General features: G+C 55.4%; 1 protein-coding gene across 6 annotated transcripts; it reads left to right on the forward strand.

Moving 5' to 3' along the window:
• The first annotated feature begins 12,783 nt into the window (after positions 1-12,783).
• On the forward strand, positions 12,784-54,325 carry BRD1 (bromodomain containing 1). Of its 6 annotated transcripts, none has more exons than XM_027592047.1 (13): positions 12,784-12,891; positions 16,107-17,487; positions 30,343-30,499; positions 35,629-35,760; positions 36,191-36,319; positions 36,726-37,038; positions 38,887-39,147; positions 44,940-45,437; positions 51,547-51,682; positions 52,063-52,190; positions 52,651-52,760; positions 53,063-53,217; positions 54,069-54,325. In XM_027592047.1, exons 2-13 carry the CDS (start codon positions 16,121-16,123, stop codon positions 54,250-54,252), a joined length of 3,570 nt encoding a protein of 1,189 aa, XP_027447848.1. In that variant the 5' UTR covers positions 12,784-12,891; positions 16,107-16,120; the 3' UTR covers positions 54,253-54,325. The 6 variants fall into 6 exon arrangements, 5 of the variants coding, with proteins under 5 accessions (XP_027447848.1, XP_027447847.1, XP_027447849.1 ...); XM_027592046.1 differs by lacking the exon at positions 12,784-12,891 and adding an exon at positions 13,976-14,097; XM_027592048.1 differs by lacking the exon at positions 12,784-12,891 and adding an exon at positions 13,976-14,097 and having other exon boundaries at positions 45,333-45,437.
• Positions 54,326-69,024: the final 14,699 nt, after the last annotated feature.

A 69,024-nucleotide genomic window follows, 5' to 3' on the forward strand; every position in this document is an offset into this window, starting at 1 on the left:
TCTTCTTTTCAAAATTGTTATAGCTAGAATTGTTCCTTTGCCATCCCATATACAGTTTAGAATAATCTTGTCTGCATCTAAGAAAAATCTTGCTGGAATTTTGATAGGAATTGTGTAAACTTGTATATCAATTTGGAGAGAACTGGCATTTTTACTATTTTGAGTTTTCTAACCATGAAAATGGTAGATCTCTACATTCATTTGGATCTTTGACTTCTTTCATCAGCATTTTATCATTTTCAGTATATAAGTTCTATACGTGTTTTTTAGATTACTCTTAGTATTTTATTGGATTTTGAACTGTTGTAAAGAGTTGTGTTTTCAATTTCAGTGTCCTTGTGTGGATTGCTAATAGTTGTGGTAGAAGAAAGAAGAGCTGATGTTGCAGATGAAGTCAGAGGCAGTCTGCTGGAGAAATCCCTCTCACCTGGGGGAGGTCTGCCTTTTGTGCTATTCAGGCCTTCAGCTGATTGGATGAGGCCCACCTACATTATAGTGGGCGATCTGCTTTACTCAAAGTCCACTGACTTAAATGTGACTCTCATCCAAAAACACCCTCACAGAAACAACCAGAATAATGTTTGACTAAATACCTGGGCACCGTGGCCCAGTCAAATTGACACATAAAATTAACCATCACAGTCCTCTTAATACCCTTTTGATGTCTGTAGGTCTGCAGTGATGCCACCTGGTTCAGTCTTGACGTTAGTAATTGTCTTCTCTCTCTTCCTTCTTTGTCAGTCTCGTCTGAGGTTTGCCAACTTTATTGACCTTTTCAAAGAACTAGCTTTTTCTTTCCTTGATTGTCTACTTCCAATTTCATTGATTTCTTTTTTTTAAATACTTTATTTATTTGGGAGAGAGAGAGAGAGAGAGAGAGAGAGAGAGAGAGCATGAGCAGGGGGGAGGGGCAGAGGAAGACGGAGAAGCAGACTCTCCGCTGAGCAGGGAGCCTGATGTGGGGCTTGATCCCAGGACCCCAGGACCACAACCTGAGCTGAAGGCAGATGCTCAGACTGAGCCACCCAGGCACATTTTTTTTTTAAAGATTTTATTTATCTACTTGAGAGAGAGACAGAGAGAGAGAGGGCACATGAGCGGGGGGGGAGGGACAATTTCATTGATTTCTACTCTTATATTATTTTCTTTCTTCTTCTTGCTTTGGGCTTATTTTACTCTTTTTTTTTTGTAAGTTCTTAAAGTGGGAGCTTAGATTATTGATTTGATAATTTTCCTCTCTTCTCAGATATGGATTTAGCGCTATAGGTATCCCTTTAGCACTGCTTTTGTTAGGTCTCAGAAATTTTGATATATTGTATTTTCATTTTTTTCAGTTCAATATTTTTTTAAATAATTTGTTTATTTATTTTAGAGAGAGAGAGAGAGAAGAAGAGAGAGTGGGGGGAGGGACAGAAGGAGAGAGAGAGTCTCAAGACTCTCCGCTGAGAATGGAGCCTGACACAGGGCTCAGATCCCACGACCCCGAGATCATGACCTGATCTGAAATCAAGAGTTGGATGCTCAACTGACTGAGGCACCCAGGCACCCCTCAGTTCAATATTTTTGAATTCCCTTAAGCTTTCCTCTTGGACACATGGACTATTTAGAAGTTTATTGTTTAGTTTCCAAGTATTTGGAAATTTTCCCATGGTCTTTCTGCTGTTGATTTCTAATTTGATTCTGTTATACTTAGAGAACATACTCTGTATGATTTAAATTATTTTACATTTGTTGAGGTTTGCTTTGTGACCCAGGATGTGGTCTATATTGGTTAATATTGCATGAGTGCATGAAAAGGATGTGTATTCTGTTGTTGTTTGGTGGAGTGTTCTATAAATGTTTTTAGATCCCCCTGGTCTCTGGTGGCATAGAGTTCTATATCTTTGTTGACTTTCCGTCTCCTAGTTCTACCAGTTGCTGGGAGTGGGGTGTGGAAATCCCTGATTATAATTTTATTTTTTGTAATTTTAGATGTGTATTTCTCCTTTTAACTCTGTAATGTTTTGCTTTATGTATTTTTAAACTCTGTTATTTGGTGCATACACATTTAAGATCACTTTGTCTCCCAGACAGACTGGTCCCTTTATCTTATGTAATGTTCCTTTTTGTTCCCAGTAATTTTCTTTGCTCTCAAATGTAGTTTTATCCAATTTTGATATATAGTATAATAAATAATAAGACAGCATACTATATATATTGTAATACATAATAGATAATATACCATGGCCACTCCTACATTTTTACTAATATTTGCAATATATGTCTTTTTTCATTCTTTTACTTTTAAGCTACCTACATCATTATGTTTGAGGTGAGTTTCCTGTAGACAGCATATAGTTGGGTCGTATTTTTTTTTAAAGATTTTATTTACTGGGCACCTGGGTGGCTCAGTTGGTTGGGTGACTGCCTTCGGCTCAGGTCATGATCCTGGAGTCCCGGGATCGAGTCCCGCATCGGGCTCCCTGCTCAGCGGGGAGTCTGCTTCTCCCTCTGACCCTCCCCCCTCTCATGCTCTCTCTCTCTCAAATAAATAGATAAATAAAATCTTTTAAAAAAAGATTTTAGTTATTTATTGAGAGAGAGAGAGCATAAGTGTGTGTGGGGGAGAGGGTGGATAGAGGCAGAGGGAGAAGCAGACCCCCCCGCCAAGCAGGGAGCCCGATGCGGGGCTTGATCTCAGGACCCCAGGATCATGACCTGAGCCGAAGTCAGACCCTTAACCAATTAAGCCACCCAGGCGCCCCAGGTTGTATTTTTTTTTTTTTTTAAAGTAGGCTCCATGACCAACATGGGGCTTGAACTCATGACCCTGAGGTTGAGAGTTGCATGCTCTACAGACTGAGCCAGCCAGGCATCCCAGCTGGGCTGTATTTTTTTTAATCCATCCTGACAATCTGTATGTTTTAATCAGTGTATTTAGACCATTTATATTATTTTTTTTATATATCAGGTCTTAAGTCTGCCATTTTATTATTTGTTTTCTGTTTATTCCCTCTATTTCTTATTCATCTCTTTCTCTTTTCTTATCTTCCTGTGGGATACCTAAACATTGTTTAAAATTCTGTTTCAATTTTTTTATGTGTTTTTGAGCATAATGTTTTGTATAGCTTTCTTAGGGGCTCTCTTAGTATTATGCTACACACACAAGTCTTCGCAGGCCACTGACCCCATTTTAGCACTTGGAGTGAAGCATAGAAACCTCACTTCCACTTAGCTCCCTTTACCATCCCCACTTAAAAAAAGTATATATATAATGGTTTAAATTATTTCCTATATATATTTAGTTCCACATCAGATAGTCACAAGTTTTGCTTCAGCCATGCAATATAATTTAAGAAACTCATGATAAGGATGGTCCACTACACTCACCTCTATTTTGCCCACCCCTTTGTTTTTCTTTCCTTCCTGAAGTTCTAAGCCATCTGTTACCACTTCTTTTCTCTTTGGAGATTTTCCTTTAGGTGCTCTTTAAGGGTAGTCCTGCGAGGGTCAAATTCTTTTCTTTTCTTTTTTTTTTGTTTTGTTTTGGTCTGGGAATGTTTTTATTTCTCTTTCATTCCCGAAGCATGTTTTCACCTGACGCTGAATTCATGATCCACAGCTCTTTCCTCTCAGCACCTGAGAAATGATGCCGCTTCCTCTGGCCTCTGTGGCTTTCGAGAAAAACCACTGTGATTCCCATTGCTCTACTCTTACAGGCAATGTGCTGTTTCTCTCTGCTTTCAAGATTTTTTTCATTGTCATTAGTTTTCAGAAGTTCAATTACTGTGCGTGGTACAGATTTCTTTGAGTTTATCTTATTTGGGATTTGCCCAGCTTCTGGAATGTGTAGGTCTTCTGCCAAATTTGGGACGTTTATGCCATTAGCTCTTCAAATATTTTTTCAGCTTCACACCCTTTCTTTTCTTTCTGGGGTCCAATGATACAAATTTAGATCTATTTTTTTTTTTTTATATAGTCCCATGGGTTCCTGAGGCTTTGTTATTTTTTCTCCAATCTCTTTTCTCTCTATTGCTCAGATTGGGTAATTTCTGTTGTTCTATCTTATGGTTCATGGACTCTTTCTTCTGTCATATTCATTATGCTATTGAGCGTCTGTACAGTGAGTTTCTTATTTTAGTGTATTTTTCAGTTCCGTAACTTCCATTTGTTTTTTGTTTGTTTCTGAGAGTTTCTATTTCTCATTTGTTTTAAGGTAGTTTATAATTACTTGTTGAAGCATTTTTGTGATGGCTGCTTTGCAGTTCCCATCAGGTAATTCCAACATCCCATTCACCTCAGCATTCACATCTGTGGATTATTTTTTCTTATGTCAAGTATGAATTTCCTGGTTCTTGGTATGACAAGTAATTTTTAAAATTGTAATCTAAACAGCTTGGATATTATGTTAGGGGACTCTGAATCTGATTTAAACCTTCTATTTTAACAGGCAGTCATTCTGTTTTGGCGCAGCACATCCTGGCCTACTTTCGTGGGTTGTGGTTCCAATGATAATTTAGTTTTTAGAGCCCCTGAATTCCTACTCTGGTCTATTTTGTTCATCTGGCGCCACTGAAGCTCCCACTTAATTCTGCTGATGCTGTCTGTGGGGACAGAGGTGATTCCTTAGGCTGCCCAGAGCTGGTAGGTGGCTGTGCGAAAGGATGGATCTGTGGGAAGGAGAGTACTTCCTATTCTCTGCCAGTTCCCCCAGGGGAGGGTAGCTGGGCTCCCCTCAGCTGCTGTGGGGAGGATGGGGAGACAGTGGGCCTGGGCTGCCTTCTGCTGGGTCAGGCATGGGAGACTCCAGGCTTCTGTGTTATTCCTCAATCCCAGGTCCCCAGCCAGACTCCCTCCCTTTTCCTATACTTGCTGTATTATTTCCTGGTTTTAAAAGTTGTATTCAGTTGGATGAGCAGGGAGAGATGAGTCCACATCATCTACTCTTAAACCAGAAGTTTCTGGTGTTTGTTATTTTTTATTTTTACTTATGTAATTATTTCTTCAATATATTTTTACAACAGCTTTCTTAAGATATAATTCACATACCATACCATTCCACTCATTTAAAATGTACAATTTAGTGGTTTTTAGTATAGGCACAGGTTGTGAAACCCTCACCACAGTCAATTTTAGAACATCATCATCCCCAAAGAAACCCCATACCCATTACACGTCGGTCTCCATTTCTCCCTTCGCTGAGGCCCTGGCAACCACTAGTATGCTTTTTGGGTCTGTAGATTTGCCTATTATGGACATTTCATATAAATGGGATCATTCAGTGTGGCCTATTGACATCTTTCCCTTTGCATAATGTTTTCAAGATTCCTCGACACAGTACATTTCAGCACCTCATCCCTTTGTGTTCCATTCATGGATATATCACATTCGATATTCCTGAGCTTGGTTTCTATTCACTTATTGACTATCATGAATAATACTGCTACGAATCTTCATGAACAAGTTTCTGTGTGGACATGTGTTTTCATTTCCCCTGGGTATACAACCAGGAGTGGAATTTCTGGGTCATATGGTAACTCCATATTTAACATTTTGGGAAACTGTCCAACTATCTTCCAAAGCAGCTGTACCTTTTTACATTCCCTCCAGCAACATCCTCCCCAACACTTATTATCTGACTTTTTGATTCCAGCCACCCTAGTGGGTAAGAAGTGGTATCTCTTTGTGGTTTTGATTTGCATGTCCCAAATGATTAATGATGTTGTACATCCTCTCATTTGCTTATTGGTCATTTGTATGTCTTTTTGGGGAAATGTCTACTCAAGTCCTTTACCCATTTTTGATCTGGTTGTTTGTTTTTTGGTTGTTAGGTTGAGGACTCTGGCTTTTATTCTGAGAGAGAGGGAGAGCCCCTGGAAGGTTCTGAGCACAGAAGTGGCAGTATCATTTGGGCTGCTGTGTCGAGAAAGAAGTATATAGGTTCACAGGTGAAACAGAGACTAGTCAAGATAATCCAGGTGTGAGGCAATAGTGACTCGCCCTGGGGTAGTAGCAGAGGAAGTGGTGACAGGAGGCTGGTTCTAGACACATTTTGGATGGGGAGCCAACAAAATTTGCTGATGGATCAGATGGGCTTACCCAGTAAACATGAAGTTACCATTTACTGAGAAGGTGGATTAGTATCCTATGGCTGCCATAACAAAGTGGCCACAAACTGGGTGACTTAAAATAACAGAAACGTGTTGTCTCATAGCTTAGGGGCCAGCACTCCCTCTGAAACCTGTGGGGCAGGATCATCCCCTGTCTGTGCCAGCTCCTGGCAGCAGTCAGGCTCCGCTTTCCTTGGGCTTACAGCTGCATCCTTCCAATCTCTGCTTCTGTCCACATGGCCTTCTCATGGTCTGTGTGTCCATGTGCAAATTTCCTTGGACAGCAGGCGTTGGATAAGGACCCGCCCCAATGACCTCATCTTACTTGACCATCTGCGAAGAGCCTATTTCCACGTGAGATCCAGTTCACAGCTACTGGGGGTGAGGATGTCAACATGTCTTTTGGGGGACACAATTCAACACCTAACAGAATGGGGAAGGCAACAGAGGAGAAGTTTGGGGATGAAGGCCAGGAGCTGAGTATCAGGCATGTTAAGTTTGAGATGCCCATTAGACATTGTAGAGGGATGCTGAGAGGCAGCTAGATGTAGGGACTATAAGACATTATTTTCAAAAAGTTAAAAATATGACTCTACAGCTCTAAAGTGAGGATGTGTCTAAGACTAAATAATTAACGAGGAAACCAGCATGATGGTAAGGTTGGTTCAAAAGACTGAAGATGGGGCGCCTGGGTGGCTCAGTTGGTTAAGCATCTGCCTTTGGCTCAGGTCATGATCCCAGGGTCCTGGGATCAAGCCCCATGTCAGGCTTCCTGCTCAGCGGGGAGCCTGCTTCTCCCTCTTCCCTGTTTGTGCTCTCTCTCACTTTCTCTCTCTCAAATAAATAAAATCTTAAAAAAAATCTGAAGACAGAAGGAGGTATTGGTAGTAGCTGGAGACAAGCTTACTTGAGCAAGCTTGCTAATTTAGATTAAAAATTGGTTAATGATCTACAGAGCCATAAAATGGCAAACTCTTCTAATTGTCATTTTTTTACCAGACAAAAATAATTTCTATCATTTACTACTGGACAAGATTCATTTGCAGTGCTATCAGACAGGGATCATTTTATCTAGCTGTTTTCTACAGGTTAAAGTCTACCCTTAATGAGATGTAAAAAAATCATAATCAATAGTAAATAGCAGTGAAATAGGTGCACAGTCTTGAGAATATAAAAAATTCCCTTGGCAGGTCTGCTAGACAACATTTAGCCTCCCACCAAAGGACCCACCACCATCCCTTTACCCATTCTGTTTTTCTTAAGATTTATTTGAGAAAGAGAAGAGAGAGAGAGAGAGAGAGAGAGAGAGAGCATGGGGGAGGACAAAGAGAGAGAGGGAGAAGCAGACTCCTAGGCTGAGCATGGAGCCCAACACGGGGCTCGATCTTACGACCCTGAGATCATGACCTCAGCTGAAATCAAGGGTCAGGAGCTTAACCAACTGAGCCACCCAGGCACCCCCTTTAACTCATTCTTAAGTTTTGGAAAATTTTTATCAACCCCTCCTTATGATGATAAATTATCTGCAAAGGTTATTCTTGACCGCAGAAAGCTGGGTCTTCCTGTGATTGGAACTGATTTCATCTACAGGTGCTAGAGAAGTGGTGATTAACCTGTAAGAGCCTCCTTGTTGGGCTGGCCCATCTAAGTCATATCATGCTACCCAACGATCAAGTCCAGAAAATCAACTTCTGTTTGGAGATGTCATCATAAGGAATGTGGGGTTGAGCCTCTATTATGCCTGAGATTTCTCTCATTTGCTCTTCTATTCCTAGGTTAGGAAACTGAACCAAACTAATCTCCCTCTGATTTGCCTGCAGTACCTAGACAGGTGGGCAAGTTCCTATCTTCTCAAGGACATGGTGTCTGGCACAGTTCTTGCTTTCCTTACTACTTGTAGGACTAAGACCTGGTATACCGTAGGACAGGAACCTGAGTAGGGTGGGTCTGAGGGCTCTGTGGGCATTGATCCAACACAGATGCTACCACCCTCGTTCCTAAGGTGGGTGGATCACACTGAATGTAGTCTCAAAAGTGACACCCACATAAGGTCTTGGTTGCACAATTTCTCTAATTATATTCTGGTAAGAAAGAGGACTGATTTTTATTGAAACTATGAAAATAAATAAATTTCTATTAAGAGTCACCAAAAATGATTTTTTTCCTGAATTCTGAAGTGAGAATACCATTTAAAGAATGTTGTGTTTGTTTATGGAAGCACAATCTACTATGTCAAAGGTTAGAGGTAGATCAAGCATAAAGAAAAAGGATTTCATCTGACTTTTGCTAGAAAATAGAACATGAGAAAAGAACACCGGTGCCCTCTCCTTGCCTTTGTCAGGCTCAAGTTCTCAGCTGCATATTTTAGAGGTACATCTTAATGGAGGCGGGGTATGGGGTGGTGGTTGAGGTCCTGGGTCAACTTTCTAGCTGGTACAGCCTCAACACCCAGTGGAGATTGAACGAGCTACCAGGTGAATGCACAGAGGCTTTTCATTGTTGAAAAAGAGTTCTATAGAAAAAGAGGATAGAATGAAATCTGTTGGATTGGAATTGGAGCTGTCAGCATGAACTTTAGCTTTATTAATAGATATCAAAAAGAAGATATGGGGTGTGTGTACATACTTGCACGTATATTTCCTAGCTCACTCTGTTGAGTGTAAATGGAATCACACTTTAAGTTATAGTCTTGAGTTACTGCCATTCAGCATTGAGTCTGAGATTTGGCCACATGGCTCCAAGTGGTACAATTCATTCATTTAAGCTGTTGTGTCTATTCCACTGTATGGATATACCTCACTTTATTCATTTATTGTCCAAAGACATTGAAGGTATTCTTTCCTCTCAGTATTTTATTAAAAACAATGCTGTCTTGAACATTGATGCACGTCCCCCATGAACGAGTGCAGGTTTCTTCGGTGTATGTTCAGGCATGGACTGGATCGAGGAATACATATCAGCTTAACCCTAGAGCTGGGAATCGGTGTGCACATGTGGCAGCTTGCATTTTCTCTAAGTGCCCACAACTTCTCCCATACCACATGTCCCTTCCTCTTAAAATGTGACTTTGACATTTGTCTCCACAGAGGGCAGAGGTCGGTGTCTCATCTCTCCAATCTGGACGGGCTTGGGAACAAGTGATGCTTTGTGACTTCTGGGGCTACGATATGAGAAGTGATACAGTTCCCACCTGGTTCTCTTGGAACTCTTGCTCTTGGAACTTGGACACCAACCCACTCAGTCCACAGCTGGAACCAGCCTACCGGACACACGAGTGCATCATCTTGGACGTGGGCCCTCCAGCCCCCAGTAGGGATACCCTAGACAAGCAGCACCTGCTGAATCCTGAATCCAAATAGGAGATCTGTGTGCAAAAGGGAAGATTATTGTTGTTTTGAGCTACAAAGTTTTTTTTTTTTTTAAGATTTTATTTATTTGACAGAGAGAGACACATCGAGAGAAGGAACACAAGCAGGGGAAGTGGGAGAGGGAGAAGCAGGTTTCCCACCTAGCAGGGAGCCCGATGTGGGGCTCGATCCCAGGACCCTGGAAGTATGACCTGAGCCGAAGGCAGACGCTTAACGACGGAGCCACCCAGGCGCCCCTTGAGCTACAAAGTTTTGCAGGTTGTTATGCAGCAAGATATAACTGATACACATGTCCAACTTTCCTGGGTAATGCCTTACTATTTACCAAGGTAATTGTACCACAGGACATTCCAGCCAGCAGGGTATGCATATTTCAGTTGATCCACCTTCCTGTCATCCCTGGGTTTGACTTTAACATTTGTGCTCATTTGGTGTGATTTTAGTTTGCATTTCTAAAGTTACTAGTGAGGTTACTGGTCCTTCCATGTTCTTCTCTGCAAGGAACCTGGTTATGGATTTTGCCCGTCATTCTATTGGCTTGTCTTTTTTCTGATGGATTTGAAAGGATTCTGGACACTGATCATTTGCAAGGTACAGATGTTGCAAATATCTTCCAGTTTAGTTTTCTTGTCCACCCTCTTTAGTCTTTTGAGGAACAAAAGTTGTAGGATACATACTTTCCATCCTTTTATTTTCAATTTCTCTGTGACATTTTTAGATGTTTTTTTGTAAATAGTAATGATATATGCATTTTGAGTCTCTTTTAATAGATGAATTTAATTTAGTCATGTTTGTGATTACACAAATGCTTGAATTTCTTCCTGTCATTTCATATTATATTCCTTATTTATCATGCATTTATCTTTTTCTGTTTTCTGTTTTGTTGATACTGTCAATCTTTCTTCATTTCAGTTTCCCCCCAACTTCTACCAATTCTAAAATCCTTTAAAAGTACAAGAACTTTAGTGTGCTTTTTCCTTCTTGCTCTCATCTCCCCTTGCCATATGCCGTGTTGGGCTCATCTGGGATTTTCTCTCAAGTTGTTATTTGATTTTTCTTTGCTGGCATCCATGTCTTACTCTTGGATACACTTTTCATTTTGCTAGAGTCTATCTTTCAGCATTTTTCTAGAGACTTTGTGTGTGGTAAACTTGGATGTTTACAGACTGTGAAGACACCTTTATTTTGCTGTCTCATGAATGAGTTTCACTATAAATGGAATTCTTGGTTGAATTCTTAGAATTTTAACACGCACTTTTTTTGCCAAGCGACAATCAGATTCAGTCTGATTAAAGAAGACCCTTCTTCTCTGAAGGTTGCCGAGCTTTTGTCTCTTTATTCCCGGAATTCCAGAAGGTCACTCTGACATGACTGTGTGTGTTTTTTCTTCACCCCTCCCAGGCATTACTTCTGCCATTTGAGAAACCCTTCTCCCTCTCCTGTACCACGAAGAAGGGTTTTCTGGTTCTCATCTTCTTTTTCACGAGCCCCTTACTTTGGCTCCCTGCCGTTAGATCCTCCAGCTGCTTTGCATCCGGCCACCCAAGGTTGAGGAGAGAGGGATGCAGGCCCAGCCTGCTTGTCCCCTACTACTGGGTGCCTTGGCAAGTTTGGATTCAGGTCAGTAGGCATCGGTAGAGCAGAGAGGCACCTGCAGCTCCTGGGTCTGGTGCAGATGTGGTTGGGGCCCCAGTGCTGGGCCGGCCCCGCCTTGGCCCAAGGATGTGTCTGGAGGGGCCACCAGCTTCGAAGCGGGACCTTGGCTGCAAACCTAGCCCACCCTCCAAGCCTTCACTTCTCAGCCCATAGACTGGGGGCAGTTAAGCACAAGCACTGGTCAGCCAAAGGCTGGTGGGCTCCAGCTCCCACTGAGGACACCTGGGTTGTCAGGGCCGGCCCACTCCAAGTAAGGCCTTTGCCGGAGAGTCCCGGGCAGTGGACTCTGCCCTGCCTGCCCGTACAAGGAGAAGATCTTACCAGCTCAGAAGGACCCAGCCTCTGCCCTGGGGGGAGGTGTGTCCCTTCTCTCCCTGAGGGGCCTCTCCTGCTGCCACAGCTAGGGCCCCCTGCCAGCTCCTTTCCCCCGGCCGCAGCCCTCCTGCGCGGTCACCGTGCTAACCAGGAACCCTCCCGGAGACCAAGGAGCCACCTGGGCTTCCCCCTGGACGCCTCGGATTCACTCTCCTGAGCCAGCTCCCCTAGGCCGGTGGCCTCTACCTCGGGAAGCCCGCCTCCCTCCCCGGCCCAGGGTCCTGTCCCCCACTCAGGTTAGCCCCCTCCCCGCGGCCGGGGACCCTTAGTCCAGTCGCCCTCCCTGGGCCCCCGCCCCGCGTCCGGTCCGGGCAGCCCCGCCCTCCCCGGCCCAGGGTCCCCGCGCACCCCCTCAGGCCCCTGGCCCCGCTCAGGGTCCCGGCCCTCCCCCTGGGCCCCGACTCAGGACCCCCGGCCCTGGCCCCCCGGCCCCCCGCCCTCCCGCTCAGGCCGCCAGCCCAGGGTGCCCGCCCCCACTTGAGGTCCCGGCCTTTCCCTTCAGACCCGGGGCCCGGCCCTCCCCGGAGGCTCCCGGCGCCCCCCGGTCCGGGGTCCCGGCCCCCCACTGCGGCCCCCGGCCCCGGCCCTCCCCGGAAGCCCCCGGCGCCCCCCGGCCCCCGGCCCCGGCCCCGCATCCAGGCCTCCCCGGCGCCCCCCGGCCCGGGGTCCCGGCCCCCCACTGCGGCCCTCGGCCCCGGCCCTCCCCGGAAGCCCCCGGCGCCCCCCGGCCCCCGGCCCCGGCCCCGCATCCAGGCCTCCCCGGCGCCCCCCGGCCCGGGGTCCCGGCCCCCCACTGCGGCCCCCGGCCCCGGCCCCGCATCCAGGCCCCCCCGGCGCCCCCCGGCCCGGGGTCCCGGCCCCCCACTGCGGCCCCCGGCCCCGCATCCAGGCCCCCGGAGGCCCCCGGCCCAGGCCCCGGCGCACCCCGCCGCCCCCGCCCAGAGGGGTCGGCCCCTCCCCGCCAGCGCCCCTCAGCCCGCCCCTCCCCCGGCGGCGCGCGTCATGGCGGCGGCGGGCGGGGCGCGTCTCGCACGCAGCGCGCCGGGCGGAGCGCTCGCCGCATTGTTTGCTTCGCTGGGGAGCGAGCGAGCGAACCGGCCCGGGCGTCCGATCCTCCCCGCGCCCGCGCCCCGCGCCCGCCGCCGCCACCGCCGGCCGGGCCCCCGCGCCGGGCCTCCCCGCCGGGTCCCGCGCCGCCCGCCGCCGCCCGCGAGAGCCCGAGAGCCCGCGAGCCCGCGGCCGCCGAGCCGGGCCGGGCGCCGCCGACAGGAGCCCGCGCCCAGAGCGGCGGCGGGCCGGGCCTGCGCGGCCGTTGGCGGAGGAGCCGCGGGCGCCATTAGCGCCGCCTCGGCCGCGCCGGCCTCCGCGCCCGCCGCCGGGCTCCCGCGGCCGCGGCCCCGAAGGTGAGTGGGCGGGGGCCGGGCCCGGGCCGCCGCCGCCGCCGCCGCCGCCGCCTCGCCCGCCGGCCTCTCGGGTGCCTGTGCCGACGCCATGTTTGGCGGCCGTGGCGGGCGGCGCATTGTCCGCGGGCGGGCTGGTGGGCGGCCTGAGGGCGGCCGGGGTGGCTGGGAGGCCGGGCCGCGCGGGGGGGAGGCGGAGGTGGCGAGGAGACCAGGCTGTTGAGGCCGGGCTGGCGGGGAGGCCGGGCGGCCGGGGTGTTGAGGAGGCTGGGGAGGCAGGGCAGGCCGGGGAGGGGGACCGGGGAGGCCGGGGGGCCGGGGTGTTGGGGAGGCCGGGCGGGGAGATCAGGCCGGCGTGGCGGGGAGGCCGGGGAGGGAGGCCGGGGAGCCGCGGGGTCGGGGAAGCCGGGCGCGGAGGAGGCAGGGCAGGCCGGGGAGCCGCGGGGCCGGGGGCCCGGGTGTCCGGGAGGCCGCGCTCGTGCCCGCCCGGCCTCCGGTGCCGGCCGGCGGCAGGAAGGGCTGGGGGAGCGGCCGCGCGTCTGCGCCGCGGGGTCCCTGCCCCAGAGACGGCGTGGTACCGCGGACCGGAGCGTTCGTTGTGCCCGAGCGGGTCGCATTATGTAACAGATACACTCGGTTTGTTTTGCCAAGACAGGAAACTCCCTGTAATAGGGCCGGACTTTCAACGTTCCCCAACCGAGAGCGCTGGGCAAGCCTCGCGGACCTGGCGCTTGCCGGCTGGTGGTAGGTGGGTGGCCGGGGCCGGGCAGGCGCGGCGCCGCGTCGGGGGCAGACGAGCTCCACTCCCGCTTTCCTGCCCCTTTTAGAAGCAGCAGCTTTACCGAGGCGCAGCGGGGAGAAGGCAGCCCTCTGTGAGGACACAGTGGAGTTTTGACACAAGTCTGTGCGCCCAGGAAACCGCCACGCCCATCCAGGAGTTTCACCCGTGCCGGGGCCGGTGCCTAGAGCGCGGCTGGTGGCGGCCGGCGGCGTTCCTGCTCTGCCGGCCCCGAGCGCGTCGCGGGGGCGCCGGCGGCCCTCGCACAAGCCTGGGAGCCGTGTAGCGTTCTTGCTCCCATTCAGAGGAGCAGAGGCAGGGGGAGTGGATGTGACTTGTCCCACGCCAGGCAGGAAGTGAACGGATTGGAAAACGTGAGCTGGTCGTTGGTGTGCAGGCTTCCTCTGGTGGCTCCCACGGCTTTTCTGCGTGTATGTCACCAAGTTATTGCTGGAAGGGCCGGGGGGTTGTCCTTGCTGACCACCTCCCCCGGGGAATGCTTGCTGCTCTAGAGAAGTGCCTGGTGTGGGGGGAGCCTTGTGGCCCGTTGCAGTCAGGGGGTGTAGGGAGGCTGTGAGACGGGAGGCGGTCGGTCACTCCGTGCTGCCCAACGCCCTCTTTCCCCATCACAGTTACAGGACCAGTAAGTGTTGGATGAACTTCTTGTCGAAAGTGGTTGAGGAGCCCATTGGGAGCGTGTGGGTTTTGAAGGCTGGTTATAGTTAGAGCTTCTGGGTGCTGTGGCTGGAGGAGAAAATTACATGTTAGCTTTGAAGCTGGTGAGGAACCAATTGTTGCTCCTGTCCCCTCTCAGGGAGATGCGAAGCTGTCCCTGGGTGCATTAGGGTCCCCTCCTTGTAGGCTGTGGTGCTGACACCCTTGGGGCTGCACCCAACTCCCTTCACAGGGTTTGCTGGTCCCGGGCTGGCTGGGTGTTGGCTTTGCTGCCCATTCCCTGGCAGTCCAGGGCTGAGTGGGCACCTGGACACCCCTGACGTTCAGGTGAGTTGGGTTCTAGCCGGCCCCAGTGTTTTCCATGCATGTTTTTACAGGGGATTCCTGTTAAGTTTTAACATAAAACATGGATTTCTATTTGACAAAACGAAAAGAAAAATCTGAAATCTCTGTCTTAAAGAGTACGTTTAGGGTCTGCTGCGATTGCCTCTCAGGACTTACCAAGTGCTCTTTGAGGGCTTTTCCCCAAGACCAGCTAGGTTGTGCCCACATATACAGCAGTGGACCTGGGGCTCCAGCTTGGAATGTTCATTTGTAAGCCAGTCTCTTAAAAGTCATCTTGCTTCCTATCAGGAAAATGTGGTGGTTTGGAGGGAGGAGTCAGAGGTCCTCAGTATCAGCTCCTGGTTGGCGGCTGGTGGTCCAGAGTCAGGAGTCTTCACGTGAGGGAGACTGAAAATAGACTCCGTTACTGAGTTAGACGGTGGAGGTCTGAAAAGAGGAAATTCTCGTGAATGTCTGTGGCCAGGCCATCAGGCTCCCGAGCCATTACCGGCAGCCCCAGGGCAGGGGCTCTGGTGGCAGTGTGTGGTTGTCGGGTGCGCTCACTTGGGGGGGGGGGGCGAGCAGAGACGCGCTCCGTGGCCCATTGCACACGTCGTCTGAGTGTACGTGACGAGGAGGGCACGGCCAGCCCCACAGTCACGCCAGCAGCTGAGAAGTGCCCCTGGGGGAAGGGGCAGGTTGGCTGGGCCGTGGGGGTTTTGGTGGCGGTCCCTGCAGAGGCCCTCTAGAAGCCGGCTTGGGCCTCCTGGGGATGGCGACTGCCCCCAGACCGATACGGGGCTCCTCTCTTTGGTCCTGGCATGGCTTAGTGGCCCTGTGCCTCAGCATGGTGTGGAGGCTGTGTCGGTGGGGAGCATGGACCGCTGTGGTCAGACTGGCACGGCTTCCGGCAGTCGGCGGGGGCCTTGCCCTGGGGCTGTAGGGGCACTCCTGGGCAGCAGCAGCGCAGGGGGAGAGCTGGTTAAGGGGAGTGTTGGCCAGGATGGGCAGCCACTGAGTGTGCTCGCCTTGCTGTCCTGACCTCCGTGCCTGCTGGAGTCCAGCCCTGTGTGTGGGCTTTCCTGGTCTCGGGGCTGGGACCCCTCCTCAGGAGGAATGGTGCAGTCATCTTGGTGACCTGTTAGCGTGGTCCAGGAAGGTGACTGGCGAGCCATGGGGGACCGCAGAGTGGCCTAGAGGGACTTGTGCCTCTCAAAGGCCACTCCTTGCTGCTCGTTGTGTCTTTTGGTCCACGCGGTCCATGAAATAGGATCATGAGGCCTGGGATGAGTGGTTTTGGAAATCTCCGAGCCGTGTTAGTGGGAGTTTGATTCTGATTTAGTTTGAGCTGGTTGGTGAGCTCTGCCCCCAGCATATTTGGTGGTTTGTCTCGTCTTGTGTCTTCTGCGGGGAGTTAACTTGATCTCTGCCTCTGTTGTAGGGAGTCAGTACCAAATGAGGAGGAAAGGACGATGTCATCGCGGCGCTGCAGCGAGACACCCTTCCTCCCCGTGCAGTACTAAGCACTCCCCCACGCGAGAGACCCTGACCTACGCGCAAGCCCAGAGGATGGTGGAGATTGAGATTGAGGGGCGCCTGCACAGGATCAGCATTTTTGATCCCCTGGAGATCATATTAGAAGATGACCTCACCGCTCAAGAACTGAGTGAGTGCAACAGCAACAAGGAGAACAGCGAGAGGCCGCCCGTGTGCTTACGAACTAAGCGCCACAAAAACAACAGAGTCAAAAAGAAACATGAAGCCGTCCCCAGTGCCCACGGCCCATTGGCGTCGGCCAGTGCGCTTCCTGAGCCCAAGGTGCGGATCGTGGAGTACAGCCCGCCCTCTGCCCCGAGGCGGCCCCCGGTGTACTACAAGTTCATCGAGAAGTCGGCCGAGGAGCTGGACAACGAGGTGGAGTACGACATGGACGAGGAGGACTACGCCTGGCTGGAGATCGTCAACGAGAAGCGGAAGGGCGACTGCGTCTCGGCCGTGTCGCAGAGCGTGTTTGAGTTCTTGATGGACCGCTTCGAGAAGGAGTCCTACTGCGAGAACCAGAAGCAGGGGGAGCAGCAGTCCCTGATCGACGAGGACGCCGTGTGCTGCATCTGCATGGACGGCGAGTGCCAGAACAGCAACGTGATTCTCTTCTGTGACATGTGTAACCTGGCGGTGCACCAGGAGTGCTACGGGGTGCCCTACATCCCCGAGGGCCAGTGGCTCTGCCGACACTGCCTGCAGTCCCGGGCCCGGCCCGCCGACTGCGTGCTCTGCCCAAACAAGGGAGGTGCCTTCAAAAAAACAGATGACGACCGCTGGGGCCATGTGGTGTGTGCCCTGTGGATCCCGGAGGTTGGCTTTGCCAACACGGTGTTCATCGAGCCCATCGATGGCGTGAGGAACATCCCTCCGGCCCGGTGGAAACTGACGTGCTACCTCTGTAAGCAGAAGGGCGTGGGTGCCTGTATCCAGTGCCACAAGGCAAACTGCTACACCGCCTTCCACGTGACGTGTGCCCAGAAGGCCGGCCTCTACATGAAGATGGAGCCCGTGAAGGAACTCACTGGCGGTGCCACGACCTTCTCCGTCAGAAAGACCGCTTACTGTGACGTCCACACGCCCCCGGGCTGTACGCGGAGGCCTCTGAACATTTACGGGGATGTCGAAATGAAAAATGGTGTCTGTCGAAAAGAGAGCTCGGTCAAAGCGGTCAGGTCCACGTCCAAGGTCAGGAAGAAAGCAAAAAAGGCTAAGAAGACACTGAGTGAGCCCTGTGCGGCCCTGCCGCCTGTGTGCGCACCCTACATCCCCCCTCAGCGGTGAGTGCGCATGCGCGTGGGGCATGGGATGGAGGGGGAGCCTGGGGCGGGGGGGTGCCAGCTGGGGATCTTGGCGCCCTCTGTTGACCTGGCTCTCTAACAGTCCTTCTCCCCGAGCTCTGAGGACCTCGGAGCCCGTAGTTTCCCGACTGCGGGAATTAGGGTCTGGGTCCTTGGCGCCACCACCTTGGACACGATAAAAGCTGTTCCTCGCTCTGCTCCCCCACCAACTTTGGGAACCGTGGGGCGTTTTAAAAATAAGTTCTTGTGAAGTGAAGGGGAGGGTGAGTGACGAGTGGAGATCAGAGTGGGGCTGCCAGGAGCTTCGTAGAGGGAGGCGCTGGTCTCCTTCCTGTTGTGTGACAGCCTGTCTGGGTTTCCGGACCCTTTCCTTCTTGGTGTGAATATTGGCTGGTCAGTGTAGGGGTCTCCAGCTTAGAGCAGTCCAGAGCGGTGGTGGTGGTGGTGGGGGGGTCTGCAGTGTGGGAGCAGTCTGCACTGGTGGGGTCAGGCCCTGACTTGCTCTTACCAGTGTCCCAGGGGCCAGTCCCCATCCAGCCGTGTCTGCTCTTGTCCCTGAACTTGCTTCCTCCTCTTTGCTTGTTCGTCCCGTTACTGACTTGCTCTTTGTATTTTGTTCAGAATGTGAGGTGAGTGACTTGATGGTTTTTGTAGCCCAGCCTGAGTGTGGGAGAGCAGATAGCTCCCTCAGACACTTGTTGAGCTCTGAGGATGGAGCACACTTTGTCACCGGGCGTGGGGCTTTCAGTTTGGTGAAGGACACGGCGTCGTGACAGTGAGGTGAGGTGCAGATGGCCATGCTCCTGACAGCAGCTTGTGACTTAACTGCCGTGACCTGGACGCAAGTGAGTCCCCTGGAAAGGGAACCTGTTCGCCTTACAGACCGGGTGACAGACTTGCGGGGTATTTTAATTACGAAGAAGTAAAAGATATCTTGAACGTATTGAATATTAGCTTTTTGTGTTGTTTTCTGTGTAGCTGTGATGTGAAGGAACTCATGCCTGCCAGCGTGTTGTGATTAAACAGTGTAGTTTGGTTTTAACGTGTCACGAGTTGCGTCAAGCTCGCTCGTTAGGTTGCACGACGTAGTGGGGTGTGTCAGAACACTGTCTTCTCCCAAGACAGTAAGCACTTAGTATCTCTTGAGAATTAGAAGTAGGGACGCCTGGGTGGCTCAGTCAGGTGAGTGTCCGATTCTTGATGTCGGCTCAGCTCATGATCTCGTGGGTCCTGGGAATGAGCCCCATGTCAGATTCCACGCTCAGCGGGGAGTCTGCTTGTCTTCCCCTCCCACTGCGCATGCAGTCTCTCTCTCTCAAATTCTTTTTTAAGAAAAAAGAATTAGAAGTAATGATTTTTTTCCCGAAATGGAATCTTATAGAGCAGTATACACTCATTGTATTATCGGTGAATTCAGAGTGAATAAAAGTGCTTGTTCCTCATATCCAGAAAAAACACAGAACCAAGGTGTCTCTTTGCAAATCGGTCAGCTAGACTTTTTAAAAAGGTAGTTTTACTTGCATTTCTACCTGTGGGGCAGAAAGTGTGAGATTTACATCAAGAGCTTCTATTGAAGAGCCCTAAAAATTTTAGCTTTACTGTAATCGAAGTAAGTGAAAGGAAAAAAATGTGACCTAACAAATTGAGGAGCCAGAAGTGCAGTGTGCTCAATTCTCTGTGCCCAGCACCACGTGGTGACCTGCTCCTGACAGGGTGCTGACGAGGGGCTGGGCTGGGGGCTGCTAGGCCATTCGCAGGAGAAAGCACTTCCAGCTGGAGAGCAGGGGTGCTTGCGGGTCTCGGGTGACCAGGCCTGATTGGAGGAGAAAACTCATGCTTTGGACCTAAGTATTTCAAAGCGGGTGATGTGGCTAAACCAGGTACCAAAGGTGTAGTCTGGCCCGTGTGTTTTTTTTTCTTTTTCTAATTTAGGAACAAACTGTTGCCTCACTCTGGAGCAGAGATCAGAGATGTACCTGGGTAAGGGTTTGTGGCCGTGCCGGCCGGGTTGCCCAGACTTTGGGGGACCTTGATGTTTTGGGGCCACAGCCCCACTCTTGGAAGACCTCCCAGCCACCCTTAGCCAGTGGGTAATCCGTGGTCGGATCCCCCAGTGGATTGTCCTGGCAGGTGCTGGGGTGGCCCGGGCTTGCCAGCCACTAGTCTTACTGTCCTGAAGCCGTGGCCTGAGGTGTGGCTGGTCTGGCGGCCCTGCTCCTCGGGAGCGTGCGGGAGGTGGGGGGTGGGCTGGTGGGGGGCGGACGGGAGGGGTGCTGTGCTCTGCCTTGGGCGGCGTGGGCGGAGTCGGGCGGGGTCGCTGTGCTGCTTAGCGCTTCTGCCTGTGAGGGTCCCAGCGTCGGTGTGGCTGGCAGCCACAGGGTTATGTGAGCGTTACTCCAAGGTCTGAGTTGTGCCCGTCCTTGTTGGTCTTGTCTCCATCGCTTTCATGAGAATGTTTTTCTAACATAGAAATGATACGAAACTGCAGAAGTTAGAGAAAAGTCAAGTCTGGAGAGGAAATCCCATCTGCTCCCTTTTTGCCTTTGCCTTCCAAGAAAAATCAACGCTTCGACTGTGCTGTTATAGGCCTTTTTCTGTTCTGAGTGGTGCCTTTTCCTCGAGTAGCTGCTCTTCTGATGAAATCCTTCTCTGGTTCCTCACTGTTCCATGCTGCCTTTTTTGGGGGGTTAACCAGACGAGGTGGGCACTGGAGAGGGCAACAGGCCAGAAGGAGGGACTCAGCGAGTTGTAGCCTTCTCGTTCCCTTGGAGGGATTACGTTTTCCCAGAGCGCGCTCTCTTGTTGCTCTTTGGTGGGTGCTGCTCTTTATTTATGGAGGAGAATGGCCTCTAATGAAGAGAGGCTGGTGTGCTTTGTTGGTCTTGATACCAGCCTCGTCCTCTTGGCCATTTGGGTCATTTATGTGTGCGTGGCCCAGGGCACGTGCACACCTAATAAGTTGTTAGTTAATGATGAGATGGAGGATCGGGTCCACAGCTCAGTTAACGCAGGGGCATCCCTGGTAGGTGCCCTCCCGCTGTCCAGACGCCAGATGAGGACAGACGTGGGAGACTGGGTACTTAGTAGCATTTGACAGAGAAATCTTATGCTTGTTGAATATAACTGTAAGAAGTGTGGACTTGAGCTTTGGATGTCTTTTTTGCCATGTTTCTGGCAGTTAATTTGACTCTAATTGAGAGAAGTTCTGTAGGGCCGTGGTTTGGGGAAAGGAGAGAAGCACTGGTTTGCCCCTTCCGGGCAGGTGGGAGCTCTGGCCACCCCAGAGCTGCATGGCCCTCTCTTTGCTGCCCTCTGGATGCCCCAGGCAGGCACGGCGCCCTTGCCGGCCTTGGGGTCCTCAGGGAAGGGCCTGCGTAGGGTCCAAAGCAGCGGCTACTCTGGAGAGAAGCATTAAAAACCAAACCGAAAAGTAAAACCTCCAGGTTGTGCATTGTGTGTTCTATGGAAAAGCAAGGTGCTGGTGTTTGCGTCCAGCCACTTAGAAAGCACTGGAGTGTGGGTTCCCAAGTGCTCTTGGACTGCTCTCATTCCCAGCTACCCTGACCTCTGTGCTTTCCTTGGTTTGAATTCAGATTGGGGGGCTGGGTGTCTGCTCCTGTGAGTGTGTCCTCCCCAGGCTGCAGCTTCTCCCCCAGCCCCAGGCCATGCAGCCTGCGAGGGCTCTCTTCCCGGGAGGCAGGGGGAGGCACAGGACACGTTGTGTCTGGTGAGCAGATTTGTTTTGACCAGAGAGCTGAAGTGAACGGACAGAGTGCTGGGGAAGGACCTGGGTGCTTCACGGGGTGTGTCGGCGTGCGTGTCCGCAGGCTCCTCCCTGAGTCTTGTGCTTAGTGCATGACAGATAGTGTTTGTGAGTGTGGTGCTGTGGGCCACGGTCCACGGTCACTCAAGCATCAGGACACGTCGGCCTGTGCCCTGGGGCCCATCCCCCAGGGTGCTCTGCTTGGTGGTGGTCTCTGCAGGGAGCTGCTGTGCTCAGCACGCCTGCACCCTCGCTGTCCCACTGGGTCTGGGTCTCTCTCCCCAGCATCCCAGGCGCTCAGTCCATGGGAAGAACCTGCCAGAGTAGTGAATTTTGTTATTTCTGTTCATATTTATTGTATTTGCTTATTTTTGGGAGAAACAGGATTTGAAACTTATTAGAAGTTTTCTGTAATACGGGCAGTGGGTAATTGCCACACCGTCTCACCGCTGCTCCAGCCTCGGTGTTCCCCGGACTGATCAGGGGCAAAATCTGTGTGCTCTGCACTTGGAGTCCATACCTGCACGCTACAGCAGATGGACGGACGGTGTTTGGAGTGCTGATGGAGGCCTCACGAGGGAATGCCCTCCAAAGGCCCAGGTGGAGACCAAATTATTTCAGTTTTTTATTTGGAAATACTCTAAATGTATAAAATGTTGCAAAAACAAGGAGAGAAACACCCCAATCCTCTTTACCCAGAGTCATCTCTTGCTAATGTGCCGTCCCATTTGCCTGGCACACAGACGAGGCCCACGTGTCCTCGCACGTCCCCCAGGATGGGACCGACCTCTGGGTGAGCCTCCATTCAGGACCTGTCCCGTTGGGCGAGCCTGCTGGGATCTGGATGCTTCCAAAGCTACTCCCAGGTGGGCCAGTTTTGGAGAAGACAGGCCTTCCACCTTAGCAGAGTGAGCCTTGTTCTGGGTCTTTCTGGTGTCCACAGAGGTACCATGTGTCCCTTGCCTGGAGGGAGTGACATCCCCTGCTCCCTGGGGACCACGGTGTTGCTGGTGCCTCCATGGGACGATTTCTGTGTTTTGTGTTCTCTGTGGCATCCAGCCTGTGGTCTGGGAGAAGGAGGCCGTGCAGCCACCTGGCACCTCTTCACAGCAGCCTAGGTGCCCCGCCTGTGGGTTCTCTTCCCCGAGACGGCTGGAAAGGGGTGTCCACCTCAGCTCTCCCTCTGGTTTCTCCTCAGTGGAATCCTTCCCTTCTCCTGTCCTTGTGCAGCAGGACCTGGACAGGTGGGAGGTGAGCATCTGGTGGCCCACCTGGCTGTCATTGTCCACCCGACCTTGGGGAGCTCAGCTCTTGGTTAGTTCGCTGCAGGCAGCCACCTGGCCTTGGGTGACACACGCTCCCTAGCCACCTCTGGGTTCTGTGATTGGAGTCTTGAGAAGGGTGTGGAGGGGACTTGACCTGCACCAAACCGGGCAGGAGGTTCTCCTGGGAGCTGTGTGGTGCAGAACCACATCCCTCCCAAGGCAAATTCTGGCCTTTTCAGGTGGGAGGGGTTGGATTTCACTCTTTCCATCCCAACCTCCATCTGACCTCTGAGCTGTTCCAAAAGCGAGTCGTGCCCGTCATAAAGACTCGGGACACTTGAGAAGGTGTTATAAAGGGAGGGTGGGATCTAAAATCTCACTCTTTGGGTTGATGCTGGGTCATCATGGGCACCTTTCAGTGGCTATGCACATGTGTAGGGAGAATAATTTTTTTAATGATATTTTTTTCTGTTTCCCATGGTTTTTATATAAAAAGTTTTAAAATGGGGGGCGCCTGGGTGGCTCAATCATTAAGCGTCTGCCTTTGGCTCAGGTCATGGTCCCAGGGTCCTGGGATCGAGCCCTGCATCGGGCTCCCTGCTCCGCGGGAAGCCTGCCTCTCCCTCTCCCACTCCCCCTGCTTGTGTTCCCTTCTCACTGTGTCTCTCTCTGTCAAATAAATAAATAAAATCTTAAAAAAAAATAAAGTTTTAAAATGGAAAACTGGAGACTGTTAGCCCACCCCTCACGGCAGACACTCATGGTGAATTGGGGTGGGTTCCTCCAAATCCGTATCTTGGTTTTTCTGCACTTGGGCACACACGGTGTACCGCTGGGTATGCATTGACCTCGAAGACCATGCTGTCACGCACGGGTCGCGTCTTCTGGTGTTGCCGTAGGTCGGGGGGGGGGGGCGGGTGGCATCGCAGGCGACCATGCTGCTGGTGTGGGAGTTTTCCTGGCTCGCTAAGAGTTGGGCGTTTTTGGGTACTGGCGCATTGCCCTCAGCACGAGCTGGTGTGTGTCTGTCTCAGTTGCAGCCTTGGTGGGGGCGGCGGTGTGCGTGTCCCTGTAGCTGAGGAGGCCTCTGCCTCGGGTGCGCGCAGTGAGGTGCTTATGCCCATTGCATGCGTGTCTCTTCCCCTCGGCTTCTCGTCTCCTTTGTAATTATGTCTGTAAAAAGTCTTCAACTTTGGAAATTTGGGGCCCCCTCCAGCAGTTACTGCGTTTGGAGGTCTCCCTTGCCCATCCTGTCTTTTCTGTCATTCTCAGTTCATCCAGTAACACGTCTGTGTAGAGAACAGGTAAGAATATACTTCTTTTTATGATTTTATTTATTTGAGAGAGAGAGAGCACAAGCAGGGGGAGTGGGAGAGGGAGAAGCAGGCTTCCCGCAGAGCAGGGAGCCCGATGCGGGGCTCGATCCCAGGACCCTGGGATCATGATGTGAGCCAAAGAGAGACACTTAACCGACTGAGCCGCCCAGGCGCCCCTGAGAACAGGTAAGAATTCTTAAGAACACAACCATAACGTCTTGGTGTCTTGATGAACGGAACTTTGTTCATCCTACCGTCTTTTCCTGTGTGGTCTGTGTGTCCTGGGTCTGGTCTGAGGCTGCCTCCCTCCCACCTCCCCCGAGGTCCTGCTGCTCCCCTGTCTTTCCTCCGGCAGTCCATAGCCCCCTCGTCTGGTTTGTGTTTCCCCCCCACAGCCGGTCAGTGGGCCAGTTCTGACCCCACGGCTTCCAGCGCTCACGCCCGTCCCTGCACCTCTGGCCACCCTGCCTGACGAGCACGCGGTGTCCCTTCGGAGCCCGGATCTGCGTAGGGCCGACCCCTTGTTGTTGGGTCGCCCTCCCCACGTGCGAGGCCCAGGCCTACTTCTCGAGATGGCTGTGTCTCCGCAGGAAGCCTGGGCTCCACGGCCCGGGGGTCACATAAACACGAGCAGGCCCGCCGCGCTGCGCACGGGGCTGTTTTCAGGTCTTGTGAGAGTGCGTGGTGTTCTCATGAAAAATGGAGTACTGTAAGTAGTGTGTTTTTTCAAGTTTTTTTTTTTCTTAAATTGATACAACGTATTGTAGTTTATTAGATTATTTTTGTGGACCGAATGTGAGGAAATGATGGTGTGGGCGGGCTTCTCCGTCCCTTCTTTTTTCCTGTCTTTTATCCAGGCTCGGTGCAGGCCACGACTGCCAGCTCAGAGTCGATTTGATGGGGTGGGAGCAGACATCTTTGCCGTGGTCCTGGCACTTTACAAGAGTTTGCCTTTTATTGCCCATGGGTGTGTATTTGCTTTATTTTATGGTTGGTGCTTGTCATATCTTGCTTAAATAATCCTTCATTTCCCTGAAGGCCTCAGGATGTTCTAAAAGCTTTCAAATGGCCTTCCCTGTCCGTGTCCCACCATCTCCTCCAGCCTCAGTGCTGACCAGTCTCTCTGGATTTGCCATCTGTGTCTTGGGTGTGGTTGGCCTCCATGCAAAGGGCCAGCCCCCAGGGCGGGGCCGCTGTTCCCTGAAGCGTCCCAGCATGTGCGTGGCGGCCTTGGTCACTTGTTGAATCAGTGTCCCTCATGTCCATGTCTTCAGTCACTTGGGGATGAGTTTCTTATGAGGTAGGAGTACAGTTTTAATTTTTCAGTGTGGATGACCGTTTTTGCTCTCCCTAGCGGTCTTGCAGCCACGGGCCAGCTTCCTTGGGTGGGTGGCTGGCTGTGTTTCCTCGGCCTCCTGCAGCCTTAGCAGGTTCTTCACACGCATGTGGTTCTTGCTCAGCTGTGGTTCCTTTGTGTAAGTTTTGGAGTCATCTTGTCAGGTTTCTTGACAGACCTTTTTGGGAATTTGGAAATTCCAGGGAATCTACAGACCAATTTGGAGGCGATTTGTACACTTATTACGTACACTAACCTTGCTTAATGTTGAGTGTTTCTATTTATTTAAATCTTCTTTGATGTCACTCAGTAATGTTTTCTACTTTTCTTCCCCCATGAAGGCTGTGCACGTCCAGTCCTTACATTTTCCTCTTGTTTCCATTGGCAAGAATACCCTCTGTAGGGGCACCTGTGGCTCAGTCGGTGAAGTGTCTGCCTTCGGCTCAGGTCATGATTCCGGGGTGCCAGGATCGAGTCCTGCCTGGGGCCCCTGCTCAGCGGGGAGTCTGCTTCTCCCTCTGCCTCTGCCCCTCCCCCTGCTTGTGCGCGCTCTCTCGCTTGCTCGCTCGCTCTCTCTGGCAAATGAGTAAATGAAATCTTTAAAAAAATAAAAATAAAAAAAAAAAAAAGGATATCCTGGGGGCGCCTGGGTGGCTCAGCCGTTAAGCGTCTGCCTTTGGCTCAGGTCATGATCCCAGGGTCCTGGGATCGAGCCCCGCATCGGGCTCCCTGCTCTGCGGGAAGCCTGCTTCTCCCTCTCCCAACCCCCCTGCTTGTGTTCCCTCTGTCGCTGTGTCTCTCTGTCAAATAAATAAATAAAATCTTTAAAAAAAAAAAAAAAAGAATATCCTGTATAGTTCTCATAGGAGCAGGGAGGTTGGGCATCTTTATGTTGGTTCCGATCTTGAGAAGCATCTCCCTGTGTGCCTGTTCCTCTAGGTCTCAGGGTGGAGCCTCTCCCAACCCTGCTGGCAGGACCCTCGCCCCTCGATGTGAGTTGTGGGTCGTGGTTGACCTGTTGCTTTTCCACATCCTTTGAGATAACCACAGTCCGCCCTCTTATCCGTTGGGCTGTGAGTTCTCTTGATAGAACTTGTCATCTCAAGACTACCCTTTCCGTTCCTGGGACAGACCCTCTTGCTCATGGTGGCTAGTGTCATTTTATATATACCCAAATGGACTTGTTTCAGTTTTGTGTGTATTTTCTCAAGTGAGTTTGGCCTTTCCCTTGCGTACCTGCGGCCTGTGTGTAGGAGGGTCTGCCTCCTCAGCACGGGACGCACCTGCTTTCTCCCCGGCTGTGGGCAGGAGGTTGGTTGCCTGGTCTTCCAGGGGCCGACCTCTCCTGAAAAACTGTCTTTTTTCCTTTCCTTTCGGAGGTAGGAGGGAAATTTTAGACTATTGATTCTGTTCCTAAAATCACTACTATGAACGTATTGAGTTTTTCTTTGTGCTTCAGAAGTCAGTTTTGGGAAGTTGTGTTTTTTCTGGGTTGGTTTCCCATCTCCGCCTTCGTGATTCTCATTTTTAACTGATTTCTGGTTCGTTTGTCCTCTCCACACTCAAGCTGTGTCTGTCCTCTTGCTTTCTTGGGCGGAGCCCGCCAGAGCTTGCTCACCAGTCTCTGGGAGCAGCACGGGTGGCTCCTCATGTCTTCCTGTTTCCATTTCACTAGGTGTTGCTTGTTTGTCTCCTTCCCCCAGCGTCATCCAGGTGCCCTTGACAGACATTGTTGTCAGTTTCAGGTGACAGCGTGGTGATCTGAAACTCGTGGGTGTTGTGGGTGTTGGGCTGACGGCACGCCCTCCGTGGCCGGGAGCCGAGGCGCGCTTCCCGACTGTCTTCAGTGCGGTGCTTAGCACGTTGTGGAGTCAGCTTTTCTCCTTTCTAAGACATTTTGGATAGAACCCTCCAAAATAATTTTGCAAAACAGTGTACTGCCTCCCACATTTTTGAGTTGAAATCCAGCATTTTTCACCCTAAGATCAGATAGCTGAAAGGTGTAATTTCTGGAATATTCAAAATAGGCACAAGTTAGGAGCCTCATCATTCCCGAAAGTGAATTGAGTGGAATCTGGGTGGTCGGGCTGTGTGCCTCTGTGCCCCCCCGCCCCGAGGCCAACCGCTGTCCCACCACCGTCGCTGGGCCTCGAGTCACTGGGCCTCGAGTGTCGAGGTTTCTTCCTCACCCGGTGGGGCTGTCCTTGCCAGCATGCACTCGAGCAGACGGATGCTCCTTGGCTTGAAGTGCCTTCCCCGTGAGAGGTGTGCTGGGGCTTTGCAAAGATGACTGTGTTCCGTGGATGGATGTACTTACTTCCTATTCTGATGAGACACACTCTCCCTTAATCCTCTTCCTGGTTTCTGTTACTGTGGACGTGAATCTACATCTTGATTGTGGACGTAAATAGATTGTGTAAAAGCAGTTTTATCATAGCAGGTACTCAATTTAAAACATTTTGTTTCAAATTATACGCCATAGTCACAGATCGTTGTTTTACCAACCGACCTTCTGTTGGGCCCTCCCTCAGTTTCTCCAGAAGCCTAGTTATTTTTCATTTTAAGGCACCTTGTACATGAGATGTATTCAGAAAGGCTTGAGAAAATCAAACTTTTAATCATTTTATTACCTTTGCCAAATACCGTATTTTAAAAAAAGTGCTTAAAGAGGCACCTAGGTGGCGCAGTCAGTTAAGCGTTTAAACTATTGATTTTGGCTCAGGTCGTGATCTCAGGGTCGTGAGATAGAGCCCTGAGTCGAGCTCTCTGCTCAGTGGGGAGTCTGCTTAAGATTCTCTCTCTCTCTCTCTCTGCCCCTCCCCCTGCCTGTGTGTGTGTTCTCTCTCTCAAAGAAAGAAATCTTTAAAAAAAGTCTTTAAAGTAGAACACAAAAGGAGAAAGAATCATAAATGCATGACTATGGGGTACACACCCTTGTTACCGCTACGTACTTGAGAAGACAGAACCTGGCCGCCCCCTCCCCCGGCCCTTCCTGCAGCCCCTTCCTGCCCTTGGGACTCCCACTGTCCTTACTTGTGTGGGACTCACCTTTTTACCTTCTTTCTGAACACCAGGGTGTGCCATGCCTTTAAAATTGCACGAATCCTGTCTGTCTCTCCTCTTGTAAAGGTCGCTTTTTGTCTCTGTCCCTTTGGAGTTGAACTGTCGAGGGAGCTGGATCCCCATCCTGCTGCGAGTCCCCTGGGCCCCTGCCCCTTGGCCAGGCTTGTGTGGCTAGCGTTTCTGTGGTTTAGCGCGTTCCTCTGCCCTCCACCTGCTCTGCGTTGGTTGTTGGGCTGGGTGGGTGCAGGGTTGCTGTGGGCATGCTCAGTGTGGGCACTGCTGCTTCCCAGGAGGTGCCGTGTGTCTGAGGAGGCACGTGGTGGGTGCCTGGGCGCTCTGCACCCATCCTGCTCTTTTAGGACTCGTGCAGCTTATGAAGTAGAATCAGCTCAGTTGAATGCAGCTTTGCAATAAATACTCTAGGACATCTTGAAATACGTTTTCATCAGAGGCTCGTTGCTCGTGTCTGTGAGCTGTTCATGGCTCAGAGATCCACACTCAGAGGAGGTGGTGGCTTGTTTCATGAGGTTCAGAATCTTTATTTATAAGCATGCATTTCCTTGAACCTTCAGATTGCTAAAAAATACTTGTTTGCCTCATTTCACTGTGGAAATAACTGTGTACTGGTGTTAAAACACTTGTCTACAGATGGAGAGATCCACTGAACCGTGTGCGTTCAGGTTCGTGCTCCTTACTGCACCTGAATCGTGCCTCATTTGACAGTGGTCAGACAGACCACGCCCCAGCAGAACCAGCACAGCCCCCCTGCAGCTGAGGAGCGTTGTGCGTGCGGCTGCGAGCAGAGTCCAGGTGTTCCCCAGCACCTTCTGGTGGGAGAAGCTCCTGGGCGCTGCGACAGGTGTCCTGCCCCTGCCTACTGCTGAGGCTGTGTGACCCCAGGGTCCTCGAATGCACAGACCCACGGCCCTGTGCTCATGGGCAGGCTGCGGACAGACTTGAGCATGGGTTCTACACCTGCCCACACAAGCCCTTGGTGTCTTCCTCTAGGGTCTGACGGGGCTTTTCTGGCAAAGCCCCCCCCCCGCGTGTGTCTGGCATGGGGCTGCCCCCTATGTCAGTTCCTCAGTGTTGGGTGCCTTTGCAGGACAGACACTCGAACTGTGTCTTGCCACGAGAGGCCGTGTTGGTTCTGTGCATGGAGTGCAGTCTCGCGGACCCCAGGAGGAGGGCAGCCATGTGGGAGGCGAGTCCTTCACAGTCAGGCCGACCAGCAGCAGGATTTGGAATCTTGAAATGAGCTGGACATGGCGGAGCTGGGGGTGTTCTGGCTGTTTTGATCACTGATCTTTTGTAAAACTAAACGATTTACATCCTTCAAAATTTGGTCTTTAAAATTCCTTGGTTTCATCCTGACATTTTGATGTTGGGTATATAGTGAGGCACATCTTGTTTCATTTGTATTTTCATTAAGTTCTTAGTTTATGATTGAGTTTATATTCTCTTTCAGTGTCTTTGTGAGGCAAATTGATGAATCATTGCTTTGTTTCAGCAGGGATGATAGTAACAGGGATGGGGAAGTGTCTGGCTTTTTAAAATGATTGTTCTCCTCTGTGCAAGTGTTTTCACAAACCCCGTGCATTTTATAGTCCCTGAAGGGAAGCTGTCTCCCGCGACTTGCAGCTGCCCGTGGTCATTCTAGTGAAGAGCTGCTACTCTGTCTGCAGTCCTGACCTCCAGCCGTCCCATCTCTTTCCCTCTTGAGATGACTGAGGGGGGACCAGTACCTTCCTCACCCTACCTGGTGCGGCAGCTTTTCATGGTCACTGGATGTGGTCAGCATAATGTGGCAGGAAGTGAGAGCGTCATTCAGTGTGTTGTCCTTCTCCGTGTCTAATGTCTCTGGTAGACGCTGGCGTGACTTACCCTGGGTGGAACCCGTGGGTGGCTGGCGGTTGGGCTGGTCCAGCACCAGGGACGGCGGGAGGCAGCAGTTCATGTGCATGGCTGAGTGCGGACGATCAAGTATGGACATTGGTTTGTGAAAAGTGACCCTGTCATTTCTAGTTTCCACGATGAAAACATGTTCACGTTCTCCTTTAAAGCTAAACTCTGAGTTTTTTCGTGTTTTAGATTAAATAGGATTGCGAATCAGGTGGCCATCCAGCGGAAGAAGCAGTTTGTTGAGAGAGCCCACAGCTACTGGCTGCTCAAAAGGCTGTCGAGGAATGGCGCCCCCCTGCTGCGGCGACTCCAGTCCAGCCTGCAGTCCCAGAGGAGCTCGCAGCAGGTACGTGGCGTCTCCTGCTCTCCCGACACACTGGGCCGGCCTGGCGACTCCCAGGAGCAGCACCTGCCGCTGTAGGCTGCACGTGCTGCCAACCCGTCAGGCCCCAGGCTCTGGTCTGCAAGCCCCCATCTGGTCCGGTGCAAGGCGTGCGAGACCTGTGTCTGTCCCAGGCTGTGTAAGCTGTGGGTTGTGTGGGCGACTCTCATCTGTCTGTGCCACCTGATGTTTCTGCACGTGTTGGGGATGCCCAGGGAAGTTGTTACCAAACTGGCCATGTGGGGTGGGCATGCCGGGGGAGGGAGCAGCAGGAGGTGAGACTTGGGCTCCTAAGACGTGGGTCTGTGGGCTGGGCTGGGATTTTGGGTTTTCAAACGTGCAAGGAGTGGTTTGTTTCCAGGGCCTTGCTCTGAAGGCCCACTGCACGTTGACCACAGTGGGGCGGGAGGGAGATGGGAGCCCAGATGCATGCGAGGAAACGGGATTTGCTTTTAAAAGAACAAAACCAAACAAGCTCTTGTGTCCTGGTACATCTGGTTTTGTAGAACCATCTGAGTGTGTGATGTGGTTCTGGAAGAAGGGATTTAGAAAGTAAGAAATTGGCTCCATGAGATGTCACAAACATAAATGGAAGACAAAAATGGTTCTTCGGGACATTGCCCTAAATTCTTGATTAGTACCCTTTATTGTTGTGGGGAGTGGGCAGCTTTGTAGGGGAGCTGTGTCCGTGACTGTTGTCGGGCAGGCCACCTGCTCAGGCTAGGAAGCCCGGAGGACACGGCAGAGAGTGGAGTCCTCTTGTTGCTCTTTGTCTGCCACGCTGGGCGCACGGCAGAAACTGTCCTTCCCATGAGTCCATGTTGGGTCGCCGCCTGGCTGCTGTGCTGCTGTTGTCTTAAAGGCTCTGCTCTCGCTCGCTCGCTCTCGAACCTTGAGTCGCCAGGGGGCTGAGTGTGTCGGAGGGCACACTCTTCAGATGCGGCTGGAGGCTGTGCTCCCTGGATCCACCAGGTTCCTGGTTGGTGGGCTTCTGTGGGGGTGGAGTCACCCTGTCCGTGGTGTTCTGGGCTTGGGCCGCAGCTCCCTGGAGGCGGCTTGGCTGTGCCAGGCGCGTATCCATCCCTCATGTTACCACCCTCCCAGCGCCGGCAGAGTGACGGCCTAGGCGAGTGTGTGATTGTGGAGTGAATTGACACTCCATTCACCCCATTCACCGGCAGAGGTAGCTCCTGTCTCTGCTGTCCCTCCTCCTTGGTCACAGCTCGAAACCCAGGTCGAGTGTGACCCTCTCTCATTGCCCCCGCCCTGGATGATGGTGCCATTCCTGGGGAACTCTTCATCTTAACTTATTTGATTCTGTGGTGACAAAAAGAGGCAAGGTATTAACACATTTAAATACTCAGTTAAATATTTCCGTGGGTTTTAACATCTTTTTTATACTTTTTGAAAGCCACGGAGAAACCAAAGATTCTGGACCTCTGTGGGGTTGCCTTTGACCCTTTTCCATCTCTGGGAAAGGAAGGGCATGCTTCTTGGAGCCGATGCCCCTCTGAGGGTTCAGTGATTGGGCCGACCCTCCCCCCGGTGGTCCACGCCAAGTGCCTGGTGCCCTCAGCACTATCTGAGTCACATCCCCTAGATGTCCAAGGTTGCTGGGCCGGGGGCTGCTGGGTGGAGTATTCCAGTATAGTGAAGGGGGCTCACTTAGTCTGAGGTCTTGGTGACGCTGGATGCATACACACCTGAGGCCAGGCTGCTTGAATGTCCCAAGGTGCGTTGGGGCTGCGGACTCGTGTGGATATATCCCTTGTGTGGTGTGCATACTGCCCACCCTGGGGGCCATGTGCATTCTGCACACACTTGGGTCTGGGGCCTCAGAACCCATGCTAAACCACATCCCACTGGAGGTCTTTGTTAGCGATGTCTGCTTCAGTGATGAGCTGCCTGTTCATCCCTCCTCCCCTTTGGGAATGGTGTTGGTGTCTCCTGTCCGGGCTTTGTGCCCATGGGACACGTGGGCCAGTGGGAGCGACCACCCTGGGGCTGCCACATGCAGAATACCTGTGCAGGGACGGGAACATGAGCCGTGTCCTCGGCAGAAGGGATTGCCTGGACTTGAGTCTGTCTGTACAGCTTGGATGTGGGTGTTCTGGTGTACACCTGGGGTGACCTGCGGGGTGAATTCCTGCAGGGCAAGTCAGTGATGTGGTTGTTGGAAGTCCCCTGTGTGGCCTGCATAGGCGCGCCGGAGTCGCTCTCTGGAAGGACTGCACCCAGACTGCCCTTTCCTGCTTCACGCTGTAGGTGCTGACGACTTTGCGGGGTCCAAAACAGTAATGTTCCACATGGAACATGTGGGCTTGGTGTGATGTTCATGTGTTTTTGGAAAATTGGGACATTTTTGATGTTAGGGTTTAACTTGACTCGTTTCTCTGTGTTTCTGGGTGCCCACTCTGGGCCAGGCTGTGGAAGAGGTCAGGTGCAGCCCTTCCCTCCCATGGCTGACCTTCTGGTGGGGAGACAGACACACAGACAGGCGGGACCAGCTGGTCTGAGAGTGAGGTCCCCCACCTCCAGGCAGACAAGGCGCCTCGGGTGCCAGGCCCTCGGGTTGACGCTACTGGATGCTGCTGTGCACAGTGGTCTTGGAGGAGTTGGCTCAGCTCTTTTGGTCTGGCCTCGAGCGCAGGGTCCCTGTGGGCACCTTCCTGGGGCCTTCATGGCACCGTCTCCAGAGCCCGTCCTCCACCATCCTCAGACCCTGGTTGGGGTGAGGGTCAGTGGGCGAGTGCTGCGATGCTTCCCTCTGATGGCATCTCTGTGTCCTCTCTGCTGGCTTTAGGACAACACGGTCACCCTGCTGTGCTGGGGCTGAGCTTGTTGCATCCACCCTGCTGCTGCTGTGGGCGTGAGGTTCAGCCCCAGGGCTGGGCCCCTCCATGTGTCCTGCTTTTTAGGGGCAGGGAGCACTGCCTCTTGGGGCCTTAAGTCCTTGGTAGTGTCCTGGGACTCGGGTGGATGTGCTGGGGTCCTCACCTCCTCGGGCTGGCCTGCCCTGTCCCCTCCCTCCAGCATCTTCCTGTTTTCCAGGTGGAAGGTGTAAGCATGGTCTTTTAAAATTCTCTTTTCTGATAGCTTTTCGGTACCGGAAACCACTTTTCTTTTCTTTCACTTCATGGAGTCTTCCCGGGTAGGTTTTCATGGAGGAAATAAAGCTCTCTGAACAGCAGAGTCAGGAAACTCAGGCCTTTTGCCTTGATGAAGCTGCTGAAGCGTCAGAGTCGGGTCCTGCCCTGCAGGGGACCCTCCATGGCCGTGCACGCTGTCTTCCAGCCAGGAGCGTGAGCACTGTGGGCAGCACGGCCGGTGGGGGGCACCTACCACCTTCAGCTTCGTGGAATTGCCAGGCTCGGTGTCCTTTTGGTTGATGTTTTCGGAGTGTTTATTCAAACCAGTGGACAAGGGGATTTTCAGATGCTTTGGGGTGATTTGGTTTTCTAAATCTATTGTTTAATGTATTGATTGGCCATGTTTACGCAGCTGATGTCACTGTTAACGCCTACTTACTGTCTGAGACTTTGATAATTTTGTTTCTTTTTTTTTTTTTTTAAAGTAGGCTCCACGCCCGCTGTGGGGCTCGAACTCACGACCCTCAGATCAGGAGTCGACTGAGCCAGCTGGGCACCCCAGTGCCTGAGATTTTTAAATACCGTTAACACAAGCTCTTTTGATTGGCATTGGCGGAGTGGGAGAGCCTGGAGCGGGGGCCCTGGCCCAGCCTTCCCATCCCTTTGATAGCTGGGGGGGCGGATCTTGGTAGCCTTGCCAGTGACTCTGCCCGCAGACCTCGAAGTGAGGGCACTGTGTCACAGCCCCATATGTGTACAGCGACAGGGTCAAATCTCGGCAGTTGTCACCTGCCAGGTACTCAGCATTGAGACACAGGGAGTGAGGGGTGCCTGGGGGTGGGGCCCTGCCTGGCGGGTGTGCTGTTTTCAGCTCTGTCTGGGTACAGTGGGCTGGAAACCTTAGGGGCAGAGCCGTCCAGAGAGAGAGAGGGGGATCTGACGCGTGTGGTGTATGTCCCGGAATTGGACGGTGAGTGCCTTGCCCGAGGCTGTAGGTGTGTGTCTGCAGAACGGTGAGGTAAAGCCACCAGAGGTGGGGACTTTCTCTGGGTCCAGGGTCATGTGCGCATGCACTTGCAGTAGGCGTCCTGGGCTGCTGTGATCAGGAGGCCCGGGCACGTGTTGGAAGACTGCACGGGGACAGATGTGAGCATCCCAGCGGAGTTGGGGTTCAGGGGCAGGGGAAAGAGCGCCCCGACTGCTGCATCCTCCACCGTCTGCACTGGGTCTGCCCCAGGAACTATGGTTGGGCAGAGGGGCTTCAGCCGCTGTGCAGACCCAGGGGGTGCTCAGCTCCCGGCTCTGGCCTTTGTGGGGCTGTCCAGATGCCGCGCCAGCATGGGGGGACCTTGGGTTGTGATTTCCTGGAGTTCGTGTGCTGCCCCATGCTGGGAAGGTCTCTCTGGCCGTCGTGTGGGGACGTCCTCGGCTGCTCAGCGGTGTCTCTGTCATGGACAGAGCAGCTCTTCCTGCGTCACGGTCCGAGGTGCATTGGGAGGGGGCCACCATCTGCTTGCTCTCTGCATATGGCATGTTTATTTTTGAAAACGCCAGAATGGAAGTGGGTCAGTCAAGGGCTGTGTTGAGGTCAGCGGCACGTGTGTTTTGCCAAGGAAGGAGGAGGCACTCAAGTGGTGACCCCAAGCGTGCCGATTTCAGAGCCCCTGGGTGTGGGCGTGTCCCTGGTGTTTCCTCCCCGGGCTGCTTCATCCATTCCCGGTGTCCAGGAGGGGAGGCTGAGGCCTGCGACAGTGCCCCGTTCACCTGAGCTCCTCCTGTGCCGGGGTCAAGACGCCAGTCCCTGAGCTTGTGCGTGGTGCATGGCTGTCCCGCACTTTGGGTCCGGAGCATGCCGACGTCGTAGCAAGCCCGCGGGGCGAGTCCGTGCACGCGGACGTCTGCTCTGGGCCTCCTCGGCCCTGCTGGTCGGCGCCCTGGCTGGGCTTCTGCGGGTGGCTCTGGGTTCGAGTGGCTCTTTGTCTGACTCTGGATTCCTCTTGTCAGAGAGAAAACGACGAGGAGATTCAAGCTGCCAAAGAGAAGCTAAAGTACTGGCAGCGACTACGGCACGACCTGGAGCGCGCGCGTCTGCTGATTGAGCTCCTGCGCAAGCGGGAAAAGCTCAAGCGAGAGCAGGTGAGGCTCCGCGCCCCTTGGGGCATCCCGAGGGCGGGGTGGTACCCTGCGTGGGCTTCCCCCGTGGGCGCCTGCACCCGGCTGCACCTGCGGACCTTGCCCCCGCCTTTCCCCCTGTCCTCCCCCCTCCCCCCAGGGCCAGGGTCACGGGCAGCAGGACGAGGGGGGACGTTGACCTTTGTCTTGAAGGAGGCTGGGGGCGCCATGCAGGGGAGCGTGGCCGGCACGTGGTGGGCGTTTGCAGGGGGTGCCACGTGTGTGGTGCGTGGAGAGAGGCGCTGGGCAGTGGTGGGGTAGCAGCTGAGACGGAGTGTGCCAGAGCATTTGACGCGGGCACTTGGAGGGGCTGTGGGTGGCGCGGGCGGGCAGGAGTGCAGCCTTTCCAAGAGGTTCGCTGGTGAGCATTACAGCCAGGTGCCATGTCCTGCAGGTGAAGGTGGAGCAGATGGCCCTGGAGCTGCGGCTGACCCCGCTCACGGTGCTGCTGCGCTCTGTCCTCGACCAGCTGCAGGAGAAGGACCCGGCTCGGATATTTGCCCAGCCGGTGAGCCTGAAGGAGGTGAGTGTTCACACGCTCGGCTCGCTTGGGACGGGGCTCACTCTGCTACTTAAGTAGTAACCGTTCACTAGTTACAGGGGTGCAATCACTTGTCTCCTAGTGTTTCATTTTTATTTAACACGTTTCCTTTTAAGTTGTAAAAGTGATAGATTTCACTGTAAAGTAGTGGAAATGAGAGGCCAGAGTTCCCTCTTAGAGAGAAGCTGTCCGTGGACGGCTGAGTGCACAGAGGAGTGCACCAGTTGCTGTGTGTTCGCTTTAAGGAGTTTGAGTCAGAGGGGCCCCCGGCAGGATGTGGGGTGTGCGTGTGGCGCGTCTCATTCGTTAAGTAGCGGGTGTATGGGGTTATATAGAACGAATAAGAGTCCTTTGTTTGTAAATGCTTATTTTTCCTCCCTGAAATTAGGTACCAGATTATTTGGATCACATTAAACATCCCATGGACTTTGCCACAATGAGGAAACGGTTAGAAGCTCAAGGGTATAGACACCTCACTGAGTTTGAGGAGGATTTTAATCTCATTGTAGATAACTGCATGAAGTACAACGCCAAGGACACGGTGTTTTATAGAGCCGCCGTGAGGCTGCGCGATCAGGGCGGTGTCGTTCTGAGGCAGGCCAGGCGCCAGGCGGACAGCATCGGCTTCGAGGAGGCCTCGGGGATGCACCTGCCTGAGCGGCCTGCTGCGGCCCCCCGGCGGCCTTTCTCCTGGGACGACGGTAAGCACCAGCCCCGAGCACAGGCCCAGGTGGGAGCACGCTCTAGCCCGCAGACCTCGTCCGCATGGCCCAGTGGGACTAGAACACGAGCCGCATGTGTGACCGTACGTTTTCCGGTAGTCTCATGAAGAAAGAGAAGAAATTTACTTTAAAGACGTTATCTTTAACTCAGCACTCCTAACATACTGTGCTTTTAACACATAATCACCGTAAAAATTACTGATTATGTTTTCCATTGTTTTTTTAATTTTTCTTTGCCATGCAGCATGTATTTTATACCCCTAGCACATTTCTGTTCAGACCAGGCGTGTTTCAGGGACCCATTGGAGACAACACGTGAGCAGTGGCCCCGTAGGGGACAGCCTGGGTCTGAATGATACAGACCAAGAAGCAGTTTAGTTGGTGGCTACATTCTGGGTGGGTCTTAATCCACTTCCAATGATGTCTTGTGGCTGAGGGAAGGCCCCAGGAGTGGGCGTGTGGCCAGCCCCCCCCCCCCCCCCCGGACTCTGGCCTTGCAGCCGTCCGAGTGCCACCACGTGCCTCTCATCTGGGGCACAGAGATCTGTTCGCTTGTTCCTGTCCTTGGAGACGGGTGGGGGCTGCCTTCCCTGTGCCTTGCCCTGGCCACGACGCTCTGGCCACCATGCAGCCTCCCTGGAACAGGAAGGGGCTTGTGGGCTTTGAGGACATGGGCAAATGGGTCGCTGTGGGGCCTCCTCCGTAAAGTCCAGCAGCCACGTTTTCACTAGGGATAAACTCAAGGATGAGCAGTCTTAATTAATTTTTTCCGTGTTTGTGCGGGGAGATGGCGGAGCCAGCGGAGCACATGTTCTGGGCAGCGGGTGCTCCTCCTTCCCTCCCCACTCAGTCCGCATGGCCCCTGGCTGCCTTCGTCCATGCTGTGCCAAGGCCCGTGGCCTGCCTCTTGGTGGGTGGTGCACACAGAGCTGTCCCTCATCTGCTTAAAGGGTAAAGATCTGAGGGGCCTTCAAATGACACAATTTTGTTTATTTGCACGTTTTTGAGGCTGTTATTTGTGAAATTTTGTTAGAGACAGTATGGATGTAAGCCAGGCCGTTAGGTTTTAAGCATTCTTAGTTTGTGATACTAATGTCTCCCTCCTTTGTGAAAAGCACAGATGCTTTTAGTAAACGCTTGTTTCTGGAGGAAGGTGTCACTCGCTCCTGGTGGTTGTGCTGTGGTTTCTGTCTCTTTCCACCTTCTCTCCTATCTCTCTCACTCCTGGTTTTGTCTTAGTTTGAAAGAGCTGTTTCTTTCTTAGCCACCTTTCACTAATTTCAGGTAACTTGGGTTTTATAAATTTTGTTGTTTTGCTTAAGTGAAAGTTGCTAGGGTTTTTTATAGTAAATATGCCTGAAGTTGAGAATGATCTGCGCGTCGTGTGGCTCAGTTTTAGTAAAGCCACACAGTGCCCTGCGTCTGGAGACCGGCTCAGACCTGAGGCCCTGTCTGTATAGGTGGCCCCGTGCATGTGGCCAGTGGAGCGTGCCTCCCTTGGGGGTTGTCCTGTTGTGCCGCCTTCTGGCCTGGCCACTGGTCCTCACTGAGGGGCTTGGTTCAGGTGCACACAAGGAGAGGCGCTAGCCCTGCCTCAGTGCACCGTGTCCCCGTGCGCCTGGCCGGCCCGCCGTGGACGTAGAAACTTCCCTGCAGGCGCGTCCTGACGCCCACTGGGTGAAAGTGTGTCTCCCTGTGGCAGCGGCCCGTCGTGGGTTTGCAGTGAGCGTGGAGGGCATTTGGGGCTCCCGCGGGCAGGGCCGATGCCAGTGAGGTGGTCTCGGGGGCAGCGTGGTAGATGACTGACAAAGTGTCCTTTGACTCCAGTGGACAGGTTGCTGAACCCGGCCAACAGGGCCCACATGGTCCTGGAGGAGCAGCTGCGAGAGCTGCTAGACAAGCTGGACCTCACGTGCGCCATGAAGTCCAGTGGGTCTCGGAGCAAGCGGGCCAAGCTCCTGAGAAAGGAGATTGCTGTCCTTCGAAACAAACTGAGCCAGCAGCACAGCCAGCCCCCGCCTGCGGAATCAGGTATTGGAAGCTTTGAAGAGGAAGGTGCTCAGCTGGGGCAGGAGACGGGGGAGGAAGGTAAGCACGTGCTGAGTGTCGGTCCTAACTGACCCCCTTGGAGCCCCCACTGGGCTTTTGTTTCCTGTCACAGTGGGGTGCCGTCCCTGCTGCATCGTGGCACTTAAACAGTCACAAAGTTTTAGACACAGGATAAGACTTTATTTCTCAAGTTCTTGAAACACTGTTTAAAAAGCGTGGTTTAGACCTCGTTCACCGTCCAGTAGACGTGGCTTATGGGACAAGAGGGATGGTTTTTGCTGGTCACATCAGCTCTCGAAAGGGCTGGGATGCCCCCGTCACGTGAATGCTCCTCTCTGATGTCCGAAGGGTGGCCGGTGACACAGCTGTCACCAGGGAGCAGGGATCTGATGTGGAGCTGCCTCCTGGGCGTCCCGACACGTTACCTGCACAGCAGCGAGAGCTGGTGACTTTTCCTGGGGTGCGTGTCTGGGAGAGGAGCTGGGCATCGAGTACGTTTCTGTGCGTAGAAAGTCAATGAGGAGAGGAAACCCACCCGCCCCGAGGGAACCCCAGGGAAGCCCAGTGCTAACGGAAACTGCTGGTGGCTGCAGGTGGCGGGCCTTGTGCTCGGGACACGGACTGTCGGGGGGGCACTGTAGCCCAGTTGTTGGAGCCCAGAGAACCTGGTAGAAGATGGCTCTCTTAGTTTTGGTAGAGAGTCCACACATCGTAGTTTCACGGAAGAGAAGGACTCCTCCCCACCACACTGCCGGCAGTCTGCCTCGTAGTCTGCGTTTTTTCCCGGCACGTCCACATTAGAACAGTAAGAGTAGTAACTCGTTGTGGGCATCCGTATCAGCGTGGCAGCCCTGCCGTGTTCCCTGTGTGGGTGCTCGGCGGTGCAGCCAGCCCAGTCCTCCTGTGTCACTGCTCGTGTGGTTCCTGCTGCTGGAGACAAGAGCTACAGCCCTTGAGCCTTTCTTATGGGAAGTGACCTCCTGTGCGTACAACTCAGAATTGTTTGTGCAGCTTTTCCTCGTTCAGTTCACGGTGTCTCTGACTAGGCTTCCCTAGTGTGAGATGCAGACTCTAGAACAACCTCCCTTTTGGGTGATAGGAAGAGAGGAGAGGCTTCAGTGGGGAAGGAAGGACAGTTTTGGTGTTCTTTATTTTTATTTTATTTATTTATTTTTGAGTGAGGGAGGGAGAGGGTCTCAAGCAGGCTCCACGCCCAGCACAGAGCCCCACATGGGGCTCGATTTCACTACCCTGAGATCATGACCTGAGCCGAAATCAGGAGTTGGACGCTCAACTGACTGAGCCACCAGGCGCCCCTGGGCAGTTTGTTCTAGAGAGCACCTGCTCTTACAGGCTCTGATGCTGGCTGCCCCCTGTTTGCACCTTCATGGCCCTTGGGGTCCAGGGTGGCCCCAGCTGTTAGGCCTGGAGTGGGAGGCACACCTTTGTCTGGTCCAGTCCCCTCCCGCTGCCTGAGCCGACACTCTGGCTGAGCTGATCTTTTTCTCTTTGTGGGAAAACCACTCTTTGTACGTTATCTGCTCCAAAAAGAGGGAGTTTGGGGAAAGCTTGTGAACCAGTCGTTGACCGTCGTCGATGGGGGCTGGGCCGGGGGCTTGTCTGGACGCAGTGTCCTTCCCCAGTCATCCCAGCCTTCTTGCAGCTCAGGTTCCCCGCCAGGCGGACACCCCCCACTCCAGCCCACAGGTGCTGTTCTGAGGCGCTGGGGTCATTTGGAATGAAGACAGCAGGGAGGTCTGACCAAAGATGGCCTGGAATCCACATGGAGAGGGCCTTTCGCTGGCAGCTGGTGGGAGTGGCGCAGGGGAGGTGAAGGCAGCCTTCAGGGAGGCCCTGAGGCAGCAGCGGGACCTCCAGGTGGGGGGTGGGGTGTCGTCTCATGAAGGTTGACAAAGACAGCCAGGAGCTAGCGAAGAAAGGGGAGCTCGTGATCCTTCTTGCAGGACAAGGGCCAAGAATCTTCTGAAAGCTGAGGACGCCTGACTGCCACGTGATCCTTACCTCTCAGCACGCTGTCTCTTTTGGAACTGAACAGGGGTTACGGTTGGGTCGGCCCCGCCGACGCGCCTCCTCTGAAGGGAGACCCCGGGGTGTTGCTCTGATGGTGGCCCTTCACCCCTGTGGTTGGGGCCAGTGCTCCTGTCTTTGCTCTGTCTGCAGTGCTCCGGGGGTTCTCCGGGCTGACGTGCGGGGCTGGGTGACCCAGTCACAGCTGCCTGCAGGTGCCCGGTGTATCCGTCCTTGTCTGCTGGCGTTCTCAGAGAGCTTAGTCTCTGCTTCTACCCGAAGTTTGGTCCCAGTTGACTGATTGGGGGCAGAGTCATGAAGACAGGTGGCTTTGTGAGAACGGCGAGCCGTGGGCCGGCAGGGTGCAGGGTGCCGTCACCGAGTCATTGGCCAGGCGTCTCCCGTCCAGTCCCTGGGATTTAGGTTGTGCTTGGAGCTCTGTTCTCGTGTTTCAGGACCATGCCTTTGTCTTTCCCTCAGGCCACTCCCTCGGCCCCCACCCCCAGGCTCCCTCAGCCTTCCTCAGGCACCCCCCCGCTCCCTCAGTCTCCCTCGGCCTCCCAGGCTTTCTCAGGCCCCCTCAGGCCACCTCATGCACCCCCCCCAGGCTCCCTCAGGCCACTCCCTCACTCTCCCTCAGGCTACCTCATGCCCCCCCCCCCCGACCCCCGCCGTGGCCCCCTTAGGCCTGCTGTAGTCCAGTGCAGCCGAGAGCTGTGGTTTGGCTGGTCCCGTTGGAGCGGGAGAGGACCCTGTCTGTCACGTTTCTTGTTTATAAAAGGTACCCTAGTCTGCAGTGTGCATAGGTGTTGTTTTCTCCTTCGAGGATTGTGAGGAGGAAGCTGAGGCAGGGGTGGTAAGACAGCGTGCATTCGGGGGGTCACAGGAGGCCGATGCCTCGTGCTGGAGCCTGCCCAAGTTCTTCCTCTGTGGCTTTGCTGTGGACGCATTCAGTCGGTGTAGTTGGCGAGTGGCTGATCTGCAGACAGAACTGCCTCTTTGGATTTTCTAGAGGAGCTAGTTTCAGATCCTGTACGGAGAACCGTGTTGCTCTTGTGAGGGAGTGGAATTTTGGACTTTGATGTAATAGAGCATTTCTCATATGCACTTAAATGACATGATTGTTAGCAGCTAGTGACTTTTCACAAGAACGTTCACGTTTGTGTGTTAAGTTCTAGTGTGGTCTCAGCTCAGGGCCCTGACTGGGCACACCTGCCCTGAAGGGCCGGGCAGTGGGGGCTGCTGGCTGACGGGCACAGTGGCACAGCCACCGGGTTCACCGAGAGGCAGAGGCACTCTTTTCTCTCCTTTTTTTTTTTTTAAAGATTTTATTTATTTGACAGAGAGAGACACAGCGAGAAAGGGAACACAAGCAGGGGGAGTGGGAGAGGGAGAAGCTTCTCTCTGCTGAGCAGGGAGCCCGATGCGGGGCTCGATCCCAGGACCCTGGGATCATGACCTGAGCCGAAGGCAGACGCTCAACGACTGAGCCACCCAGGCGCCCCGCTCTTTTCTCTTCTTATGGATGAGGAGAGCGAGGCCCAGGGTTCCAGCAACCCCTGTGGTGTGGCAGCTGGTGGTGGCGGTGGTTTGCACCTGGTCACCTGAGTAGCCCCCATCCCCCCGCCCCGTCATACCTCAGAAGTGCTTCCAGTGAGCTGCCCAGGCCGACCGCAGAGTGGGGGTGTTGGACAGGCAGAGCGGTTGCGGCTGTGCCACAGGCCGCCTTTGGGTAAAAGGAGGGGTTGGGGAGGCCCCTCTGATGACGTCTTCACCTTTGTTCCCCTTGAGGGATGTGAGGGCAGGAGAAAGCCCTCTGTGGACTGAGCATGAAATGTAGGAGAAGGTGTGTGTGGACCTTGGGGGTCCGGGGCCTTGTGTACCTGGCCAGAGATGTGGGCGCCTTGGCAGCTGGCTGCCCAGACAGGGATGGGCAGGCTTGGGGGGCTGAGCCAGGACAGGAGTCTGAGGTGGGAGCGTGGACAGGGCATGTGAGGAGGAGGCTCAGGAGAGCCTTGGAGGGAGTGGCTCCCTCGGGCTCTAGTGGCCACTGCCTGGTGTTGCTGAGGCCCACCTGGCTAAGCGGGAGGCGGACCGCTGGCCATGGCTGCGACCCCACGCTGGCCGCAGGGATTGGGGCAGGACTCCTGGTGCAGTGGTCAGGATGGGAGCCCGGCGTGGGGGCCCGAGGGAGAGGCCAGAGGCGGGGACAAGAGGCAGGTGGCGAACTGAGGCCCATGCTCGGGGAAGCGGTGGTTGCTTACACGCGGGCTGCGGATGCGAGTGCCTGCTCGGCCTCGGTGTTCTTGGAAAAACCTCCCAGCAGCAGCAGCAGCAGCAGCTCTTCATGCTCTCCAGTTTTCATTTGCTCAGTCTCCCTGGGTGGTTTGTGAATGTTATTTTCCTAAACCCGTTAGGGACTTGAAGGGACGGGCAGGAAGAACTCTGCCCCGTGTCAGTCAGTGTGGTTCGTGGTTCGGTGTTTCCGCGTCACGGATGCTGGACGGTCCACTCAGGCAGTGGTGCAGCCGTGGCGGGGGGCGTGGGCACGGGAGGACTTGTGTCCTCTCTGCCGCAGACGCTCATGTGGCCTCTGCTGAGGAAACCCTCCCTCAGGGTTTGGGTCCCCTGTGACGTGTTGTGTCCAGCTTCGAGGGGCATTGCCAACATTGCCAAGCAGGGCTGTGTCTGGGACGAGCGGAGCCACCGCCGGTTGGGCGGCTTGAGCCTTGCTTGGCTCCTTCTCATCTTCCTTAGGGAGAATTCTCAGGACATTTGCTCTGAGATGTAAGTGGGACCCAGGAGCTATGCAGCTTTCCACTTTCAAAACGACCGGAGTTAAAATACTACCTTCTTAGGTCTTTTTACGCGGTTTTGGGGCAGTTTGCAGATTTAATAAAATAAGAACTGTACTCAGTGAGGATTTATATACCACTTAGGGTCATTTCAATTGTTATTCTTTTTTTTATATCACATGTAGCCCAAAGCAGTGGCTTGTCCCCGAGGGCTGCACCCTTGCACGACCAGCCCGCTTGGTCCCTGGAGGACCTCCTCTCTGGGCATTGGGATAAAGCTCTGTTCCGTGGGTCTTCAGAGGTCGTTTTTATGTTAATAGTTTTAAGAAGCCTTTTAGATGAGGCAAAGATAGTCTTCTTCCAAAGACTTTTTATTTTTAAAGTCAGATTCGAGAGAAAGAATCTACATTATAACATTTCAGGGCGTGGCATAGAGGGTGGTGGAGAACCGAGTGGGAGGTTTTCCTGCTCCCGTGAGACATTCACAGCCACCTGCCACTCATCAGATGGGCCTTACCATCAACCTAGAACACCCTGGTCAGAAGTCAGGTTTACGTGCTCGTGTCCTGCTTGCTGACCGTATGGCCCAGGTCAGGGCTGTGTGGGAATGCCCGGTTAGCCCCCCTAGTTATGTGAAATATTTTTCTTCCTCAAGGTAAGTGAATGGTTGATTGCAGACATTGTCATGAACTGGAATGATGTGTTAATATTGGCGAATGTGGAGGAAATCCTCGACAGTCGTTTTCAGAGAGTAACTTGATACACCTGTGCACCTGGAGCCCGGGCGCCAGGCCACCTCAGTTTTTGGTGTTAGGGAAGTGCACACAGTGTCCCCGACGGCCCCGGGCCCGGGCTGCTGCGGCCCCTCACTGCTTGCAGACAGTATGTGTGATGCTTTGTTTCCTTAATTGAATTAGTATTTTGGTGGACTTCACATTTATAGTAAGTTTTATAATAGATTTTATAATTATCAGTTTTCAAAAATCACTTTATTTATAATTTTTTCAGGAGATAAATCTCCCCCTAAACTTGAACCATCAGATGCATTACCTCTTCCTTCAAACTCGGAGACTAATTCAGAACCACCAACCCTCAAACCAGTAGAACTCAACCCAGAGCAGAGTAAACTATTCAAAAGAGTCACATTTGATAATGAATCACATAGCACTTGCACTCAGAGCGCACTGGTAATCGGACACCCTGCAGAGCCCACCCTCGCCAGTAGTGGCGATGCGCCGGCGGCGGCGGCCTCCGCGGTGGCGGAGCCAGCAAGCGATGTAAACAGACGCACTTCTGTTCTCTTCTGCAAATCGAAAAGTGTAAGCCCCCCAAAGTCTGCCAAGAACACTGAAACCCAGCCAACTTCTCCTCAGCTAGGGACCAAAACCTTTTTGTCTGTAGTCCTTCCGAGGTTGGAGACTCTTCTGCAGCCAAGAAAAAGGTCGCGGAGCACCTGCGGCGACTCGGAGGTGGAGGAGGGGTCCCCGGGAAAGCGCCTGGACACAGGTAAATGCCACGCGGCGCCGCGTTCTCTCTCCTCCAGGGCTGTCGGCGGAGGTGCCGGGCGCCGGCCCAGCCGCGGTTGCCAGAGGACGGTCCGGGGGCCGCCGCGGCGTTCCTTTGGAGGTGGCGCCATCGCAGGGCGCCGGGGGCTGGGCCGGCCTGGCGGGGTCGTGTTGCGCGGGCGCTGCGTCGCGCTCCGCGGGTGGCACGTGAGCGGCCGCGTCCGGCTCCGGGAGCCCGCCCGGCGGCGCGGGCCCGGGGCGCGGAGGGGGCCTGCCTCGGGGCTGCGGGGCCGCATGGCGCCGTTGATTGAGAGCATTGTGACGCTCCCTCGCTGTCCCGTGTGGCTCTGGCTGTGGTGCTGAGGTGACTTCCTGCCCGGGAGCTGCCGAAGTAACGCCAGCGCCTGCCCGTCGCTCACTCCGGGCCTGTCCTGGAGGCTCCCGAGCTCGCGTTGGGGCCGCCGCAGCGTCGTGGCGGAGTTCGCGCCGAGCGGGGCTTGCGGGCGGCCGCCTGTTTCTCAGCTCCCGGTGAGAGCCGCCAGACGAGCACGACTGCGCGTCGTTCCCGGTTCGCCCAGCGATGGCTGTGCCTCTGGCACCTCCTCCTGGTGGTGCGGTCGGACGTGTGCGTCCCCCGGGTTCTCGCCGCGGGTGGAGGCCTGGGGCGGCGGCTGCCCCGGGGACACCCGGGAGCGCGTTTCGGCAGGGCGGCCTTCTCGCCGGCGTGCGCTCCCTGCCCCGCAGCCAACGCGCGGTTCCTTGTGTTGCCCGGATAAGTTCTTCTGCATGTTCTTTTAACGTCTGGAAAACTTGTGTACCGTCACTTAGTTTTATAGAAATTCTTTGTTCTCGTGCTTCTACTTTGATGGGTTAAAGCCTCTTTTTTGTTTCCGAGTAACGTGAAGCTGCGCGGGGGGTTCATAGGCTGTAGACGGAGCGCGTCTCAGCGCTTGCGCGTCTCCCCAGACTGCACTGCGGTCTGTCTTAGCCAGGCTTCGGGAAAGACTGTGCGTGTTGTGTGCGTGCCCCGAGGTCCGGTCACCGCACGAGGAGTGAGCCAGAGCGTGTCGTGCCGTGGGCATAGCTGCTTGGACGTTGTTCAAGGCTCCAGGCCCCGAGCCAGAGCCTCCGAGCGAGGCGCGGGTGCAGGGCAGCGCTGGCCAGGGGCCCACGCGGCACTGGTGCACCGCAAAGCTGGTGTCGGAGGAGGGGGTCCCTGGGGCCCGGCGGGGGCCCTCACCCGGCCAGGTGGGTCGTGCTGTAGCCGATGCCGCCCCTGGGCCTCCCACCTTCGGGGAGACTCCACCAGCAGCCTGGTGGCCACGCTTTTAGGGGCCTCGGGCACCCTTGCCCTTGTAGGAAATGATGTCCCCCCCCCCCCACTTGTGTGCAGCCGAGTGGAGGGTCTTGCAGGTTTCTGGTGCTGACGGAGTCCTGCAGGAGCTTCTGTGAGCGGGCCGCGGTGTGCGTCTGGAGGAACCTGACTGACATGGGGGTGTTTGCTTTCTTGTTCCAGAGTGGCAGTAGATACAGTGGATGCATGATGAGTCCTAACGCTGTCCTGAGCGGCCCGGGAGTCTGAGTAGCACTAGGATCTGCTCAGCACTCAGGCGGAGGGCTGCGCCGCCTCCTGCTGCCCGTCCCGGCTCCCATTTCTGGCTCCACTTCACCTCAGCCTCCTGGTGCTCTCTGCATGCCCTGGATTGCTCACTCCGAGGGGCGGTCTTCGCCATCTGACGACTTGAACTATTCTGAGCCTTCCACTTTTTCCAAAGATTCATCTGTGTGCTCTGCCTTGTAGGGGTTTTCTGGCGTCCCACCGCACACTGCAAGATTTCCAAGTTAGAGTGAAAACAGACCCGTTCATTTGGAGACACTCGGCCCCTGGGGGCCCTCCCTGCTCGCAAGCTGTGGGAAGTGCCAGTGGGCCGGGGTTAGAGCCCTTGAGCCTGCTCTTCCCGGTGCCACGCCACCTGGAGCCCACGCTCTGTCTTCTCGCTTCCTCCTTTCTGCGACGCTCGTCTGTTTCCATAACAAACAGCTGGGCCGGAACCTCTGTGCTCCTGGTCTCTGCTCTTGAGACTCCTGCTGCGTGTGCATCGCGTGCGCGCGTGCGTGTGTGTGTGAGACAGAGACAGACGCACAGAACCAGAGACAGACACAGAGACACAGAGACAGAGAGACAGGGAGTCGTGTGTGTCCTCAGGCTGCTCAGGGCGGAGGCTGGTCTGGCGGCGCCCATAGTCAGACTAAATGGCTTTTTTGCTGTTTTCCAGGTTCTCAGTTTAACTACTAACATGCTGGGTAGCTCGCTCTTTGGATCCTAATTGTTTTCTCTTACTCAACTTGGACGGGAGCTCTGCTAAGCGGTGGTTCTGGAGTGCAGAAAGATCACAGCATCCTTGTGTTTCATGTAATTGTTGTGGAGGACGCTAGAAGCATCCGTTCATTCATCTTCCAAACAAAAACACAAAGCCCACGTGGAGGACACGGGCCCCACCCCGCCCACCCCCTTCTGTAAGTCCGAGCCAGATGCCCACGGGAGGAACGGCATAGGTGCTGGAGAGCCGCCCGGTGCCCCTCCTTGAGCTGGCTGCTGCTGGCAGGATGCCTCCTCAGCCCATCCTGACCCCGTGGGTAGGTGTGAACGATGCCGAGGGCAGCTTTAGAGCCAGGTGGCGCAGAGAGTCCGCGGCCCCCACAGATGACTTACGTGGACTGCTTTCAGCAGGCACAGAACTGTCCTGGGTCAGGCGCGGGGTGCGGCACAGCCGGAAGACGTGTGAACACGGATGCCTCCCCTTGCTTGTCAGCATCTTTCTTTCCGGGGTTTCTCCGTGGTCTCCCTTCTCCCCTTGTGTGTCCCTTCCTGCCAGCCGGCCCTGGGGAGTCCTGAGCGAGCCAGGCGGCTCTGTCTCTGCGCACCGTGCTGAATGCCTGCTGCATGCACCCGGTGGGGGCCTCCCTGCCCCCTGCCACTGCTTCGAGGAGCCGGTCTAGGCAAAAGCAGGGTGGTTGGGATTTCACTTGCTGTGTTTTTATGAAAAGGTTGAACAATGCACACACAAAAAATGCAGTTCCATCGCCTAGCACAAATAAAAATGTATAAACAAAAGAACGGGTGGCCCTAGCTCTTCAAGAGGCTGAGTGCAGCCCTGGATCGTCATGTTTGGGGAGCCAGGCAGCAGCCTGGGTGGTGGCAGGCTGAGCACTGGTGTCCACACCACGTGGCCCATGGTGGACGGCGGTGAGCGCGGCCCACCCTTCTTCTCTGCCTCTTGCCGGGCACCAGTCAGGAGGTTCCTTAAGGAGCAGCGACGGTGTGACAGGTGTGGGCCTCACCACCCGGGGCGGCGGGGGGGACCAGGGTCTTCTTGCCGCCTGGCGGGGGTGAGCTGTTCCCCGTGGAGCGCGCGGCTTCAGGAAGCTTTCTTGAGGACTTTGCTCTGACACTGTTGACCGGCCGTCTCTGGAGGCCCCTTGGGACACCCCCTCCCCACGTGGCCCAGGTGTGCCCCAGGAAGGCCTCGATGGGGTGGGGAGTGGCTGGGCCAGGCACCTCTTGGCTTGAGGTGTCGTGCCTGTGGGGGCAGAGGAGGTCCTCGTGAGGTGGGACGGGGCCGCGGCACAGAGGCTCTGGGGGAGAGCGCGGCTCTCGTGTTGGAGGGCACCGGCCTTTCCCACGGGGCCCCTGTGTCTTTCGTGTCTTGTAGCACACTGACTTGATGTTCAGCGTTGAAAAAATTATTTTTTTCTGAAGTAGTTTGCTAAAAGTTGGTGTGTGGACTTGGTTTCGGCCAGGGGCTCAGGGGCCGTATGGATATCCTGTGCAAATGGCTCGCGGGCCCCTCTCTGCACGGACCCCCAGAACCTGGGTTTCCTTGTGGGCTGTCCAGGGCGGGGCCGTGGACTCCCTGAGCTGCAGCTGGCTGGCAGGAAGCGTCTGTCTGCACAGGCAGCCTGTGGGCCGGGGTGGGGGCAGAGAGGTGGTGAGTGCCCAGGCTGGTGCCCTGGCCACTGGCCACCTCGAGGACGTTGGGGAGGGCTGGGCGGCACGGGGGGCCCTCCTCTGGCCCCAGCAGCCTTCTCTTGCTGGGCTCGTCTGTGGTGCCTGCTAGTTAGCACCTGTTTGGTGACGTTTCTTGGGTAACAGATGAACGGTGTGTGTGACCAGGCGCTGTGGACACGCACGTCCTCTCAGTTCTCCAGGAGGTGGAGGAAGCCATGCTCACGCTCTCCTTTCTCAGACGGAGCCTCACCTTTCCTCCCCTAGCGTCTCATGGGGGAACATGGCTTCAGGTGGTTCTTGCCGAGCACCAGGTGCAGATGCCCTCGGTGCTGCCTTCCTGGTCGCAAGGGAAGCCTCGTGCCATGTTTTGGGAACACGGGTGCCAGGTCCCCTTCCTCCCCGGATGCTCCCGCACAGGCGCCGGGCCTTAGTCTGCCCTTGGCTGGGGCCTGGAACTGGCGCCTTCTCTTGCTTCTCCGAGCCTGTTGTGGACAGGGAGGGGCCCTGGCTGAGCTCTTCCCAGGTGCCTCGCACGCCTGCCCGGGTCGGCCTGCTCCAGCTCTGCAGGGAAGGGCACAGGCAGAAGTGATGACAGCGCCTGGACGTCAAGGTTGTCAGGTGCCCAGTGAGGCCATCCAGGGTCAGCAGGCCCCAGCTCCAAGTTGATCCTGTGCAGAGCAGCTTTGTGGCTGCACGTCCTTGTTGCTTAGACTGTTGCCACGGGGGCAGTCGGGTGATGTGCTGGGGCTTCTTCCGAGGGTGTCGGCAGTGGCTCCGTGGCCTTGCTGCTGTCGGATGCTGGTTGTGCGCCTGTGGGACTGTGGCCCCGTCCTTCTGTCTTTGTGCCTGGGTGGGGCGGGTTGTCTCTGAGTTGGGGTCTCTCTGTTGCCTTCTGCAGCTCCTGGGGGGACCCTGGGCGTTGCTTTACTCTTCCCGGTTCCCCTGACCCGCTGGTGAGCGTGGCTGGAGCTGGCTCCCGGCCCCGTGGCCTCTGCTCGGCTGCTGTACTTTGTGGGCTACAAATGTCCAAATGCCATCAACGAGCATAGCATCCCCAGTCAACTGCGGTTGCCGCTGGTCCACGTGGGTTAGATCCGCAGGGAAAAATACTACGTTTCTCTTGAGAGCCTGTGGTGCTGAGTCCACAGAAAAGGAGCAGGATGTCTGATGAATTTACTTCAGGAAAACGAGTTGCTGTGGTCCGTTCCTGAAGCAGCAAAGCTCGCCCGCTGCGTGCGCGTTTATTTCTTAGCCGCCAGCACGGTCAGTTCACTGCGCTCACTTAACATGTGTCTTTGCCGCTGAGAACATACAAAGTGTGTAAAGCAGATGAGAAAACCCTGTAATCTGGCCACCCCCAAAAAACTTCTAAAGAACTGGGTTTAACGTTTTTTAAGCATGGGAATGAGATTCTTTTTGGGAAAAAAAAATGTGCGCGACCCTCCAGCCGTTGCACCCCTGGTCACCCTCCTTTGCCCCCCATCCTGTTCTGGTGTTGGGCTCTTCGGGGTGGGGTTGGGGGGGGCAGTGGTTTGGCTTTTTAGAGTTGCCATGATTCTGGATGAATTGTGTCTTGTTCAGTTACATAGATGGTTTGAGAACCAGGAGGGGTAGCTTCCCCGGTGAGTTCTGGCGCTGCGGGGCACGGGGTGGTCGGGGTTCAAGAGGGCGCATTTTCTGCTTTCATGTCTCGAGTGTTTTTGAGGTGCACGTGTTTCCTTCGACTTGCCATTCCCATCGAAGCTCCTGTGTGTGAACCTGTTCGTGGTGGTGGTGAGGGGCCTCCTCCGGACACGGTTCGTCCCCCATGGCAGGGGCTCGTCCTGAGTGCAGAGTCCTTTGATCTGGGAAGGAGGAAGAACTGGATGCTCTTGGCTTTGCCTTCGTGGAGCCTATGCAGACATTCTTGCTCTTTGGAGAACCTTGTTCCGACCAGTGCGCTCTGGCCTCGGAAGGTGCCCCGCCTGTCCTGTGTTGTCTGCGCTGCGGGGGCAGGGGGCACGGGGCAGACCCGACGCTGTGCGGCCTCGGACGGGGAGCGCTCTTGTGCAGCGTGGCCCCCGGCACGTGGGCCTGAGGCACCTGTGTGCCTGTGTTGTAGGTCTCACCAATGGCTTTGGGGGCGCACGGAGCGAGCAGGAGCTGGGTGGCGCCCCGGGGAGGAGAGCCGCACCCCGACGACGCTGCGCCTCGGAGTCCAGCATCTCTTCCAGCAGCAGCCCGCTCTGCGACTCGAGGTGGGCACAGCCCTGCTTGATTGCCGCCCCGCGCCCACCTGCCCTGTCCCTGCCACCCTGCCCACCGGGGGTGCGTGTGTCCTGCTCTTCAGGGGCCCTTTCCTGGGTTCTCTTTATCTGCCTCGTAGAGTTTCACCAGAAATGGGAAACGTAACTGTTTATCTTTTCCCCCCAAAGTCATGCCCTGATTGGAAGGGTGGCAGGTGCAGGCCTCCTGCCCGTCTGCCCTACGGAGACCCCTTTCTAACTGGGGGCCCTGCACGCCCTGGCTTGTCGGGTGCGGTCTGCCCCGTGTGGCTTCTGCGGGGCCCGGCTTGGGCTGCAGACGGAGCGGAGGGGAAGGAGCGCTTTCTGACACAGCTTTGCTTTTCCTCCTGAAGTTTTAGCGCGCCCAAGTGTGGCCGGGGCAAGCCCGCCCTGGTGCGCAGGCACACGCTGGAGGACCGCAGCGAGCTGATCTCCTGCATCGAGAACGGGAACTATGCCAAGGCGGCCAGGATCGCCGCAGGTGAGTCCAGCCCCGTTCTCCGCGGGCCATGACGTGGATGCCCGCTCTACCGGCGGGGCCGAGCTGGCCTCCCTGCCAGCGTGTCCGTGAGAGCTCCCCGCAGACCGGACGGCTGCCACTCAACGGGAAGGGGTGCTGTGGGAACGGCAGGGATGGCTTTGTCCTGCGCTTTATCATTTTTTGTGTGGAATACTCAGTTCCAAATGTTTGCTGTTCGTGAGACTCTGGAGGCCGCCCGCTCCTCTGTCCTTTGCAGCCAGATGTGGGACTAGAGTCCTGTCGGTTCCCCACATTTCAGCATCTCGCGGAGTGTGAGGAATCCGCTGGGCCGGTGCTGGCCAGGCCGGGCTTGGGGTCAGGTGGGAGTAGCTCTCGCTGGGGCTCCTGCAGGGGTCGCCTCAGACGTGCTCGGCACCCTGCCCTCCTGATGACTCACTGCGTCCTTCCTTTCTCTGCCCAGAGGTTGGTCAGAACAGCATGTGGATTTCAACGGACGCTGCAGCCTCTGTTCTCGAGCCTCTGAAAGTCGTGTGGGCCAAGTGCAGTGGCTACCCCTCCTATCCGGCCCTGGTGAGCCTCGGGGTAGTGGGCTGTGGGGCCACGACCCTGGTCTGTGCATTGTGGGGGTCCATGGGGCTACCCCTTGGGGAGCCAGGGTACTGAGCAGTGTGGCCCTGTGCCTTGAGTCTGGGGGCCATCTGCTGCCTTTGTCGGGACGGGTGTCCTGTGAGCGCCTGCCGAGGGACGTGTGTGCAGGGTGTCAGGGTGAGCGTTCCTTCAAAAGCCGCCTCAAGTTGGAGCCCGAGGAGAGTGTTCCGGGGGCGTGGCAGATGGGCCCTCAGACATGACCTGCACGTGTCCTCCCTTGACAGATCATTGACCCTAAGATGCCACGTGTGCCTGGCCACCACAACGGGGTCACCATCCCAGCCCCGCCGCTGGACGTGCTGAAGATAGGCGAGCACATGCAGACCAAGGCTGATGAGAAGCTGTTCCTCGTTCTCTTCTTTGACAACAAGAGAAGCTGGTGAGTGCAGGTGCCCAGGCTGCACAGGGACTGGCCTTGGGCTTGCTGTTGGGCCGGCTCTGTGCTCCTGGGTCCTGCTGGGGGTTGCGCGGCCGGCTGACCAGGCCCTGTGGGTCCACGTGGTGCTCTGGGTTCCCAGACCCCCCTGACGTTGCTCGGTTCCCGTGCTCTCTCCCTGAGTGCTCACGAGGTGCACGTTGGCGGTGTCCATACCGAAAGCTCCCTGTGCCGGTGAAGTGCTCCTTGGCGCTGAGTGGCTGTGCAGGCCTGGCCGAGGGGGTGCAGCTGGCCTGGGTTTGTGTGCCATGCTGTGTGGCAGCCATGACCACTCCTCTCTCCTCGCCGTGACCTGGTCGTGGGCAGACCTGGTGGAGGCACGTGCCCGCCTTGTCCAGTCCGAGAGCTGGTCGGCCGCCCCACAGCTCGGTCCGCCTGCCCTCCCCTCCTGGCGTGGCCCTGTCCTCCCCAACTCGCTGTGCGAGGCTGTATGCCCATGAAGGTGCGAGTGTGCCCCTGGCCACTCAGGAAAGGCGTGGAAGGCTGGTGGGTTGTGCCTGTCTCCCGCCAGCCTCCAGGATGCGGTGGCCCCTTGGGAAGTGTTGTGGAGGAGATGTGGTGACGACTTGATTTTCACACCTTCCCGGAGCCCCCAGCCCCTCCCAGGGTCGGCAGGAGGGTCGGGCCGTGCCCCCGGGTCCTTAGCCCCGAGGCTGGTCAGGGCTGGCTGATGGGGCTGGCCCTGGAGCTGAGCGCTGGTGGCTGCTGCATGGCCCTGCCGGCCGGGGGTCTTGGAGCCGCTGGGTGGTCGTGCGGCCAGTTCTTACTGTTCCCCTCTTTTCTTTCTCAAAAAGGCAATGGCTCCCCAAGTCCAAAATGGTCCCCCTGGGCATGGACGAGACCATAGACAAACTGAAGATGATGGAGGGGCGGAACTCCAGCATCAGGAAGGCTGTGAGGGTCGCCTTCGACCGTGCCATGAGCCACCTGAGCCGCGTGCACGGGGAGCCCACCAGCGACCTCAGTGACATCGACTGACCTGTCCGCCTTCCCGTGGCCTTGTCCATAGTGTGGATAAGCTGTACATGCGTGTATATTGTTCCAGACTTAACTTATTCTGATTTCTAGGCCTGGTTCTTTCGTTCTTCCTCCCCTGGGGAGGGCAGGTTTTATTTCCAAGTTCTCTGTGAAACCATCCCCGTCTGGGCGCTCTGTGAACGGCGTGGGTGCGTCTTCCGAACTCGTCTGTGCCTCCCGCAGGTCAGGCCGGAGGGTGCTGCTCACGTCACTTTCATTGATCTGTAGCTTTTTTTTAAAGACTTTTGAATGTTTAATAATTTTGTAAATCATACTCTTTACACGGAGTACCACTATTTAATAAGACGGGATGTAAATTTACGATGACAAATGTGTATTTTAAGAAAGAAAATGACATTATTTTGATGGTACTTTGTGGAAAGAGGTGGAGAATAAATTTATGCTGTGTACATCACTTGCGAATCACCAAAAACACTCCGCCGCCCCCGTGAGGCCGGGGCGGGCGCGTCCTCTGGGTGTCGCTGTCCTCACCGTCCTCGCCCGCCTCCAGCCTCCGCCTGTCCGCCCTGGCCTTCCACGGGTGTGCCTCCCAGCGGATTATTTATTGTAGAAAGTGTATTCATTTGCTTTATAATGAAAAATAAATTTGCAGAAGTATATTGATATGCATTTTTATACAGGCACATAAAAATTCAACTTGCTTTGGGAGCCGGATGTGTTGGTTGTGTAAATGACTCTGGCTGTGTGTTCTTTGATTTTGTAACTTGTAATCTTTTGTTTACAATGAGGGGCTTTCTGTAACTTGTTTTAATTTAGAACACTTTGGTAGCAATAGAAACTTTGGATACATTTTTGTATGGTACATGTGATGTATATAGAATTAGTACTTTATTTTTATTTTTAAGAGGTAAAGCATTATGTTAGGGGAAAAGGTAGGGTGGGTTTCCAAAAATGCGGTTTTTATATTAAAAAATAAAGTCAAGATTTGGACGGTGTGGCCACTTCATTCCTCCCTCACTGGGGCACTGGGCGGGCTCGCGGCAGCCTGTCCCCACCGGCTCATCGAGGCACTCGACATGCCTTCATCTTAAAGTTGTCATGGGATGGCATTATTTATTATTTTACCTAATCATATTTTTATTTCAAACTGGTAGTTTTAAAATTTTTTAAATGTTTTTTTTCTCCCTTCAGTCTCCATTGTTTGTAACATCTCCATAGAAACTTGAAAATAAAACGTCTTCCTTTGATAGCTTGTCCTGTGTCTGAGAGACGCTTTGTATGTGCCGTGTTTCTGCCAGGAGTGCCCGCCCTTGCGGAGGGCCTGCTGGTGGTGGGGGTGCCGCTGTGGGCCAGGCGCAGGCTCGGGCCGGGCGAGGAGCTGGGTTTGCACGCGGGCCTCCGGCTGGGGCACCTACCTGGCAGCCCTCCTCCTGGCGCTGGGTGACTGCTGGTGGTACCTCCCACCCGGTCACGGTCACACCGAAGGTTGGAAGGAGGTGCTGCTGGAGCCTGAGCAGAGTGAGCTTTCCATTAGTGGCGTCCACTGGAGCAGATTTGTGCCTCCTAGGGCATTACCAGTCACCCGGGACAGGCTGCAGGGGTGCAGGGCTCCCGCACGGCCCTGCCCCAGACCCCACCCGCACCGGACCCTCCCCCCCCCCCGGGGGGGGCTGGTCTCAGGGGTTCTTTAGAAGCTAGGCTGGCCCCCCGAGGGCTTAGGGCTCAGGGCTGGGATCAGGGGTGCGTCTGAGAAAGGTGAGAGGGAGATGCAGGCAGGGAGGCACCTGCTGGCCCCCGTTGGGGCTGGTACATGCTGTCCCCTTGGGGCTCTGCTGGGTCACCTGGGGGCAGTCCACTCTGCACCCACCGGAAGGGGGGAACAGCTGGTCCCTGTTTGCCTAGGATTTCAGCCACCTGGGAGGGGAGCCGACTCGATCCCAGGTGGGCGGGGTGGTTGGTCAGGCGGAGGACTGGGCCCCCTTGATCTCTGGGGGCAGCTCCTGGGAAGCGCATTCAGCACCGTGCTCACTGCTGGCCCCGCACCGGACATGGCTGTGCTTTGGCCCAAACCCGGGGTTGGGCGGGGCCGGCGGTAACCCAGCTGTCCAGGGCGGGGGGGGGGGGGGGTCCCCTGTGGGACCTCGTAGAGCCCACTGCCTGCTTCGGTCAAGCACCAAGGGGTCCTGGGCGCGCGTGGGCTGTGGCTTCTTTCTTGAGGTGTTCTACGACATAGAAAATGTGTCGGAGAGTCGGCCCCCTGGCTCTCCTGCTCCTGGGATCAGCTGTTGGTTTCCTTGTTACTAAGGTGACGTGAGAGGGGTGCACCGTGTGGGGTGTCAGTTTGCTCTGCCCTCTGCAGACGTCCCCAGTGGGGCGGCACCTTCTACCCACGAGTATGTGGCTTTTCAGGGTGATTTGGGGCGTCTCATGGATTGAAACGCAGGGAGGTGAAGGCAAGGACACCGTGTTCAGGGCTCCTTTGGCTCTAGGTTTAGGCGGGTGTCCAGGCGCTCAGCCCCTGCCGGGCCCTCACTCCGCTCCCAGGGTCCTGGGCCTGCCCTGCACCCTTGCCCGGTGGAGACAGGCCCCGCCTGGGCAGGTCCCCGAGGACCTCTGGGTGAGCGGGCCGAAGGGGCAGCTTTGGAGTGCAGGGGAGTCCCGGGGAGGGGGCGGCTGGGGGGTGGGCATGCAAGGGCCCAGCTCCGGCATTGGGACCCTTGGAAGGCTGGAGCTGGGCAGCCTGGGGCAGATGCAGGCGCCGACCGCGTGCTCCCGGTGAGTCCAGCTGGCCTTCTGCTGCTACGTCTGCAGGTAATCCGGAGCCAGGATCCTGTGGTCTCTGGATTGCCCGGTGGACCCCGGGGGGGCACCGGGGCCTGGGGACTCAGGCCTGGACCCACTCGGCGTCTCCGCGTCAGGCGACGAGGCTCTGCTCCGAGTGCGGAGGAGCAGAACCACCGCCCGGCTCCTCTGACTGGTGTCGGAGACGGTGTAGGCTGACCACGTGGCCCAGCTCAGGGCCCCTGCGCCCCTGCCGCCGCCCTGGCCAGGCCTCCTCAGTCCTGCTCTCGGTGGGCAGAGCTCAGGGCCTCCCCATGGCAACCGGGGGTCCCTGCGTCCCTTCCTGGATCAGGCCCTCTCCAGGGCCTCCCCCCCCCCCCCAGATTCACGAGCTCTGGGGCCTCCACCTTGGCGGGAGCCTGCACCCCTCCCCACAACACCACAGTAGTGCCTGGGCCCGAGACCCCCACTGACCCTCCCCACCCCCCACTCTCTCTTTCTGTTTAAGGAAGCCTTTTGGAACTGTGACTGCGTCCCCCCGGGCCCCCTTGTAGCTGGTGAGGCCCGGGGACTGGACCAATGGGAAGTAACGGGAAGTGTCACTTCCGGGAAATGCCCTCCGAAGGAGGAGGAGTGCTCTTTCCTGCTGTGTTTTCTTTTCTGTTGGCCGGAATGTGGACGTGGTGGATGGAGCTGCAGCAGCTGTTTTGGGTCATGAATGGCAGAGCCGTAGGATAGAGAGAACCTGGGTCTCTGGTAGGCACACATGGCTTTCCTGAGGATTTGTTTTCTTTTTGTGATAGAAACATACATTTATACCCTTTTAAGGCCAGTTATTTTTCTTTACAGAAGGTAAATTTCAAATGGGTCAAAGTGAAATAATTAAAATTCCAGAAAAAAATCACAAAATGATCATTTATAACCATGGAGTGGGGTTGATCTTTTAAAATATGACTGCATTTCCAGAAACTATAAAAGAAAATAGTAATATATTTAACAATGTAAAATTAAAAAGTTTGTGCATGCATGGCCCCCAAATCTGTTATAGTGTCAAAAGACGGATTTCAACTCAAACCACAGAAGAGGGCTTTCCTTAACATATAAAGCTTTACTAGTCATCTTTTTTTTAAAGATTTATTTATTGGGGGGGGAGGGGCAGGGGCAGAGGGAGAAGAGTCCCAAGCAGACTCTGAGCTGAGCGCAGGGCTCGATTACCCGACCCTGAGATCATGGCCTGAGCCGAAATCAAGAGTTGGACGCTCAGCAGACTGCGCCACCCGGGCACCCTTACAAGTAAGTCATCTCTAAAGAGACCAACGATAGGATAGAAAAAAATGGGCCATCTGTGGACTCACGTCGCAGAAAAGTAAATACAAATGGCTCTAAACATAGAAGAAAATGCTCAACCCTGGCCCCTGGGGCCCCTCAGCCCCCTCGCCACGCCCTCCCCGGGGCCTAGGGGCTCTGCTTCCAAGGATGCTCCTGCCCCACTCCCTCCACCGCCCCCATGACTGTGGTCCCAGCCTGGAGCCCCCGGACGCGGCCCCACCGGGGCGGCACACCCCGTGCCCGCTCAGACACAAGCCAGGCGCCCCCGGCTGCCCACAGGCTTCTGCTGCCTCCCCGGGGCATCCCTCCAGGGCTCAGCCCTCCTGCCTTTGAATCTCCGGCCTCTAAGTGGTCACTTGTGTGGACTGACCATATGTGCTCCTGTGGCTGTTTGTGGCGAGGGAGGAGAGGGGTCTGTGTGTCTCTGCTCCGCTCTGTGGATGCAGCTACCACTGCTGAGGAGTGGCCCTGCCACGCGGCCCAGGTGTCTGACCATCCGCTGCGTCCTCTTGGTGTTTATTAGTGAGCCTGCATTCGATGCGAACACAAGCTTTCTGCACATAAATCACAATATATGATCTGTTGGCTGCAACCTGGAACAGCTGAGTGTCCCTTAGAGAAACAGCACATTTGTTTTAATTTCTACGTAGCAGATGCTTCGATTTTGCCGATGCACCGAGTGAGTCGCTGCCTCCAACCGGGATGGTTTTGGCCGCTCTCTCCATTGGCCTTTGTGAATATGCCTCCCAGGGAGGCTCAGAGTGGTGGGGTGTGGTGCTGGATCTGGGGCTCCTAGGGGCTGCTGCCCACCCCGGCTCCAGGAGCCCCTGTACCCTGCTGGTATTTAGCCGGGCCCTCCTACGTGCCTGGAGGCCAGCTCGGGCTCCAGGTGTGTTCCCCTGCAGCGAGGCCTGGGCCGTCTGGGGGTTCTGGGGGTCAGGGGGCCAGGGTACGATCCAGCACGGGGCGGGGGCAGGTACCCAGTGATGGTGACTTAGTCCCTTGCTGCCCGAGCCTGGTCCCAGGCGCTGCCCGCCTCCCCTTGGGGTGAGGGCTGCAGCTCTGGTTTTGTGGACAGGCCGGGCCCCGGAGCCTGAGCTGCAGGGGGGCGGTGTCTGGAGGCGGGAGCCTTCCGTACACGTCCTTTCAGTTCCTCCAACAACACCAGAGAAGGCCTTAACCGTTGGAGCTAGGGTATTAGTACTCCGTGTCCCAAAGCAGAGCGGGGCTTGCGGGGTGAAGTCACTGCTCGGGGACCCTGGTGTTTGGTGACCTCCTTGTGGGAGTGACGTCACGTCCCTCTGCCGTATTGTCTGTTAGGAGGGAGCCGCCCGGGCCAGCTCCGCGCCGGCCGTGTCAGAGGCCGCCCCCTCAGGGCCACGCGGGTTGGTCCTTGGTCCCTCTTAGTTTTGGGGACTGTTCCAGAAAGACAGTATCCTACCTTCTATTACATTTTCTAGATGTTTCCTGAGTTTAGGAGCCTCTGAACTCTTACTCATTCTGACAGTGAATCGATCTTTTTGGTTTTCTATGCAAACTGCCGCTTACTTGCGGGTGGCGGCAGGTCCGTCTTCTCTTCCGAATCCGTGTTTCCTCTCCTGCGCTCTTTGTTGTCCTCAGCTTTGGCTGGTCCTCCACTGCCGTGCCCCCCTCCGTGGGCTGGTCAGCCTGCGGTGCCTCTCCTGGCGGTGACCTCCCCGCACGGCTGCGAGAAGTGAGCTCCCGGTCAGGCCGAGCCGGGCGGTCGGTGCGGGAGGAGAGCCGCTGGGGAGCACTGCTCACCCCGGATGCTGGGGATGCCCTTCGTTGTTTCCCGGACCAGCCGGCCAGACCCCAGGCTTTCTCTGCCCTTCGCTGGGGGCTGAGTGACCCTGTCTCCCCTCCCCGAAACAGACAGCCCCCCCCCAACGTTCCGGGTCTGGGGGCATCTGGGCCGTGGGCAGCCTCTGCGCCCTGCCCACACTCCATGCCTGCCCGCCCTGGGCTTTGTGCAGGAACCGAGGCTGTACAGTCCTGCCTCCCGCCTGGCTCCCACCCTGGGGCTCCCGTTCCTCCCTCCACTGCCCCCGGCTGCTTCTCGAGTCTCCTGTATCCCGAGACCCCCTTGCTCATCCCCATCCGCTCCCTTGCTCGCTCCTTCACGCATCCGTACGGGCTCGTTTCCTGCAACCTACCGTGTGCCAGGCCTGCGTCAGGACCATGGATAGGGAGGACAAAATGCGAGGCCCCTCTGCCCCCTCCCCGGCAAGAGCTGGGCGAGAGCCAAAATCGGCAATGACGGAATCGCAAGTGTGCAGGGCAGGCTGCCTGGAGGAGGTGTCTGCAGCGCGCGCAGGATGGGGGAGCTCCCAGGCGGGCAGCAGGAAGGGGACAGAGGCAGGCTGGGAGGGAGGAGCCCCTCCGAGAAGGCTGGCGGGGCCACCTGGACAGGTGTGTGCGGCCCCACGCCGGCTGGGGCAGTCACACATCTGGCGCCATCCTTGCAGAGGTTGTGATGTGGCCGGACCGAGCCGCACCAGAGGCCAGCCTGAGGCGCCAGGCTGCAGCGGCGGACAGACTCTCACCAATGCGGCCCCCAGGGCAGAGGGGCTCAGACAACACAGGCAGGAACTGCGTGAGGGCGGAGCAGACAGCAAGGCCGTGGGCCTCGGGGGCCGGCATCTTGAAACTCTTAATAATGTTTGGACAGGGGTCCTTTTCATTTTGTACGGGGCTCTGCACATTCTGTGGCTGGTCTTGGGCCGGCGGCAGGCAGGTGCAGAGACCCCAGGCAGGGATCTCTCGGAGCACTTAGCGGAGGGACCGTGGGGCTGGGGGGTGAGGGTCACACTGTGAGACTGGGCGATCCCCTGCTGGCGTCTGAGCAGGGTGACACCACCTGAGTTCTGGGGGGGCGTGGCTGTGAAGAGACGGCTCCAGAGGGCAGGGGGTTGGGTGCCCCTGGGGGCTGCTGCCCATGGGGTGGAGATGGTGAGCGGGGCAGGTTTGGGACAGGTGTGTGGAAGGGCGGGGCTCCAGGAGGTCAGCGCAGGTTGTGGGGGCTGCCCTGTGCCGTGGGGGCCGAGCAGGGGTCTGGGTTTCAGGTGTCTTCTGAAGAAAGGATTCACAGCCGCTGTACCCTCTGTTTGAAGGGGAAAAGCCACTTTATCGATCTTACAAAATCTAACAGAAACAAAAGAAGAAAAGGGAAATGTGCACAGAGGTGAGGGCAAGAGTAAGCGTGAAGGAGGGTAGGACAAAGTTACATCAACTCGGGTGCTTACAACATCCAACCTCACCAGCTGGGGAAGCCCCGCGGAGACAGCGGCCGGAGTCCTGGTGGAGGGGCAGGGGCGGAGCGTCCTCCCCTCAGCTGAGACCTCCCACTGACCATCCCTATCAGGGCTGTATTTATAGGGCACACGATGGGGTCTGAAGTTAAACCTTTGTTCACCGACGTGCAGTTTGGAGTGAGCTGCATTTCCGTGTTACCGTGTCTTGGCCTCTTCCAGGAGCCTGGGCTAGGTGTGCTCGCCTCCCTCCCACGCTCCGTTCCGGGGAGCCAGCCCAGCCTGGAGCAGCAGGGGATGCAAGGCTCTTGGCATCCAGACCAGAAGGGCCTGTTCTGACCTGGAGGCCAGGTAATGTCCACCAACCAGGCTCCCGAGGTCGCTCATGTGGCACGAGTCTCACATACAACATTCCTTAGTCTGCGCTCGTGTGGGTCGGGGTGGTCGGTTATGCAAGACAAATCCCAGAAACTTCCATCCATACGGTACAAGGTGATGATGCCCCCCCGCCCCCGCCCATGCACACAGCTTCCCCAGCCCAGAGTCAGGTGTGCACCCCAGCAGGTGAGGGCCAGGCCTGGTGGGGCCACTCTTCTCAGCTCCAGGCAGTGTGAGAAATTGGGATAAAGTCCTCCCGATGGATTGCCACAAGTTAATTGAAAATAAAACACATGATATTTTCTTTGGATGAGAGGAGGCAGATTCAACGAACTGATCAGCAGCAGGGCCAGAGCAAATTCGGAGATGCGGAAGGAGGATATGTTTGAAGGCATTTGAAAACCATGGCAGTTCTCCCCAAACAATGTACATCGCGATTCATTCCTATCACAAACTTGCCTTTGGGTAGAATCGGAGTAAGTGGGAAGAGTGGACTCTCTCCCTGGTAAACTGTGAGCTTCCCGAGTCTGTATCTCCCAGGACTCTCAGCACAGATCAGTGAGCAGCAGAGGGGGTTTGAGTGAGTGCACATCTGGTCTGAAGTCAGGTGGATGGAGGTGTGACTTACAGCAATACCCACCTCTTTTAAATGCACAACTCAACAGACTGGCAAATGTCTTCACCCTCTTTCAGTTAATCCCTTACCCAGCCCCAGCTCCTGGCAATCACTGATCTCATACCCATTCTGCAGTTTTGCTTTTTCCAGAACATCATATAAAAGGAGTCATACAACACGTTGCCTTTTGAGTCCAGTTTCTTTCATTGAGCACAGTGCATTTGGAAATCATCCATCCTGCTGTATGCACCAGAAGTTCATCCTCTGGTGTTGCTGAGTAGTATTCTATTGTATGGATATACTAAAATTATGTTATCTATCCATCAGTTTCAGGTTGTTTCCAGTACCTGCCGTATGCATGTTCAGATCACTGTAGAGGGCACGTGTTTTCATTTCTCTTGGGTCAGCACCCAGGAGTGGGATTGGTGGATGATGTGGTAAGTGTGTGTTTAACTTTATGAGAAGCCGCCAATCTGTTTTCCAAAGTGGCTGCTTCATTTTATATTCCCACCAGCAATGGAGGAGATTTCTAGCAGCTTCACTTCCTTGCCAGCACTTGATATTTTCAATTTTTTGAAGAGATAACGGCGAAAAATTCCCCAAATTTGATGAAAACTATAAAGCCACACATCTAGAAATCTCAATAAACTCAAAGCACATGAAGAAAATTACATCAAGATGCATTGCCTAGAAGGAACGCTACCGAGAAAATCTCAAAGGCAGGCAGACGAACACAGATAAAAATAACAGCTGACTTGTCCTCAGAAACAATGCTGGCCAGGAGACAATGGAGCAACATCGTTAAAATATTGAAGAGAAATACCGGCCACCTAGAACCCTGTCCAGCCAAACATTTTTCACAATTTCAAGCAAAATACGCGCAGACACACGGGACCTGAAGAATTCATCACCAGGACACACAAAGTGGCCATGAGGCTGTCTGCTCATTTTCCTGCTGCTGCAGCTCAGACCCGGGTCTTGGTGTCCAGCTGTGGGGGACGCTGGCCTATGGCTGCCCCCCTGAGGCATGGAGGCCAACACAGAGCCTGGCTAATCGGAAACAGGACTCTTCTTGGGGGAGCCAGGGCAGGCAGGGAGGACCCTGAGAGTGTCCATTCCCCGACCCGCACCCTGACACTGAAAGATCCCACAGAGCCAAGCGTGTTGGTCTTAAGGGGGGCCACCAGGCTTGTTGGCTGCCGCCTCCTGGGTGTGTCCATTTCCACTGCTGCCCCCACCCTGCTGGTCTTCCTGAGGATCCAGCCGTCTGCCCCCTGGAAGGCAGACAGCCGGCTGGTTCTAGCCTCATTCCAGCATCCAAGCGGCCCCGGTGTGTGCCGCGCACGGCTCCATGCCTGCACCTCCTGGGCTGCCGTGCTTGCTGGCCTGCCAAGACGGGGGACATGTTGAACTCTCCCCACCCCAGCGGCAGCCCTTTTAAGCTCAGAGGCTGCAGCTTCATCTGAGGTTTGGTCTTGATTCTTCTTGTTCTCAGTGGGAAACCCACCCAGGTGAACTTCGGAGGAAGCGGAGGGGTGTTTGAATCCTGTCTGTTCCTCCAGCGGATTCCTGCCAACTCAGCTACAGGGTCTTTTTGCTTTGTACCCAGCACACGTGGGGCACGCACTGCCTGGAGTGGGAGATGGGGCGTGGTTCCTTGTGCATCAGCATTTTGCACAATGTCCTTCTGGAGCCCTCGTCACCACCTGACCTCAACGTTACCCTTCAGAAGCAAATGCTGCCTGTCAGGCTAAATGCCAGAATGTGCAATGTTCATGTTTTAGAAGGTCTAATAAGACGCCGGCTCTCGGCTCTTTCCAGATCTTCATCTGATTTGCGTATCTTGATCTCTGAGGATGTGGTGAAATTTGCTCCTCTTCAAGTTCACACCTGTCAGTCCTGACCCCTCACCAGGTGTGGGCTTAGCAGGTGGCCCTGGGACGGTGTGGGACGCCCGCCCTCCAGCTGGCCCCCGCTGCTTATCTCCAAGAAAACACTTTGAAGAGATTTTAAGGCAATGTGTCTGCCTCAATTATAAATCAAAACCTAATTAGCGGTCCACTTCCAACTTTGTAGACAAATAGTTATTTCAATTTCTCAATAACTGTACAGTGATCACGGGTGAAACATGATGCTTCAGTTCTCCTCGCCTGTGGAAAACGTAAATCACCACCTTCGCATGTGCAATTACTTTCTAAATTATCCCATTTGAGCGCAGGGTCGTGGGGAAGCAGAAGGGTCGGGGCATCTGCGTTCACCCTTCGGCAGGGGCTGGTGGGGACGGGGGCTCCTTGGATCCCCTCAGGGCGCTGTGATGTCATGGGGCCCTTCCACGTCTGATGCCTGGGGCTGTGGGGGGCGTGGTGTCCTCTCAAACGGAGAGGAGGCTCTGGCTTTGTGGAAAGTCTTGGGCCTGCCCCCTCCCTTGAGGACTGCAGGGCCCCTGCCTCTGAGGGGTCTGTCTGGCTTTCAGAAGATCGCTCTCCACTCCCCGACGTTCTTGCCTGGCCAGTATGTCGGGCCCCAGCTGCCCCCAGGCGCCAGGACAGCCCAGACGCAGGTGCTCTGAGGTCGCCGGCTGCCTCCTGCAGACCCCTGCTGTGAGCTGGGCGCTGTGGGCGGTGTGTGACCAGGACAGGTGCCTCCCCGAGACCTGAGAAATGTCACTGTTGCAGATGCCGTCGGCCTGGGTTTCATCGTCGGGTTTCAAGGAACAAATTGTCAAGTTGCTCAGGGTCTATTTAAAGAGGATTAAAAAAAAAGAGAGAGATATTTATTTATTTATTTATTTATTTATTTATTTATTTATTTAGAGAGGGAGCAAGTGAGCTGGGGGGGCGGTGCGCAGAGGGAGAGAGAGAATCCCACGCAGGGCTCGATCCCACGACCCTGAGACCGTGACCTGAGCCAAAAGCAAGAGTTGGACGCTCACCTGACTGCACCACCCAGGCACCCCAAGAGGATTTTCTTTTCTTTTCTTTTCTCTCTCTCTTTTTTTAAGATTTATTTATTTGAGAGAGAGCACAGACGGGGGCGGAGGGCAGAGGGAGAAGCAGGCTCCTCGAAGAGCAGGGAGCCCGATGCGGGGCTCGATCCCAGGACCCTGAGACCGTGACCTGAGCTGAAGGCAGGCGCTTCACCGACTGAGCCGCCCAGGCGCCCCCCAAGAGGATTTTCTTACCTGCAATGTACATGCAGTGATTTTTATTAATAAAGATAAATTTTGTTTAAAAATGGGAAAATGGGGCGTCTGGGTGGCTCAGTCGTTAGGCATCTGCCTTCGGCTCAGGTCACGGTCCCAGGGTCCTGGGATCGAGCCCCGCATCGGGCTCCCTGCTCCGTGGGGAGTCTGCTTCTCCCTCTCCCACTCCCCCTGCTTGTGTTCCCTCTCTCGCTGTGTCTCTCTCTGCCAAATAAATAAACAAATAAATAAATAATCTTAAAAAAAAAAGTGGAAAAATACACCAAAGGATACTCACGACCTTGAATTTCTGTGAAGTAGCTGATCTAAAATCCAACAAGAGAAGAAAGGGTGAGTTCTGCGGGAGACGCTGGGTTTTCCCAGGGGGGCAGCTCTCGGGGCTCGGGGCAGACCCCCACTCCTCAGGGCCCCCACAGCTTCGTCTGACCCGGTGGCCCTCTGACCATGGCTCACATGACTTGCTTTCCGCCGTCAGGGGTCAGTCTGGCCTCCCAGGGCCTGGGGGGGAGGGGGCCCACGGACTGTCCAGCACAGCCCTGCCCTTGTCCTGTGCTTGGGGCCTCGCTGGGACCCAGGGGCGCTTGGTGGGGCTTGAAGTCCAGTAGGAGGTGGACAAACAGTGGTTCCAAGACCCTCTCCTTCCAGCTCCTTTGCCTGCACCCCTCCCCAGGCTCCCCGGGACTTCTCCTGCGTCTGCGCCACAGGTCCTGTTCTGGGTGGGGTCTGTGCCCACCGGGCTCAGGAGCGGTGGGAAGAGGCCCAGGGTGGGGTGGGCTGCAGACTGGGGTCCTCCGGGCCCTTCGGGAGTGTTGCAGCCGTGGGCATGTTCTGCAGCGTCTGAGAAGCTGGGTGTTGATTCTTTAAGCCTACGGCCCCCCCCAGAGACCCCTCCCCCCCCAGTCACCTGCTGTCCCCAGCGTTTGCTGAGAACCCCTTCCCTGGGCAGCGTCTTCTGCGTGGCCACCAGGTGGCAGGAGCGTTCTTCTCCGGCCCCGCTCGGCTGTGGTGCCCAACCCTGAACCAAGACTGATTTCTGTGAATCGAAGTTTGGGAGAAAAGCAGAAAATATTTCACAGGAAAAGGCTAAATAATAACTGGGGGGGCAGAATTGAAACATGCCCTTGGACTTGTAAATGATGCCGATTATTAGCCGTTTGGTGAAGAACCTGGAGGGTTCTCGGTCTCAGGGTTGGAGGTGCAGGTCGGGGTGCGGGGTCTGGTGGGTGGAGGACCCCAGCTCTGGAGACCTTGAAGTGCGGGGCCTGAGGAGGAGCTGATGCGGGGGCTGTGGGCACAGGGGCCGCCACTCTGACCTGGACGCGTGCTGGGGAGAAGCTGACCGACGGGATCCTCCTCATCATTCACGATGGTCCCCAGGAAGCCCCCGGCCCCTGCAGGGCAACCTCAGGGCCCACATCAGGGGAGGGGATCACTACTTGGGTGCCTGATTCATGCCCACCATCCCCTCACACTGCGGCCTCCCGGGCAGGGCCACGTGGTGAGGCCGCCTGTGTCCCCAGCACACGGCTTGGAGCACAGAATGTGTGCGGTGAGCACACCTACAAGCGTGGGGGTCCCCGGTGCCGCCAGGGAGGGGCCAGGAGCGCTGGCATGGGAGGGGCTCCTACCAGTGCAGGTGACGCTTGACCTACTAGGCGGAGGACACAGGCAGGCATTGGGGTGCCAGGGGGTGGTCAGGTTGAGGAAGGTGGGGTGCATGGTCTGGGTGGAGCTGTGGACAGACCCCTCAGCGGCATGTGGATGCCGCTCACCCGGTGCCACCAGTGGAGACGCTCTGACTGGGGACTGCAGGCTGGCGGGGAGCTCAGGAGTCAGGAATGATCCAGGGATTCCTGTTGGGGCCATGGGGACCCTGAGGCTGCAGGCAGCCTACCTTCGTGCCCCCCCCACCCTGGCCCTTGTCTGCCCCCCTCCATGCCCGCTGGTCCCCCCCACCCGGACGCAGTTCCCGCTCTGTCCCCGCTGGCCCCCCCCCCACCCCAGGAGTGCTGGGAAGTTCTTGCTTTCTCAGCATACACTGGAAGATGACACACCGTGGTTGTTTGGTTCAGTGGCCCCTGTCCTGTGAAGCTTCCCCTTCTGGGGACTTCCTGGCCTGACCCCCTCCAGTGACCGCTCCTGTCTAGCCTTGGCTCTCAGGGTTTGGCGGGGCCGGGGTCTGGGCCATGCTTACTTTCGGGCAAATTAATGACAGAGTGTGTGAATGAGGGACAAAGACGCTGGCTTGGCCGCACTGTGAGCTCACCATGACCCGCATCTGCTCCGTGCGGCCACGGGAGCCGCTCACACATCACTGCTCACACCCCCTGGACACCCACAGGAAACTGGCCAAACTACTTCGGAAAACTTGGGACAGGAATTGCCATCGGAAGGAGGTGGGCGGAGGCAGGGCTCTGGGTGTGTCCTGGACCAGCGGGGGACGGAGGGGCAGGGGCAGCAGGAGGGCCCTGGGCGGCCTGTCTTGGCTTTCCTGGGGAGGCACCAGGCAAAGGGCAGGACCTGACCTCTGCCCTCAGAGCCCACGGGGCCGTGGTGCTCTCCGGCCCAGCTTTGCCCCGGACCCTCGGAAACCGCCTGAGGGTGGGCTCGCTGTCTCCCTGGACAGCGCGTCCTGGAGAGGCCCGAGCAGCCGCTGGGCCTCTGTCGGGCTCAGACCTCAGGGCAGCCTCCTGCAGCCTCGGCCTCAAGGGAGGGTATACTTACAATATACGGAAAGTAAAGCGAATGTGTCCACGCACACAAGCCTGCTCCCTATTCCCACCACGACCCGCTACTCTCTCACCCAGGCTCTGGGCCTCAGCTGGCCTTGGGTGACCTTGCTTTGGGCCAGGCCGGGGTCTCTCTTCCTCCTGCGTTCACTCTCACCTGCCCAGCTGCTCAGGCCAAAATTCGGGGGATAGTTTCCGAGACTGATCGCCATTTGTCTCTGTGTTCACACGGTCCAGAAACGGTTCCTTCCACGTCTCCTCCGCCTGCCCCCCCACCCCCCACGTCCCGCACACTCTGCAGCCTCCCTGCAGACCCTCCGACACTTGGCAGACAGCACCGCGACCCTGTGACCCACACATTCAAGCCCCCATGGCTGGCCCTTGACACCTTGCCCTCCGTCTCTGCCTTCTTGCTCCTGTCCTTCAGAAGGTGCCACTGGGTCCGCCTGTGTACCTGCTTCTGTCCGT

The sequence above is a fragment of the Zalophus californianus genome, chromosome 9 (assembly GCF_009762305.2).
Source record: "Zalophus californianus isolate mZalCal1 chromosome 9, mZalCal1.pri.v2, whole genome shotgun sequence".
Taxonomy (NCBI): domain Eukaryota; kingdom Metazoa; phylum Chordata; class Mammalia; order Carnivora; family Otariidae; genus Zalophus; species Zalophus californianus.

Excerpts from the sequence above, each read along its gene's own strand:
- BRD1 (XM_027592047.1), top strand. The coding sequence starts at position 16,121 with ATGAGGAGGAAAGGACGATGTCATCGCGGCGCTGCAGCGAGACACCCT. Across the intron at positions 30,500-35,628 it reads CCCAGAGGAGCTCGCAGCAG|AGAGAAAACGACGAGGAGAT; the intron begins GTACGTGGCGTC and ends TCCTCTTGTCAG. Across the intron at positions 35,761-36,190 it reads AAAAGCTCAAGCGAGAGCAG|GTGAAGGTGGAGCAGATGGC; the intron begins GTGAGGCTCCGC and ends CATGTCCTGCAG.